This window comes from Camponotus floridanus, unplaced genomic scaffold (assembly GCF_003227725.1).
Source record: "Camponotus floridanus strain SB8 unplaced genomic scaffold, Cflo_v7.5 scaffold90, whole genome shotgun sequence".
Classification (NCBI taxonomy): Eukaryota; Metazoa; Arthropoda; class Insecta; order Hymenoptera; family Formicidae; genus Camponotus; species Camponotus floridanus.
In genome coordinates, this window is record NW_020229861.1 from 4,704 (window position 1) to 76,792 (window position 72,089).

Sequence of the window (72,089 nt, forward strand, 5' to 3'; positions counted from 1 at the left end):
TATTTTAAAGACGCTTTTCGGAAATAAAGTTTGAAAACGTGAGTTATTTAATTTTTATTTACTTTGTTATTATCGGTAATTTTAAGAATTTTCTGTTTGAAGATTATAAATCTTCTATTATCAATTTATTACAAATTTGTTGAATTTTTCGCTTATTTTCTTTCGCTTGTTCTGCGAGCTCATAAGCCTCTAGCGTTCTCGAGTGATCACAATTGTGTCCTACAGAACTTTTTCAATTGGACTTTTGTTTACGATTTTCAATGTCATACGATTTTTTATCATAGTTACAAAAAAATATTATTGTGAATTGACGTGTAATCCGATTTTAAGAATTTAAAGTTTCAATAAAATTGTAGTTTCGAAAAAAAAAATCACAAGATTTTCGGAAATTCGCGGAGATTGTGTGCTTTCTCGGCATTTTTCGTTCCCGGCCGGCTTGTTTTCAATTATTGCAAGTGTTTTTTGTGGATCAAAATAGATAACGGTAATGTGAAGAAAATGATATTGGACAGATAAGCATGATATTCAACATATAAGCATATAAAAAATGTAATGTCAAATTATAGAACTGTAAATTGTTTCGTTTTCTACAGAAGACTGATAAAAGATTTTACATTTAAATAAGAAGCTGTGGTAAATAAAAATACAAAAATCTTGAAAAAATACCAAAAATATTTGATGATGATAAATAAGTTAAATTTTGTGAAAAGAAATAGCTAAATCTTAGAAATTTCAAGTAATTATCTTCAATAAAATTTAATTAAATTTTTTTTAAATACACTGTAATGTGTAATAAGATAACAAACATATAATACATATTTCACATTTGAAATAAATTTTTTAATATTTTGAACATTATATTCTCTTTTTTTAATGAAAAAACATTTCATGTTTAAAATTGTATTTTTAATTTTTAATGATTTAAAAATAATAAAAATAAGACTCGCATCGGTACATAAATGTATAGAAAGGAAAAGACGGACTATCTGTAACCAAGTGCAGTAAAAAGAACGCAAATTTATAATTAAACATATTCGTTTATTTTTTAAAGTTTCAATCCTGGATTAGGACCATCTTCAGCAAACTAGTAAAAATAATTATTCTGTAAACATCTAAAAAACATTTTTTTAATGTAGACATTGCAGAGGTCGTTATATAAGAACGACACAAATGAAGAAGTAGGCAAACATTTCACTTCTCACTCGTCTCATGATCAATTAGGACTTGCACCAGGATGTCGGTAAGGGGCAAAGTGTGTCGATAACCAAAGCACAAAAATGGTGGTCTCGCCTTGACACAGTCTTTGGCTATCTGTCTATTAATCTATTAGTAATAACGTAAACGAAAAACATCGATTGGCCATATAATTCTACGTATATTGTCGCGAGCAACGGTCCATGTTATCGCATCTATGAATAACGACTGGTCATACGTATATCACTATGCCAAGCGAACCATATTATTACCGATATCTTTCTATGCCCGATTGGTCCCGAGGAATGCGTCGTACTCTCGTACCTGAGATTGGATCATATTCCCACTTTATCGCTTTCTCATTCATGCATGTCTTCTCGAAGCTTCTAGAAGTTCGGAAAGCTTTCGTGCATGTTCGAGTTTCAGCGACACAATTTATGTTCCGGAATGAACACTCTTGACCCCTATCGAAATTTATCTGAACTACTAACTCTTCCTCCTTGTTGATAAATTCTGCTATGTCATCATGCTTTTCTCTTATTTTAACACAGCAACGTATAAATGTATGAATAAATAAATAAATTTGTAACGATACGTTCGCGCACCGTTCCTATATATCTGACTAATAAAATGTTTATATTTCTCTACTTGCTTGTTCTATCGCACCCGCTAATTTCCTGTCGTACACCTGTTATCTCGCTCGCAACTATGCATGCACATACGCTCTCTCGCTTGCACGCTCGCTTTCTCGTTTGCTCTCACCGTTTTGCGCTTGCTGAATATTCGCGTATTTTCGCAGTCGTGCCCCACCTGAGTGATTCGCCAGGTAGGGAAATCTCCGGCCGAGTATAAGAGCCGGCACGACCAGTGCATCGAGGCAGTGATGATAGGCCGGGTGACTTTTTCGCGCATGCGCCGCGAACGTGGCGTTAACGAAGTATCTAGTAGAAGCAAAAGGTGTGTCACTGGTCGCCCTTATATAAATTTCTGAAAGAAAATTTTTAGAAAATTTTTACCAGTGATCAACAGCACACTTTCATTTCACTAATCACTTTTCTCGCTGTACTTTAAAATACTATCAAGAGACACGGTAGTGTCTTGTGTTAAGTCCCGCGTAAGTAACAAGACACTCCGTGTATAATTACGCGAGTCGGATAGTTGGAGATATTCGAGATTATCATATTGAAATAATCGCTGAACGGATCGAGTTCTTACTAGGCTTAATTGATAGCTTGAGCTTGATTTATATAAGAAAAGTGTCTTTATTTTTGCTCTACGTGCATCGTGAACAGCAATATTATGATCCAAAGTCGAAATATGAAAAATTTTCATTAAGAAACGTCTCCTTGGTCAACGCTCAAGTCCCCAATGCGCAAGCGTACAAAGTTGTACGTTTGACGCATTCGACGTAAGATTGCGCTAGCGGCGCTCCGTGATGTTAAGACTACTATATATACAGGGTGTCCTAGACCACTCGTACACCCCTTTTCTTTCAAAAACTAAGCATTTTAGAGAAAAACGTTTTCGACAAAAATTGTATGGTTTTGAGGGGAACATAAGATGTCATTAGTTTGACCTTGGATGGCATCGTTAAGGTCAGGTCAACGACACCTTTAATTTCTTAAATGGAACCACCTATTTTTTATTGCATATTCTTATAGCTTATGTCGAGAGCTTTCCAAAACGAGTGAAAGAGCATTTTAGTAATATAAAATTGCATGAAACGAATCATTCCGTCATAAGTAAACATAGATTGGAATCTGGGCATGAATTTGACTGGTCCAAACCTAATATATCACACAATAAAAAATATATACGAAAGAGAGAAATTGCTGAAATGTTTTATATTAAGAAATTCAATAATTTAATCAACCTACAGAAGGACACGGATAGTTTAAATAATGTCTACGACAAAATAATAAAGGTCGTGTAAATCGTTATTTTTGATTTAACATATTCAGTTCTTTGACGAAGTCTCACATTGACACATCGTTTTATCTCTCGTTTTCAAAGTAACGATCTTGCAACTATAACTTTTGAACCAAGTAAGCAAAAGCTGTCTGCCAGCAGCATGCGAGCAGATTCAAACAGAATATTGCGGCAGATTGGCGTCCGCATTAAGCTTGGGTTCTGCTAGCAGAATCTGTCAGCATAAACCGACAGCAGATTGACAGCAGAAATCGAGCAGAATCTGCGCACCATCTGCAATCCAATGGCAAATTGACAGCAGAAACTTCACAAGATTTGCGCTTACTTTTATTAATGTTATATAAATGCAACAAAATTGATTATTACAGGTGCTAAATAACAATATTGTTGGCAAGTTAATTAGAATTTTCTTAGAAAATGACATATATGTATGTAATATGTTATATCTCATATAGCGAAGGACTAATTTAATTTAATTAAATTAATAATAAAGTAAATGATAAAAGTAAATGTAACTTGTAAAACTTGAGATGTAATTTATTTAGAATTAAATTCTTGCTTTATGCCTCAAATAGGCAGTACATGAATAATTTTTCATTTATCATATTGATTCCAATCAGTTTAATATTCTGACTCTCATTTGCTTGTATCAGATATCAAAAATTAAAGTGATAGAAATTAAAATGATAATTACTATATTTTTAGTCTTTTATTCATATTCGCGACTTTATATATATTTCTGACAGAAATTCAATTACGAGAAAATACAGCTCATGTAGTGGTAAGTGAAGGAACTATCGAATCATGCAAATCCTTTTTTGCCATCTGCTATCAGAGATTATGTGCGCAGATCCTGCTAGATTTCTGCTGACAATCTGTTATCAAATTGCGTCACACAGATCCTGTTCAATTTCTGTCATCAATCTGCTATGATAATTTTAAACAAATCCTGTTCAGTTTCTGCTATCAAATTATGTCAGCAGGTTTTGTAACATTTCTGCTGACATTCTGTTATCATTATTTGATATAACAAATTTTTTATACAATCTGCAATCATACTGTGTCGACAAAAATTTGTAGCAGAAATTCACAAAATCTGTTTGAACAGACTTTGCTGACTGGGAAGTTTTATAAAACTATGACTTATTTGATCTATATATATTCGAATGGTTCACATTTAATGTGTGTGGTACTGTCTATTCAAACCGTTGAAAATCTAATTATCAATTTTATATTCCATTATATACTTGAAAAGGACCACAACCATATGGTCGAAATGTCATAATAAATAAATAAAATTTTGGCTAGTTTTGGTCAATTACATTATTTCCAAAATCTTTGATTATTTGACTAGCGATATTAAGATAATTTATGAATTTATCACATTTAATTTTAAATTGATTCAAAAAATATCTCTTTCACAAAAAATGAATCTTTGCACTCAATTTTGACAAATGCCTAATTTTGCTACATTTGCAGCTGGAGCCATTTAATTATGAGCGGCGGGAACTTAGTTATACTCCTAATATATTATATTCATATTACATATCTTTTTATTTGGTAATTATGCACTTTACGAACGACCTCACCGATTTTAATGATCTTGACATATATTGTCAAGCTCACTCTCCTGAGTAAGTATCAAAATGTTTTAAGTATCGCTCACTATTTATTAAAAAGTTATTAATGAAAAAAGTTTAATAAATATAATATGATTTTGTACACATCATGTATGTTTAAGAAAGTATATTTGAAGGAATATATGTTTAATACAAAAAGTCATCATTAAATGTAGAGTAAACTTTGTTTTTGTGTTGCAAAGTACATGCTTAGAGACGTGGGTTCCGCCCCCCCCCCCTTCGAAAGATATAACTTAACTCAAATCTATTGCTGATTTAAAACTAAAATTTGGTTTCAGATGAACCTTGCTTCGCATGGAAAGTTGCAAACCCATGTGAACTTTATTTTATCTTGCAAAATACATGCTTGGAGACAGTAAGTTCCCCCCTACGGGGAGACTCTACTTTCGAAAGATATAACCTAACCCAAATCTATTTCTGATTTAAAATTAAAATTTGATTTAAATCAGAATAGATTTAAGTTAAGTTATATCTTTCGAAAATGGAATTCCTCCGTAGGGGGGGGGGGGCGGAACACACTGTATCCACGCATGTACATTTTACCTTGATTCTTAAAATGTACATAATGTCTAAAAATTGCACATATAATTCGTAAAACTTTTTTCGTTAATAACTTTTTAATAAATAGTGAGCGACACTTAAAACCTTTTGATGTTTACTCAGGAAAGTGAGCTTGACAACATATGTCAAGATTATTGAAATCGGTGAAGTCGTCCGCATAATTACCTTTTATTTTAATATATTTATAATAAAATTTTTCTAATATTTAATTTATAGTATAATTTATTATTGGCTTTTCGGTAATCAGAATAATATTTTATAAACTACATTTAAAATTGACAGATGACTTAAAATTGATAAATGTAGATAAATGTTAGAATTGTAAAACAAATTCCTTTTCTATTCCAAGCTCTTTTATAATGTATCTTTTGCATCTTGCTTCTTGTTTTTTATTTTTTTACTTTTACATTTTTTGTTTTCTCGTTTTTTTGTTTCTTTTTGTGTCGTTCAAGATAAAAATTGACGAACTCCACAAGAAACAAGCAATACGTGACAAAAAATGTTCACACAATTGTTGATGTGTAAACAAATAATAGACAAAATTTAAGAAACAGGGGGTAAAAAGCATATTGTAAATAAACCTTAACAGTCATAATGCACGAATTGTTTGATATTAGTTATTACTGGCTCTACTAGTTTTATAAAATATTATTGACTACTATGTAAGAAACGCCTCAGGTAGCACACATTCTTTTTATATACATTTCTTAAATGTATGCAATATTTTTTAACCGTAAAGTATTAATAAGAAATATTTATGTAGAAACGTTTTTAAAATAGAAAATATATTCTGACCATTTTTAAACGTATTTTGACCGTTTTTAAGTGTTTTCTAAAAATATATCTCTTTTAGAAAGTTTTTCGAGTGAACATTTTAACCAATCAAAAACATTTCCAAGAAGTATGAAACAATTATGAAACGGTTCTAAAACGTTTCTCGAAGAAATATTTGCGAAACATATGCGAAACGAACATGTGCTACTTATGCCCGTTTCTACTAACGATTTAAGAAGATAACTTCTAGTTCTTGAATATTGGTTTCTACCATTTTTGTTTCTACCATTTGCTCAGGTTTAAACGTACATAAGCTAAGTTTATATTGAACAGTCAATTTTGGCTGTTTAGAAGTAGTCGAACTACGGTTAAGATATATAACTAGCATTCCTATAATTTCAAATATCTATATAATTTCACATTGTCATCTTCGGATGACGAAGATATAATCGAAAAATTAAATAGAAGAAAAAAAGCACTTAAACAACGTATTAATTATATTTTAATTTTATTATATATTTTCTCTCGTCTTACAATTGATATTTTATTATAACTGTAATTACACTTTATCTCAAATCACTTTCTAACTCTTTCTGTTTTTCTTCTTTTGTAAATGCTTTTGTCTTAACATGTCCGATCTCATTCAAAGCTCAAGAATGTCAACAAATTCAAAAATATTCAAAAATTTAAAGGTTATGTGACAAGATACAATATCGTTATAGCTAACATTGATCAATCAATATGCGAGTTGTAGTAAGAGATTCTAGAATTGTAACATATAATGTACTTATAAGTTTTAGCTAAATGTTTATATTATAATGTTGGTAGAAAATAATCAGCATTAAATTTTAAGTTTAATTTTAACAAAAGTTTCGCTAAACTGAAGATTAAGGCGAAGATGAAACGAAATAGAAACGAGCATAACAATATTCAGTAGTTCATTAGTTTATAAGTCAATATGATTAATTATGTTTAGTATATCTGGGTACACACCTTGTGAATGTACATACCACATATAAACATAAAATAATAAATGATATGATAAGTGATCTCGATCCGACTGACTATTTTTAGGTTCTATCAAAATGGTTGATCAAATATCCAGACATAATACAAACAGGAAGCGCTACAGTAGATGGTGTACTCACTGTATTACTTAGCACTACTATTCTAGTCGGTGGTGCATTAGGGTGCTTTTTGGATAATATCATCCCAGGTATGTTTTCAATCAATTTTAAATTAATAAATAATAATAACTGTATAATTTGGGAATTATTTATTTATACTAGGACTGTGAATTAATTTTGAGGGATTTACAATAGATGGCGTAACTTATGCTATATCGCATCGGACACTTCTGTAACTATATTCATGTCAAAGCTCTGTCATTAGGCTTTACTTTTTATTACGTGTCATTTTGCTGAAGTGTAAACAACATATTTTTTCTCAGCTCCGAAGATGTCGAATTACAAGCCAACAAAACACCATTTGCGGGAAGTTTTACTTTTCCTGTTTAATTCAAAGAAAAGTGCTGCTGAAAGTCATCGAGTACTGTTGGAAACTTACGGTGAACATACTCCATCGATAAAAACGTGTGAGTATTGGTTTCGACGTTTTAGAAGTAGTGATTTCGATACAGTTGACAAAGAACGTCCTGGTCAACCGAAAAAGTTCGAAGATGAGGAATTGGAAGCATTACTCGACCAAGATTCATGTCAAACGCAAGATGAACTTGCTGAATCGTTGAATGTTGATCGCACAACAATTTCCAAACGTTTAAATGCATTCGGTATGATTCAAAAGCAAGGAAATTGGATGCCATACGAATTGAAGCCGAGAGATGTTGAACGGCGATTTTTCACGTGCGAACAATTGCTTCAATGGCAAAAAAGAAAGGGTTTTTGCATCGTATCATCACTGGCGATGAAAAATGGATACGCTACGATAATCCTAAGCGTAGAAAATCGTGAGGTTTGCCTGGTGATGCATCAACATCGATGGCAAGGCTGAATATTTATGGTTCGAGCTCATGCTCTGTATTTGGTGGGACCAGCTTGGTATTGTGTACTATGAGCTGCTTCAACCGAATGAAACCATCACTGGTGAACGCTACCGAACACAATTGATGCCTTTGAGCCGTGCATTGAAGGAAAAACGGCTGCAATTCGAGCAAAGGCACGATAAAGTAATTTTTCAGCATGACAACGCTCGATCACATGTTGCTCGTGTAGTCAAAAAATACTTAGAAACGCTGAAATGGGATGTTTTACCCCACTCGCCATATTCACCAGATATTGCTCCATTGGATTACTACTTGTTCCGATTCATGGAACACGGCCTGGCTAAGCAGCGCTTCCAATCTTACGAAGATACGAAAAATTGGATTGATTGGTGGATAGCATCAAAAGATGAGTTGTTCTTTCGATGAGGAATCTGTATGCTGAGATATCCAGAAAGATGGGAAAAAATAGTGACTAGCAATGGACAGTACTTTGAAAAACAATAATGTACACAATTTTTCACAATAAAGCCTTGAATTTACAAAAAAATCCCTTAAAATTAATTCACAGTCCTAGTATCATTAACGGACTTGCCGATGACCTTGATTTTTACATATGTTGTAGGAGATTGTTGATTAATTATTTTGTTTGTTTTATTTGGCGATCTCTTATAGTTTTTGAGATATTTAACAACAAAGGTTTAATGTGTGTGTGTATGTATGATGAAAACGTAATTTTTTAATACTACATACATTTAATACACAAACTACATGAGTTCTTCGTGTATTAAAAGAAGCTTCGCTCTTGCATCTTTACCCCCAAAAAAATTTCTGTTTTGTGCACTACGAAAGTACGATGCAATACTAAAACACGTTGCAATTTGGATTATATGATATGACCGAAATCAAATTTTAGTTGAATAAAAAAAAATAGGTTTAGGTTAAGTTATATTTTTTGGAAGTAGAGCCCCTTCGGGGCTCTATCTGAGGGAAGGGAAAAGGCCGATACTCATGGTATACGCACACATATACTTTGCAAAACATAGTTTACTTTCAACGCGGATTACGGACAGATGTAGATTGAATTTTACCCAATTGCATCGTTTTACTTTAATATTACGCGCGCGCGCGCGCGCGCGCGCACGCGCGCACGCACACACACACACTCACACACTCACACACTCATACACACACTCACACACTCACACACACACTCACACTCACACACACACACACACACAGAACTTATTAATTACGTGAGTGACGTATATATTGCAATTAAATGATTTTACTAAATAATAGAAACACCCCGAATACATTGTAAACAAATACCTGATATATGTACTTTATATAATAAATATATATGGTCGTTGAAAAAAATGTAGTCGAAACTAGCCAGAAATTTGTTTATTAATACGACGTTTCGACCATATGGTTGTGGTCCTTATCAAGTATATACTGGAAAGATTTATAAATAAATTTAACAATTAATTTACGGTTTGAATAATATAACATTTGTGCTTGTTATATTATTCAAACCGTAAATTATTTTTTTTTTTTTTTTATATATACTGAAAGATTTATAAATAAATTTAACAATTAATTTACGGTTGAATAATATAACAAGACAATGTTATATTATTCAAACCGTAAATTAATTGTTAAATTTATTTATAAATCTTTCCAGTATATACTTGATAAGGACCACAACCATATGGTCGAAACGTCGTATTAATAAACAAATTTCTGGCTAGTTTGGTCGACTACATTTTTTTCAACGATCCTTGGATTATCTGACTAGCGACATAAAGTTATTTTATAAATTTTAAATATATATGGTGTTAAAAATAACGTTTTAATCATTTTTTTTCATTAAATATCTCGAAAACTATAAGAGATCACCAAATAAAACAACAAGAAAAATTAACCAGCAACTTCATCTTTACAATATAAATATATATATAAATATATAAATATATAAAGATCAAGATCATTGGCGAGACCTTGTCCGTCAATGTAAATAATTACCAATTTATTTATTTGTTTGACATCAAGGTAACGCAAAAGAACGTGGATTGGAGGATTGGGCAAAGGAAATGGAATTGATAGATCCCACGATTGATAAAAAAACTAACGAAATGTCTAATGTTGAATATGTCTGGAACACTTTTGATTTTCCGTTTGGAATGAATTTGTTGACAAGGTAATCGCATAATTTTCGTTTTATTTTCGTTTGTACGTAAAATGATAATAATAATTATTATATTATTTGTATGTAGATGATAATAATAACTATATCTTTCAGATGGAAATGGACATCTTATGTGCCATTTTTACCCACATATAAAAGATTATAAATTTTAGACAGTACATAAAAGCCAAAAGACATTTTAAAGATGTTTTAAGAACGATAAGATGTCTTTAAATTGTTTTTTTAAATGTCTTAAAAATGTTTTGGAATGTACTGCTTTAAGAATGCCTTTTTATCTGATTGTAATTGAAAATATGTAATACAAAGGAAAGATAAGTAACCATAGTAGATGTTTTCTAATTAGGACATGTTAAATTTCATTGTGGTACTCCATGTAAAATTTTTATTAGAATGATTAGCATAGATTTAATTTCTGTAAATTTCAATAGAAAACACACATTATGATTTTCTATTTTTATTGTTCCAAAAATTTGGAACTGCAATCTATTTTTATATTCGAGACAACATATTTCTAAAATATATCTAAAAAACTTAAGATTTAAAGATATCTTTTGATTTTTTGTGCTATTTGGAATCTTTTTAATAAAGAGGAAGAATGTAAGAGAAATAAAAAGAAAAGAATGTAAAGATAGAAAAATGTGAGTGATCATTATTGTAACAACGAAAAATATTATTGTAATTAATTTTTATAAAATTAATTTAATTTTTTTAATGAAGATATGTTTCTATTTTAAATCAAATTTGTTTTAATTCTATTTTTATGAGAATTACAGATGATAAAATTATATTTTGTTTGATTAAAACTACTGAGATAAGTAGAGATAATAATACCTACTTTATCAAGCAATAATATTAGCAGATTAAGAAATTTTTCGATAGAAAATTGTTAAATAAATAAAGAAAACACTTAAATAAAAAATAAATAAAGAATAAATAAAAAATAAATAAAGAGAACTTTTTCCTGTAATAAAAAATATATTATAATAAAATTAAATACCGCACAATTAATAATTACCACAATTTAAATATTACATATAACCTAATCAGTCAAGTCTGTTCTAACAGATTTTGTTAACTGCTTGCTACAAATTATTACCAATAGAAAGAAATTGCAGATTGTATGCAAAACCTGTTCTCACATAGAACGAAAACCTCTAATGGACATCCATTAGACGTCTATCCCAGAGAGAAATGACAAGTCGAATAGACGTCTAAGACGTTTAATAGATGAATATTCGACTTGTAATTTCTCTCTGGGATCATAGAAATGTAAAATCTCCAGTAGACGTCAATTAGACATGGACAACCACAAGAAATCCGTAGTTCTGCATTGTGTACATCCATTAGATCTCCATTAGAAGTCTTCAAAGATGTCCATTAGACGTTGCATGAATTATTAATAAAGGATTTGCGAAGCCTCGGTGGACGATTAATCGACGCTCCGTGAATTATTAATACAGGGCTTACGGAGCCTTGGTAGACGATTAATAGAAGTTCCGTAGATCATTAATAGTGATCCATATTCACAGAATATGGATGGCTGAAATATATAATTGCAAATAAAAATAATATTAAAAATTGTAAAAAAACTTTGTTTATTGAAAATAAAATTACAAATTAATTTAATGCTTTAGGCTTTTTGGTCCTCGCCGCGATCATGTTGGATTATGACGTCAGAAACGAGAAATTATACGCTGAAAATTTTTGCGTGCCATTTTTAGATAAATTTTTAGATAAATTTTTAGATATTGATGTCAATATTAGATAATTTTTAGCTATTAATATTAATATATAAAAATTATGTACAATTTTTTAAATTTATGTTTACAATAAATAATTATAAATAATTATGAATATGAAATATACAAATCAACATATATAATTCATACATATATAATTCTGCAATAATTACCATACACATATAATTATACAATAATTATATTACTACAAAGAGATCTAACGAATATACCTTGCGAGAATGATTGAAGTTCGAATTTGAGACCTATTGCTTTTGTTTGATTCGCTGTTTCTTTTCGCAGATTTCCGAGAACATGTAAGGGATGAACTTTCATTTGTACTTTCATCGTACAATTACTGACCTTTTAATACAAAATAAAACATGAATGTACAAAGTGTAAAATATAAATTTCGTATATGTATCATAAATAGATATAATAGATCTGTTTGTGTACTTACGTTTTGGAGGAGAGGAAGGAGAGGGTAAATTTACGTCTGTGCATGATTCGCTTTCAAACGAAGATACAACTTTTTTCGCTCTAATTTTTCTATAAGAACTCCGCTTCCTTGTCGGTATCCAAGTCTGATAGATTGCCTTTCTTGCTTTTTCATCGGTCTTTTGTAAGGATGCTGAAAATATTTTAAATAGCAGTAGCAAATATTATTACGAAAAAGAAGAAAAAAATTAAAATTTTTATTTATACTTACGATACTCGTAAAAAATCCATTCAAATTTAAAAAAAAACCAATCAGAAGTTGGCGTTTCTTCTTTTTCAATCGTCTTCTGAATTTTATAATTTGTCTTATAATGTGATCCAGTAAGCAAAATGTTAGCAGTCTGCCAGCAGCATACAAGCAGATTCAAACAGAATATTGCGGCAGATTGGCATCAACTGCGTCCGCATTAAGCTTGGGTTCTGCTAGCAGAATCTGTCAGCATAAACCGACAGCAGATTGACAGCAGAAATTGAGCAAGATCTGCGCGTGCAATTTGATGTTAGATTGTCAGCAGAAACCGAGCAGAATCTGCGCATGCAACCTGATGGCAAATTGACAGCAGAAACTTCACAAGACTTGCGCTTTTATTAATGTTATATAAATGCAACAAAATTGATTATTACAGGTGCTAAATAACAATATTATCGGCAAGTTAATTAGAATTTTCTTAGAAAATAACATATATGTAATATGTTATATCGTAGTTATATCTCATATAGCGAAGGACTAATTTCAATTCAATTTAATTAAATTAATAATAAAATAAATGATAAAAGTAAATGTAACTTGTAGAACTTGAGATGTAATTTATTTAGAATTAAATTCTTGCTTTATGCCTCAAATAGGCAGTACATGAATAATTTTCTATTTATCATATTGATTCCAATCAGTTTAATATTCTGACTCTCATTTGCTTGTATCAGATATCAGAAATTAAAGTGATAAAAATTAAAATGATAATTATTATATTTTTAGTCTTTTATTTATATTCGCGACTTTATATATACTTCTGATAGAAATTCAATTACGAGAAAGTACAGCTCACGTAGCGGTAAGTGAAGGAACTATCGAATCATGCAAACCCTGTTCCGTTTCTGTCATCAATCTCTTATCAGAGATTGTGTGCGCAGATCCTGTTCGATTTCTGCCACTAATCTGCTATGATAATTTTAAACAAATCCTGTTCAGTTTCTGATCATAAATTATGTCAGCAGGTTTTGTAACATTTCTGCTGACATTCTGTTATCATTATTTGATATAACAAATTTTTTATACAATCTGCAATCATACTGTCGACAAAAATTTGTAGCAGAAATTATCAAAATCTGTTTGAACAGATTTTGCTGACTGGGTAGCTGAAAGGATATTTGCATAAATCCTTACTCTGTAGCCACACACATTTTCGGTATTATTTGAATACCGTCAGAGAATTCCACGAAAATAAATTCTTGATTCAGCATTTTTCTGAAATTCCTAACAAATTTATTTTCTGTGTAACAATAAACACACACACACACACACAAGATATCTATTCAAATATTTGCACAAGAAATCTATTTTTATATCTTGTGTATAGATTATGTACAGGGTGTTTCCGCAACATACACATCATTAAGTCGGGATGCCCATCGTCAGGGGCATACTTTATTAGACTCACTGAATAAGATTAAAATGCGAGTTCAACGGGGAGTAAGGAAACGGAAATCTTATCATTTTATTATAATAAATAATTGCAAAATTTAATAATATAGATAAAATATATATTTAATAATATATATTATATATTTGTATATAATATAATTTTAATAACATATAGATAATCATAATATAAAGGGTGTCCGTCAATTTTTGACCTTCACAAAATAAGAAAGTAGATTGGCTCAAATTAAGAAGGAATGACCTCTATTGTTTTGTGATTATCGCAATAATTAACGAAAAATTAAATAAAGAAGATCGATCAATCTGCGTGAGTAAAAGCGCGTGGCGACAAAAGTCCCACTGTAATCTGATACTACGAGCGCGGCGAAGCGGTGGGCTCTCCGAGACATGATGGTGGTTTGCGTAGAGACCCTATAAAGAGAGACTCGCCAACTCATTCTGGACTCTGATTGGCTGGAGTTTTCATCGTCCAGGAAGTGCACATGGTGCCGTCCATGTTATACCATTTGTGCACCGTTTGCACTATAAAGTCATACCAAGACATATAGTATAACCAAGTATAATCTGTTTACGAGTGTTCATGTATGTATTGTACATTGATATGTATAATTATAATTTCATATTGATATTTATATTGTGAACATTCATATTGTGGTAAGTTAATTATCACATCTAAGTAAGATTATAAAAAAATTTTGAATTAATAAAATGTAAAGACGCTCTATAATTAAATAAATAATAGGTAAGTTAGAGAGATACTTTTTTCATCAATAATATTCTTATCATAGATTTGAATTTTACAATTTGCAATGCCGTATACTTGCTGCGCACCGAGATGCTTTAATAAACCTGATGAAGGATATGCGTTGGTGCGGTTTCCAAAAGAAGAGTAGCATCAAAAAACATGGTTAAATGTTGTTTTTGGCAAGAACGCGTTAAAACGTTCTTTGGAAAATTTTAGATTGTGTGAAGTAAGCATACATAATAAGAATGATATATAGGATTATTCAAATAAAAGTAGTTTTAAAAATGTTTATTTTCAGGTACACTTTGACCAATCTGATTTATTGGTAGTGGGTCGCCGGAAAGAAATAAAAAAAGGTGCAATACTATCACGGTTTTGTCAATGTTCCTCTGTGGATTTTTGTGACATCGCAAATTAGTAAGCGAAAGAAAAAAGGAATTCATGTGCAATGTTAAAAAAAATTAGATTCAGAGAATCAACAATGTATAGAGCATTCTTACAGCTTTATTTCTTCTATACTCACAAAAAATCGTGTTCCTTTAAAACAAATTTCGCCAAATATTGTAGAACATTCTTATAATAATCAAATTTTGAAGCAAAAATATATTTATAATAGTAGGGTATGTTACATATATAATATAGTATTTATATGATAATATAGTATGTGATATAGTAATAAAATAAATATAAATATATAAATATATTCTGATAAAGTTTATTTTTATTATCCTTTATTGATATAGTATCTTAACACACATTAAACGATTAATAATAGCTTACAAAAATTTCACATTTTATTATATAAAAATATTTTACAACTATTGGGTTGGCAACTAAGTGATTGCGGATTTTGTCATAGATGGTCTTAGCACATTTTTTTGCTTTGTCAACGTGTTCAAAGCACCTAACCTATATTGTTTTCTTGTTGTTTGGACTTCCGCCTTTAATTTAGTAAAAAAATTGTATCGATTAGTTATTTAGTTTTGTTTTTATCCCAATTTAAAAATGGAAGAACAAGACGCATTTCAGACATATTTTATTGTATTATTTCCGAAAAGGCAAGAACGCATCGCAAGCACACAAGAAGTTATGTGCCGTATATGGGAATGAAGCCTTGAAAGAAAGGCAGTGTCAAAATTGGTTTGCCAAATTTCGTTCTGGTAATTTTTCATTGAAAAATGCGCAACGATCTGGCCGTCTAGTTGATGAGACCCATATCAAGGCCATTATCGATTCAGATCGTCATAGCACAACACGTGAGATTGCAGAGAAGCTCAATGTATCGCATACATGCATTCAAAAAAATTTGCAAAAATTTTGAATTTTCCTTCTTATTTAAAATCCGCAATCACTTAGTTGCCAACCCAATATTATAAAAAATATGATTTAAATTCAATAAAATTTAAACTTATTCTGCAGAATTAGTTCCATAACATTTCTAACATTCCTTAACATTTCATTTTCTTTTTTAAGTTTTCGCACAGCTCTTTTAATAAAAGAAACATCTGAAGACAAATAGATGTTTTCAGAATTTGACATGTCATTTTTCTCTATAGAACATCTTTTTTTAATTTCATTAATTGATAACGGAAGTGTAGTAAATGGACAATTATAGTAATGATTTATCATACGCACTTACTTCTTGGATAACTGTGCAGTATTTTCTATTGTATGATTGATTATTGAACAAGCTACATTTCTTATAGAGGGATACTCGGACGTATTACCTGCTTGACAAATGTGATTATCAAGTCTTGTTTTAACATTATGCACAAGAATTTTTTCTCTCTTCTGTGTCTTAGATTGCAATTTGCTATAAGAATGTTCTATATATTGTTGATTTAAATTCTGTGAATCCAATTTTTTTTTAACATTGCGCACATGAGTTCCTTTTTTCTTTCGCTTACTAGTTTGCGATTTGTCACAAAAATCCACAGAGGGACATTGACAAAACCGTGATGGTATTGCACCTTTTTTATTTCTTTTCGGCGACCCACTATCAATAAATCAGATTGGTCAAAGTGTACCTGAAAATAAACATTTTTAAAACTACTTTTATTTGAATAATCCTGTATAACATTCTTATTATGTATGCTTACTTCACACAATCTAAAATTTTCCAAAGAACGTTTTAACGCGTTCTTGCCAAAAACAGCATTTAATCATGTTTTTTGATGCTGCTCTTCTTTTGGAAACCGCACCAACGCATATCCTTCATCAGGTTTATTAAAGCACCTCGGTACGCAGCAAGTATACGGCATTGCAAATTGTAAAATTCAAATCTATGATAAGAATATTATTGATGAAAAAAAGTATCTTTCTAACTTACCTATTATTTATTTAATTATAGAGCGTCTTTACATTTTAATAATTCAAAATTTTTTTATAATCTTACTTAGATGTGATAATTAACTTACCACAATATGAATATTCACAATATAAATATCAATATGAAATTATAATTATACATATCAATGTACATACATGAACACTCGTAAACAGATTATACTTGGTTATACTATATGTCTTGGTATGACTTTATATAGTGCAAACGGTGCACAAATGATGTAACATGGACGGCACCATGTGCACTTCCTGGACGATGAAAACTCCAGCCAATCAGAGTCCAAAATGAGTTGGCGAGTCTCTCTTTATAGGGTCTCTAGGTTTGCGATATATCGCAATATCGTGCTGAAAAATCACTCGTCTTTTTAGTGGCGAGAAAATGATGTGCTATCATTTCCACCTTGCGGTAAATAGCATGGTGCGCTTTTTTATAGTGGTTTCCCTCATAGGCCTATTCCACTCTAAATTTGAAAATTATTCAAAATGCCATTACTATACGCTGAATATATCTTAAACTAAATGTAAAAAATTGATGGTGACAATACCTTTACAAAAATTGATCCGTGGTTGAAAATCCCTCGATAAAATGTATTGCACACGTTGATAATGATACGTTGATAAAATGCTTCAAGAATTCTTTCTTCATCTCGTACACGAAGGCGCACTGCTGGTGAAAATGAAGTATACTCTACAGGAATATACGGATATGATTGTGGCATACGGACTAGCGGGAAAAAATACTTATTGTGCCGCCGCAATTTACATGGAATCATTTCCCGGGTGTGCACGAAAACCAAGTGGCCGTACAATTTTACGTGTTGTGCAATAATTATGTGAAACTGAGTGTCGTGCATAATATTTTATTAACGTATCATTATCAATGTGTGCAATACATTTTATCGAGGAATTTTCAACCACGGATCAATTTTTGTAAAGGTACTGTCACCATCAATTTTTTATATTTAAGATACATTCAGGGTATAGTAATGGCATTTTGAATAATTTTCAAATTGAGAGTGGAATAGGCCTATGGGAAACCACTATAAAGAAAGCGCATCATGCTATTTACCGCAAGGTGGTGTGGAAATGATAGCGCATCATTTTCTCGCCACTAAAAGGACGGGTCATTTTTCGGCGCGGTATTGCGATATACCGCAAATCACCATCATATCTCGAAGAGCGATCCGCCCATCGCTTCGCCGTACTCGTAGTATCAAATTATAGTGGGACGACTCTCATCGCCGCGCGCTTCTACTCACGCAGATTGGCCGATCTTCTTTATTTAATTTTTCGTTAATTATTGCGACAATCACAAAACAATAGAGGTCCTTCGTTTTTAATTCGAGCCAATCTACTTCCTTATTTCTTCAAGGTTGAAAATCGACGGATACCCTGTATAGGCGCGAAATAAACTCTCTGAAGACGCGATATTTACTTCACGAAAGCGGGATACAGAATGTCTTTTGGAAAACCAAGATTCAGCATACGTGATCCGGGAGAAAGTTTTATGACAGGAAAATTCTAAGGGACGAGTAACCGTAAGGAAAAACCATGTGCTTGCAATATGTTGATTGATAATCTAAGGCAGAGCTGTTCACGTTTTGCACTTTTCGGCCGATTTCCGATTTGAGTCAACGCCTATCGTCCCTCCCTTTACGTCTCGAGACACTTTACTACAGGAGCGGCGCATCTGTAACGCGATGCCGTTCCCTACGCCCCGTCTGCCAAAGGTCAATTTTAAAGAAATATCTAAAGAGAGATATCTAAGATATCTAAGATAAAGAGATATCTAAGATTCTAAAAAGATATTTAAATTGTAAAGAACTCGAATATTTAAAATATTCGATTAAATATTAGATTATCAATCAACAAATGACAAGCACATGGTTTTTCTTTACGGTTACTCGTCCCTTAGAATTTTCCTGTCATAAAACTTTCTCCCGGATCACGTATGCTAAATTTTGGTTTTCCAAAAGACATTCTGTATCCCGCTTTCGTGAAGTAAATATCGCGTCTTCAGAGAGTTTATCTCGCGCCTATATAGAGTACACATCGCGACTTGATTTAAATTACATTAAATTTATACAATAAACGGACCGTTTAAATTGTAGATAAAATAAATTCGGAGTTATTCATTTAACGCGAAGCGTCAATTATTTATCTCCCGAGATCACCCACATATACAGGATGTTTCCGCAACATATACATCATTAAATCGGGTTTCCAGTGCGAGATCGTCACTCTCATGACTGTTTCTTTGCGTTCGACACAAGGCATACGAAATCTTTCGTGCGATCACTAAGAGCATCGATTGACTCAAGCATAGCCCCAAGCATCGTGGGTGTTTCTCCTCGCCGAGAAAAACCAAGAAAAAAATCTTCGACCCCGGCGGGATTCGAACCCAATATCCCTACATCCATGGGGCCTGTGCAACCAGCATGTTAACCACTCAACCATCGAGGATTCTAGTAAAACTTCAAATATTGACAAAAATACGTTAATCCTAGGGAAAGTGGAAAAAGCACGGTTCTATGTAATCACATGCTTCTTCGCAAATTTTCATTCAAATAAAGTAGTGCTAGGCTGTCTGAGAATAGACAATGTGTGTAACATTAACAACACATTTATCCCTGAAAAAATAATACAGACGACCCTAGCGTTGCAGATAGTGCGCATGTAATTAATCGCCTGCTCTGTATATATATATATATATACAGGGTTGGACAAAAGTTCCGGAACGGTCAATTATCTCAGGAAATATTGATTTATTAAAAAAATGTTTCGAACAAAAGTTGTAGGATTCAAGAAAATCTATTTACTGATCTTATTGACCTTGAGTGGCGTTGCCAAGGTCAGGTCAAGGTCACGTCAATTTTTTTAAATTAAACATACCATTTTTAATTCCAGAATCTAATAGCTGTCAAGAGCTTTCCAAAACCTTATAATGAAGTATTTTTTCGTTAAGCACATGATGAATTATGAAGCTTGAAAGTTACAGTATCGCCGGCATTAGCATTACCCAAGATATACCACGCGGAGGTTGCACGGTCGGATTTATATCTTTTTTGTTTTGTGATATGTGCGTGTGTGTGCGTGTACGTGTGTGTGCGTGTGCGTGCGTGCGTGCGTGCGTGCGTACGCGCGCGCGCGTGCTCTCTCATGTGTTTCTAAATAAATGTTCATTAATTTTTTAAGTGTTCAAATTGATGTCCTCCTGCTTCTTGGCAGTATCCTAAGCGAAAGTAAAATGTATCTGTGACGTTTCTTAAAGTTTCCGGTGTTATTAAATTTGAAATGTTTAATATTCTTTCCCTTAAATCGTTCACGTTGGTAGGTTTCGTTTCATAAACTCTACTTTTCAAATATCCCCAGTAGAAAAAGTCTAACGGGTTTAGATCAGGAGATCTGGGTGGCCATTCTATCGTGCCTCTTCTACCAATCCATCGACCAATAAAAGTTTCGTTTAGAAAATTGCGTACACGCAATGCGAAATGAGCTGGAGCCCCATCATGTTGATACCAAACATTTTCAAAAGCATCTCCAGCAATATTTTGGATACCCGGTATTATTCGGTTTCTCAACAAATCTAAATAACTTTTCGCTGTTATATTACCATCAATAAAAAATGGTCTTATGATACGATTACACAATATTCCGGCCCAAACATTTACTTTCTCAGGATACTGCGTGCGGCAATCTCTCATCCAGTGAGGATTTTCATCAGCCCGTTTTAATAAAAATCTTGTGTTTGCGTAGTAAATTAACAGAGAAAATGAAGTGTGACTCTGCAGGATATACGGATATGATTGTGGCATACGGACTAGCGGGAGAAAATACTTATCGTGCGGCCGCAATTTACATGGAATCATTTCTCGGGCGTGCACGAAAACCAAGTGGCCGTACAATTTTACATGTTGTGCAATAATTATGTGAAACTGAGTGTCGTGCATAATATCGGTATAACCGGTCCAGCAGTGCGTCTTCGTGTATGAGATGAAGAAAGGATTCTTGAAGAATTTTATCATCGTATCACATTATCAACGTGTGCAATACATTTTATCGAGGGATTTTCAACCACGAATCAATTTTTGGTAAAGGTACTGTCCATTAATTTTTTACATTTAGGATATATTCAGCGTATAGTAAATGGCATTTTGAATAATTTTTAAATTGAGAGTGGAATAGGCCTATGGGGGAAACCACTATAAAAAAAAGCGCACCATGCTATCTACCGCAAGGTGGTGTGGAAATGATAGCGCATCATTTTCTCGCCACGAAAAGGGGGGACGGGTCATTTTTCGGCGCGGTATTGCGATATATCGCAAACCACCATCATGTCTCGGAGAGCGACCCGCCCACCGCTTCGCCGCGCTCGTAGTATCGGATTAGTGGGACGACTCTCGTCGCCGCGCGCTTTTACTCACGCAGATTGGCCGATCTTTTTTATTTAATATTTCGTTAATTATTGCGACAATCCCAAAACAATACAGGTCATTCCTTTTTAATTCGAGCCAATCTACTTATTTATTTCATTAAGGTCGAAAATCGACGGACACCCTGTATTTGAACTTTTTTTAACGTAGAATTTCCTGAGATATTTTAAATTTCAATACAATATTTATGATTCTTGTCAGTCGAATATCTCGAAAACCGAAAGCGAAAAATATTTCAGACAAAAGTTGTCTGGTTTTAAGGAGGCTATAAGATGATACCATTCAAGAGCTAAAAATAAGTGCCATTAAAAAATTTATTTTAATTTAAAAATTTAAATTTTTAAATGAAATTTTTAAATTTTAAAAAATTTTTTATTTTTAGCTCTTGAAAGTCAAACCAATAGTACCATCTAATGCGTCGTCTACAATAGGACTTTAAGACTTAAGATTTCAGAAATTGACCAATTACAATTGAATTTAAAGAAGAATAATAAATATGATTGGTCAATTTCTTAAATTTTAAGTCTCATTATAGCCGCTTTATAGCCTTCTTAAAACCAAACAATATCATCATAATATATAAAATTTAAAATATCTCAGGAAGTCCTGCATTAAAAGGCTTCAAATATAGGGTTATGGAGAGCTCTCGAGGTCAGCTACAAGAATATGTAATAAAAAATAGAGGATGCCATAAAAAAATTGAGGTGACCTTCACGTGACCTTCAAATGACTATCCAAGGTTGAACCAATGATACCATCTTATGGCCCCCTCGAAATCATAAAACTTTCGTCTGAAACATTTTTCTTTAAAATGCTTTGTTTCCAAAATAATTGCGTACGTTGATTAAAATGACTCACCCTGTATATGTATATGTGTATATATATATATATATATATATATATATATATATATATATATACAGGGTGTCCCTGAGCATGTGCTCACTCATTTGTAAAAAGGTAGAGCGCAGTAAATTAAATAAAGAAATCCTATTATATGTAACGATTTTTGTAATAACAAATATTAATTATTGAAATCGGACGAATGAGAGAAGCGCTCGAGCGCTCGAGCTATCACGGCCCACCGTGTCAGATATTGCCTGCCGACACGCGGCGGGAGGAGGGACAGCGCGCCAAACAATGCCAGAAATGAGACGCGAGATGCGAGTCTTGACGCGATGCAGTGAAACGTGAAAATGGCGATAGCGGTAACCACGGGTAGCGGCGCGTTGTCCCTCCTCCCGCCGCGTGTCGGCAGGCAATGTCTGACGGTGGGCCGTGCTATAGCTCGAGCGCTCGAGCGCTTCTCTCATTCGTCCGATTTCAATAATTAATATTTCGATTGTTATTACAAAAATCGTTACATATAATAGGATTTCTTTATTTAATTTACTGCGCTCTACCTTTTTACAAATGAGTGAGCACATGCTCAGGGACACCCTGTATATACAGGGTGAGTCATTTTAATCAATACACTCGAATATCTCGAAAACAGCTATCACTCTTCAGAAAGAAATGTTTCAAACAAAAATTATAAGGTGTAAAGGGGGACATAAGATGGTAGCATTGGTTTGACCTTGGAAAGTCATTTCAAGGTCACATAAAAGTCACCTTCAATTTCTTAAATTGAACCCACTATTTTTCATTACATATTCTTGTAGCTTATCTCGAGGGCTTTCCAAAACACTACAGACAAATGTTTTTTCATTAAGTACTTTTTGAGTTATAAGGCTTCAAAGTTTGCAGTACTTCGATATAAAATGTAAAATATCTCGTAAAATATTTAGTTTTCGGTAGTCTTACCCTAATACTTTTATGCACAGGATAATGAGACAAAACTATTGGTGCAAAGAAAACGTATGATTGTTTATAATAAAAAATGTGTAATTTGCAATGCACTTTTTGTTATAAACAATCATGCGTTTTCTTTGTACCAATAGTTTTGTCTCATTATCCTGTGCATAAAAGTATTAGGGTAAGACTACCGAAAACTAAATATTTTACGAGATATTTTGCATTTTATATCGAAGTACTGCAAACTTTGAAGCCTTATAACTCAAAAAGTACTTAATGAAAAAACATTTGTCTGTAGTGTTTTGGAAAGCTCTCGAGATAAGCTACAAGAATATGTAATGAAAAATAGTGGGTTCAATTTAAGAAATTGAAGGTGACTTTTACGTGACCTTCAAATGACTTTCCAAGGTCAAACCAATGCTACCATCTTATGTCCCCTTCACACCCTACAATTTTTGTTTGAAACATTTCTTTCTGAAGAGTGCTGTTTTCGAGATATTCGAGTGTATTGATTAAAATGACTCACCCTGTATATATATATATATATATATATATATATATATATATATATAAAGTATCTTTTATTTTACTGACTTCGAATTTGCTTCATTATTTTAGTCATATATTAATAAATAAATGTAACAACAATTTAATTAATTACAAAGGACTCATTTGTTGATGAATTTTATAAGTTAATATACTTAACATTGCTGTAAAAACATACATTAATCTGTCGATGTATCTAATAAAAAATATAAGTGTTAAAAATAACAATTTGTACAAATTTGTAAAAATAACATCTTGCGTCACGGTCTTTCAGTCTTCCTTTTTATTTCGTTTTGCTAAAATTTATGTTTTTACAGATGGAATGAACCTGAATTTACCGATGAAATAATACAAGGGTACACAGTGCAATGTTTTTTCATCGAGGACTTAAAAGAGATTCAAACCTGCGACGATAAAAATATCACAACTACAAAATTGGAGCACACGGTGCACAATCTAATATCTGACACGACATATTATTTTCGAGTACGTGCGCATACTAAAATTGTTGCTGGTCCTTACACGGATTTAATCAATGTGTCGACTACACATGAAAATCCAATACCTAAATTATTAGTCACAACGAATTTAGGTATGGAAATATTGGACATGGATTTAAACATTACTAATTTCGTAATGACAGGGTACGTATACTGATAAAAAAATAGTTATAATTATCATAAATTGTTTTTACACTAACTATAAAATTAAAGTTATTATTAATATGCACAAGTTTATTATTATCAACATTATAGTAGTAATAACTATAAAATTAAATATATCAGCTATAATTTTTTACTATACAATTATAGTTGACTCCTTTTTTCAGATTAAAAAGAAATGTCGCTTATTCGATACAAGACAATAGAATTGATTGGATTGATAGAAACGATCTAATGACATTGAAGATTAATGAAAATAATATCACAAAAATAGCTAGCTTTGATAATACTCTATATAATCTCTGCATTGACTGGGTAGCAAGGAATCTATATTTCATCTCTTACAGGTAACACTACTACTGTCATATTATAAAGTTCGACTTAACAATGTGGGAAAATGACATAATTAAATTTGATGAGATTTTCAAATCAAAAATTTTTATCAACTATTTAAATGTATTACCATCTATATGGGGTAGGTTTACTACCGTTTACCTGAAAAAATAATTTTGTATTGAAGATTGCAAATTTCCATTGCAAATTTGTAATTTTTCTATAATTTTACATGGTTTTATAATTAAGATCATAAGTAAAAAATATAATAAGTTATTATATAATTATAAGAATTTCGAATTTTCACTACATATAAATTTCTGTTTTTGTTAAAATAATATTTTATAATGAGTAAAATAATTACATATTTTTTAGCATTTTATATGACGTATCATACAATTGGACAATTACAGAATATCGTATGATGAAATATCATCTCGATAGAAAAATCGAGCAAATTGTTCAGATAAATGCATCCTTTTGCCTACTTCATTATATAGATTCTTTTCGTGATATGATAATTGATGACATGAATAATGAGGAGCCGTTAATTTACTGGTTAAGTGAGAATTACATAATTGTAACAGACATTAACATTTCTACGTGCAATATGATTTTACACAAGAAAAACATAGGTGATAACATCCGCTTCCAAATTATGACGATTGACAAAACAAACATTTACATTTTAGTATATCAAAATTTATATACTGTTTCACATACTATGTTTCATCATATCTACGTTTTGAAAAATATATATGCAAGCCTCAAGAGCATAAATGCAGAATATGTTGAAAAGATAATCGATAAAAATAATATTTTTGAAATTCACGCTTTTGATAAATCTTTACAATCATATCCTCCAATGAGATGCCTGATATCTGACGAAAAAATTTATAATTTTGAGAATGTGAATGCAACGGCAAATAGTATCATTGTGAATCTTCCAGAGTCGGTTGTAAAGAATGGATGCAAAAAATATAATTTACCAACTATTATATATACTATCTCCATAAGCTGTTTAGACAACAACCTCAACAAGTCTGAAAAATTCAATGTGCTGCGATTTATAACGTGGGAACGATATTACGAGATTCAAAACTTAACACCATTTACAGAGTACAAGTTGAAGTTTACTTTAAGCAATTTTTACTTTGATCAATTATCAATAAATCCATTCGATTCGAATGTGATACCAATAAAAACTAATTTGGGCAGGCCTAATGCATCAGAAAACATAAGTGTTCTAGCTTTGGCGCCTACTATAGCAGTAGTTGATTGGATGCCATTCGAGAAACTGTACTGCGCGACGGTGATTTACGAAGTGTATTTAGTTACATTAGTGAACGGAACGCAACAAAAGAGCAAACAATTTATCAACGCGCCGAAACATATAGCAGACGGCAGATTTTTCACAAAGATTAACTTGTCGCTACCAGTACAAGATTACTCGATATACGTGCGTGTATATCTAATTAATTTCAGCGATTTGTACAACGAGAGTTTAAGCAAGATCGTTCACATATACTCAGAACCAAACAATATTACTTTGAACGGGGTCAACATAAATAGCATGAACATTTCATGGATCTCCAATATTAATCTGACGATCTTTTGTACACTAGAGTACAAAGATATTGCAGCAGAAAAGTGGCAAAACATGAATTATATTAAAGTAAATTATAACAATGAAGTAATGTACCGTGTTGAAAATTTACAATCGGGATCTTTATACAAGTTTCGCTTGATATTGAGATACCTCGAATATGACGAAAATTTTATTTTATGGCCGGCTGATGAAAGATTTATTTTTTCAACACTTGGTAGCAAACGTGGTAAGCAAATGAAAATACCTATACAGCACAATAAGATTACGGATATATTGAAGAATAATTTCATTAAAACATTGGAATATTGCAAATCGAATGCGAAACTCTGCTGAGTTATTGTGTATTTGTTGGGTATTCTTCCGAAAACGATCATGTTCCGATTTGAGCCAAATTTTGTAAGTAGGTTCCTTTTAGGTATAAAAGAAGTATACGAGAAGGATTTTTGGCGACTCGAAAATTAAGGTACTTTTTAAGTCCTTTTTCCTAAAAATGAATATTACCTTTAGACAGTTTGTTCGGAATGATTTTTTTATTTTTTATTGAATATTCTGGCAGCTCACGTCAAGAGCTTCCCAAAACACTACAATTAAGTTAGTTTTCATTAAGTACTTTCCGAGTTATGGGGCTTGATACTAATAAAGATTTTAATTTTTTTTCTAAGAAAAAGAAATATCATTTACACGCGATTTTATTGTTTTATCACTTAAAAGAATGCTAGCAGTTTCTTCAAGAGTTAACGAATTTCCAAACAACTCTACTGCGATGAGACATTCCTTTACAAATTTCCCTTTAGAAAATGATTTTGAATTTTTGGCGATAAGGTTTGAAATCGCATACGATGCTGTAAGAGCTTTTACCCAAAATAAAGCATTATACGAAGATGCATTATCACGAGAATTCGGATTACCTTCTTGATAAATTAATTTTAAACCTTCGATTAAATTAATGTTTCTAAAATATATTATATTGCTAATGTCTAATTCATACTTTGTTAATTTATATTTATTTCTACAATATATATATATATATATATATATATATATATATATATGTTATATATATGTACAATATATATATGTACAATATGTATATGTACAATATATATATGTACAATATGTATATGTACAATATATACAGGGTGACCCATTTTAACATAGGCAGCCAAATAATTCGAAAAATAAGCACACTATGAAAAAATGGTTAGAATCAAAATTTCGTCATTTCGAGGGGGACGTACAATGACGTTAAAATCAGCCCCCCCACCCCTCCCCCTGGGCGGTGAGGGGGGGCAAGTTTGAAATCTTAAATGGGAACCCCTATTTTTCATTGCATATTCTTGTAGCTTATCTCGAGAGCTTTCCAAAACACTATAATTAAGTACCTTTTTATTAAGTACTTTTTGAGTTATAAGGCTTGAAATAATTTCTTAATTTTACATAAACCATAAAATATCTAGTAAACCATTCATTTTTCGATTATCTTACCTTGATACTTTTATGTACAAAATAATGAGAGGAATCAATTGGTGTAAAGAAAACACATAGTTGTTTCTAAGAAAAAATATGTAATTTGCAATTAACAATTCCATATTTTTTCTTAAAAACAACTGTATGTTTTCTTTACACCAATTGATTCCTCTCATTATTTTGTACATAAAAGTATGAAGGTAAGATAATCGAAAAATGAATGGTTTACTAGATATTTTATGGTTTATGTAAAATTAAGAAATTATTTCAAGCCTTATAACTCAAAAAGTACTTAATAAAAAGGTACTTAATTATAGTGTTTTGGAAAGCTCTCGAGATAAGCTACAAGAATATGCAATGAAAAATAGGGGTTCCCATTTAAGATTTCAAACTTGCCCCCCCTCGCGGCCCAGGGGGAGGAGTGGGGGGGCTGATTTTAACGTCATTGTACGTCCCCCTCGAAATGACGAAATTTTGATTCTAACCATTTTTTCGTAGTGTGCTTATTTTTCGAGTTATTTGGCTGCCTAAGTTAAAATGGGTCACCCTGTATATATATATATATATATATATATATATATATATATATATATATATTAATTTATATTTATTTCTACAATATTTATACTTTGTTAATTTATATATTTCTACAATATTTCTGTAATGTTGCAATGCAATTTGTAATATTGCATATTGTTGCAATGTAATTGTAACATTCTGTGCTGCATAGATATTATAACATTATGTGCTAATTCTTTTAGTTATGAATAGACTTAAAATTTTAAAAAATTAAATTTTGTAATAATGTTATAAGTAAAAATGAATTTCTAAAAACATACACACACGAAGATATTAAAATTAGTTAATTTAGTATATTTAAATTTTAATTTAGTATATTAAAATTAGTATATTTTTGCTTAATATAGATATTCCAAGCACTCCTGGAATAATAGCGAAAAAATATTACTTATTATTGATGTTAAGTTTTATCGTTATAGTTACTATAATCTGCGTCTGCTACTCTTATCGTTGTAAGTATATTTGACGTAAGTGACGACTTGAATTGTGAATTATACATATATATCTGACATAATATCTACAAATTTACTGAAGATAGTAATTTACTTATATAAAATTAAACGAATAAATTTACTAAAAAACAATAGATTTTATAATACATATTATTACATAATTAAGTCGAAGTTTATAACAGTGTATCGTCAAGGCAGAGATAATAATGAACAATTTTTGTCTTCAACAATGACCGATGTAGAATTGACTTAAGATTGTTGGCCGTTTGTTTAGATGAAGATTCTCCGTTACTAGTGTTGGAATTGATGGAAACTGGTAAAATCTGGTGGAATCTGTTAAAATATTTAAGAGAATGTCGAAATTTGCAAGCGTCAGATTCGGTTGCTCTGCGTTTGCAAGATTTGCTTGCCATGTGCGAAGATGTTGCGCGAGGTTGTTGTTACTTGGAAGAGATGCGTTTCGTACATAGAGATCTAGCGTGTCGCAATTGTTTAGTATCTTCGAGAAATCGAGAAAATCGTATCATCAAAATTGGAGATTTTGGACTAGCTAGAAATATTTACAAGGATGATTATTATCGCGTGGTAAATACAATTATGAAAAAAATTAAGGATTAAAAAATGAACTTATTTGAAAATACTTTCCATTTTTTTATCATAATAGTATTCTGCATTGTTTTTTTAAGTAATATAGAAGATAAATAGTTTTTATTTATATATAGCAAGAGACAAATGAACATTTTTCACGTATTCTAAAAACCAGAAAATTAATGGTTTGTTAAAATCATGTTTTAGAAAGGAAAAGGTTTGTTTCCTATTCGCTGGATGGCACCGAATCTTTAATGATCAGAAAATTTACTTCTCAAAGCGATGTTTGGTCATTTGGGGTTTTAATGTGGGAAATTACATCGTTGGGTGAGCAACCTTATAGTGCCAAGGCTAATGAAGAAGTGATAAATTATGTACGTGCTGGAGGAAGGTTGCCGATGACTCTTAACTGTCCGTCACCATTGTACCAGTTGATGCTACGTTGCTGGAATGCAGCGGATGCTAGACCAAATTTCAAATTTTGTCTGAAAAATATTGTAGCATTACGAAAGAACATAGAAGATGTCTTACTAAGTCCAGTCGATACCATTTAGCCGATATAATTAAATTAATGTTTATCTTATTTTCCAAACAATTTAATAAATCTTAATGTAGAAAAAATATTTCTAGGATATTTCTAAATTGATTCTGTTATTTGCAGGTTTGATCTTAATATTACATGTATCAATGAAAATTAAAGAAATTTTGTAATCTTACTTTCCATAAAATTTTGATTATTATTAAAAAATATCATATCCGTACATATTAATAAGTATCATATTTTCATGATTGTACAAAATTAAATAATAAATTGGTATATAATTCGGCTCTATGTATTTTAAACAACATAATAATTTAGTATCGAGCACTAAGAGCCGATAAACGCGGATGGCAATGCGTAAATTTTTACGAACATTAATTGTTCGCGAAAAAATTTTTTTTATAAGACATATGCACATATGCCAGGTTATAGATTCTCTTGGTTTGAGACTTCTATAACAACCCCTTTTACCCCCCTGGAGAGATGTAGACAGGAAAAATATCGGGGCGAAGTCGCTGAATCGGGAATCGAACCCGAGTCTTTCGCTTGCCGGGCGACTGCTCTTACCACTGAGCTATTCAGCCCCACACCGATACTTCTCCTGTACGTTTTTATTAATCGATGGAAATAAATGAGAACACGATAATTAGCTCAACGTGTAGTTCTAAATAAATTGGTATATAATTCGGCTCTATGTATTTTAAACAACATAATAATTTAGTATCGAGCACTAAGAGCCCATAAACGCGGATGGCAATGCGTAAATTTTTACGAACATTAATTGTTCGCGAAAAAATTTTTTTTTATAAGACATATGCACATATGCCAGGTTATAGATTCTCTTGGTTTGAGACTTCTATAACAACCCCTTTTACCCCCCTGGAGAGATGTAGACAGGAAAAATATCGGGGCGAAGTAAATAATATAATGATATATCTAATTTGTGTTTTTGAATAATCGAAGCGAAATCTAATGATTGCGATTATATATGTATATTGTTGCGCCCCCCGTTTCGTGCATGCGGATGTATCGCCACCCGTTATTTCGTCGACGGAAGAGGGCCGTCTCCGCGCGCGTCGTCAAGTTATTGTTTATCAACAACGATAGTCAGCTGAGAGGAGTCTGGGCCAGCTGTCAAGCTGAGCGGACGCGTTTACGAATCGTCTCTGTGTTCCTTATTATTATCTGTTGTTGTGTGTTCTGTGTTCTCTATGAAAGTGTCTTTGTTCCCTAAAAGTGTCTGGTTATTTTACGCGTCTCGCGAGTGCGGCCGATTACTTAGAGCGCGTCTTCGATATATATCGATAAGTCCTCGCCTCAGGCGCAACAATATGTATATGTACGAACAATATTTTTTTGAACATGGGAATATAATTAATTTTCGACATTATATATGACCGATAATTACAAACTGATTGTAAAATTTATGAGTGAAAGGGGAAACGCGAATAATATTCTCTACAATTAGTTGTAAATATATAAACATAATAATATAATTGTTTTTCAATTTATAACAGTTATTATGTATGAATTTTTTACATCATTCGAGATAAGTATATATATATATTATATCTTTTTATTTAATGACTCACTATATATTCAAATTATATTGATGATTTACAAAAGTATGCAGTTGTATAAATGAACTATATTTATTGCTTTATCTCCAATAACTGTTTAATAAAGCCAATAATGTATAAATATATATTTACACACAAGTACGGTCTATCATTTCGAAAAAATTCTTCCACGTATATATATCTTTGTTGGGGAGTAAAAAGTTTTTATAAATTTAAAATGTTTGAAAATACATCTATTATTATGCATGAATTTAAAAAGAGACCGTTATATTAATGTTTATATTATTAAAAATATTTTTATGCAGAATGTCTCTTTAACAATATAGAAACATTTTTGTTTCTATATTGTCTAAATATGTCACAAAAGGAGACCGAAACATCATAGAATTATTTTCAATTATATTTCACGTAATTAAAGTAAAGTGTTTATTACATTTTTTTGGAAATAAAGTAATTGATTTATAGCGGGAAAAAGGGAAAATTTGATTGGATGCACTAATGCACATGTGCATAATAAAGATTGTCGTATATAAAATTACAATAGTAGAATTAAAATAATAAAGTAATTAATATTATAAATTTTTTTATTATATTATATTATATATATTAAGTATATTATATTAAGTTAATATTAATTAAAGTTATATTATATATGTTATATATATTATAAGGTTATTCATAGCAAATAATGATAATAATAGCTCGTACAATTAATTATATTATTTATTTTAGTTATGTATGTGCTACTGTGAATTTTTACTTATTTGTACTAATACAAAAACAGTACGGCGTTACCGTATCGTTTGATTCAAACTGCATTATGTGAATATACAGAAAAACGTATAAATCATTTTCTTTTTAAATCCATTATTACTTTTCTTACAATCAGAATATCTTTTTACATTAAACGTGTTTCTTATGTCAAAGGAAAGATACTTAGAAATAAATTAATATAAAATGTTTATAATAAAATTTATTAAACAATTATATATATGTATAATTATTTTTATTTATATATAGAACTATTTTTGTTTTATATATAACTTTTTTGTTAAACAATTTTTAAAGATTTTAATTCTTTTTAAAATAACGCGAGTATCTCCGTGGAGAAAAATAAATTACAACAGAAGTAGCTAATAAAACGTCGTGGTACCACGTGATCAGATTGATCATTCTAAGTCAGTTACTATTGTGATTGCTAGCCAAAACGCACTATCGCGTTACTTATCGTTTGATTCAAACTGAGTTTCAAGGAATTTATCGAAAATATATATATATATATACCGGGTGTTTCAGACCACCCGTACACCCCATTTTAAAGCAAAGGAAGTGGTTATTTTGAAAAATGTTTCAGACAAAAGTTGTTGAAGATAAAGTAATGCATTACATGGGTAAATTTGATTGACCTTGGGTGGCGTCGTGAAGGTCATGTCAAGGTCGACTTGAATTTTTTAAATGGGAACCCCTATTTTTCATTGCATATTCTTGTAGCTTATCTCGAGAGCTTTCCAAAACACTATAATTAAGTACCTTTTTATTAAGTACTTTTTGAGTTATAAGGCTTGAAATAATTTCTTAATTTTATATAAACCATAAAATATCTAGTAAACCATTCATTTTTCGATTATCTTACCTTCATACTTTTATGTACAAAATAATGAGAGGAATCAATTGGTGTAAAGAAAACACATAGTTGTTTCTAAGAAAAAATATGGAATTGTTAATTGCAAATTACATATTTTTTCTTAGAAACAACTATGTGTTTTCTTTACACCAATTGATTCCTCTCATTATTTTGTACATAAAAGTATGAAGGTAAGATAATCGAAAAATGAATGGTTTACTAGATATTTTATGGTTTATATAAAATTAAGAAATTATTTCAAGCCTTATAACTCAAAAAGTACTTAATAAAAAGGTACTTAATTATAGTGTTTTGGAAAGCTCTCGAGATAAGCTACAAGAATATGCAATGAAAAATAGGGGTTCCCATTTAAAAAATTCAAGTCGACCTTGACATGACCTTCACGACGCCACCCAAGGTCAATCAAATTTACCCATGTAATGCATTACTTTATCTTCAACAACTTTTGTCTGAAACATTTTTCAAAATAACCACTTCCTTTGCTTTAAAATGGGGTGTACGGGTGGTCTGAAACACCCGGTATATATATATATATATATATATATATATATATATATATACCCAAACAGCACCGAGTCGACTATTAGTCGGCTGTCAGTCGACAAAAGGAGTCTAAAGTCGACTTCAAAGTCAGACTAAATGTCAACTTATTGTCGACTTTTAGTCGACAAATGACCCGAAAATAGTCGACTAAAAGTCAGTATATACAGTCGACTTTAAGTCGACTTCATGGTGACTAGAAGTTGACTTTATGGCGACTATAAGCCGACATTGTTTTTGAGGTTATGGCGACTAGGTCGACTTTTAGTCGGCAATAAGTCGACTTGTAATCAATTTGAAATCATCTATACATTTACTACCAAATTTTTATTCTCATAATGACATTTATCAAAAACTTAATTTTATATTTTAAATATACATTAAAAATATAATAATATACATTATATATTGAAAGTAATAAAATTAAATTTTTGACAAATGTCATTATGAAAATAAAAATTTGGTAGTAAATGTACAAATGTAAGTGGATATAATAAAATAGTGAAAGAGAGAACAAAAGTTATTTGTTTATAGTATTTAATGTTATTTAGAAAAAATATAAATTATTTTATGTTACATCTTAATATATATTACATAAAATACATAGTTTCGAAATAAAATTCAACGTAACATATACATATACGTACATACATCTAAATTATATACTAAATTATATATCTAAATTATATATTTTATATACTTTATGAAAAGTAATACATATATGTTTAAAACATGTTTTCTTATTTTAAACATGCTTTTTAACACAGTTTTAAACATTTTGAAAAATATTTTATAAGGCATGAACGCCAATTGTGCATAGACCTAGAAGATATGTTCTAAAGACAGAAGTTATTTAACAAAAAATTTTGTTTTACTATATATATATATATATATATATATATATATATATATATATGAAAAGATTATATATATAATCTTTTTATATATTTTTGCCTTCCATATTATTGGCAGTTTTGCATGACAGAAATTTTTATTAAACATAATAATTACATATGATAAAACATAATAATGCTTTGCAAGCAAATAATGCAGTAAGAATTTTTGAAATACATGAAGATTATATATTCAGTTTTAAATAACAATATTTAATCATTACTACATAAAGATAATTATAAATATAATAGCACTTGTATTTAAACGACTGTTTTTATTACACAAAGTACTTCTCTATTTAATGATTTTTAATAATAATATTTTACAGTATAACTAATATTTCTAATAACATATTACTATTTGCATTCAAAACAGTTTATCCATCGTATGGATTACTTTGTCTCTAGAACATATCTACGTAGCGTTTTCTCTAACAATAAATAATATTATTAGTCTCATTATCTCGCATAAATACTTCCACTTATAACAGAGCTTACTTGGATGTACGTCAAAGAGATCTAATTATATATAAATATATGTTTCTGAGCAATGTTGAAAGAGAAAAAATAGAATTTTAAAGACCGAAGAATAAAATATTAGAGAATATTCCTGCTTTGTAGGATATATATAAATAGAATATATATTGTTTTTAAATTATTTTTTTTAGAAAATAATAGTTATATATGCTTGTTAGAATTATAACAAGCATATATAATTATATTTAAATAAATTGCACATAACAGATTTTTTGGATGTGGAAAGTATACAAGAATTAGGTACTTATTACAATCACAAAATCGTCATACTGGTTATATCTCCTTTCGAGTTAATACAACTGCTAATGTTACACAGTTCTCTTTAAATTATATGTACTTGATATGTCATGTCTAGGATGAAAAAAGTATTGCAGTTATGGATAAGTAATTATCAAACATCAAAGTGAAAGCAAACTTATAATAGACTTGGAAAAATTAATTGCAATGTACAAAGTAGGTACCGAAGGAGTTTGATCTGAAAATCACGTTCTCTGGATGAATTGAGACGTTGGAAAACAACAGAATTGCGAGAATTTTTATTCTACCTTGGACTCTACCTTACTTTTATTGTTTCCAAGTCCAGTTTCGAAGATTAACTTTGGTCGTTGACCAATGCGGACTCTATCCTCTCTCAAGAACAGCCCCAGCACCCATTGATTGAAGCTCGATCAAGAGCGTCAATCAACGCGGACTCTGTTCTCGAAAGAAGACAGTCCCAGCACCCATTGATCGAAGATTAACCTTGGTCGTCGATCAATGCGGACTCTATCCTCTTTCGAGAACAGTCCCAGCACCCATTGATTGAAGCTCGATCAAGAGCGTCAATCAACGCGGACTCTGTTCTCGAAAGAAGACAGTCCCAGCACCCATTGATCGAAGATTAACCTTGGTCGTCGATCAATGCGGACTCTATCCTCTTTCGAGAACAGTCCCAGCACCCATTGATTGAAGCTTGATCAAGAGCGTCAATCAACGCGGACTCTGTTCTCGAAAGAAGACAGTCCCAGCACCCATGGGTCGAAGATTAAGTTTTATTCAATACAAAATATCAATGTTTTATGTTATATATTAATATTATATAAAATTAATAGTTTCCAAAGAAAATGACAAATTTAACATATCAGGTACATACAATATATTTACTTGTTTAAGCCTCGCTTTCTGTTGCCGGATCGTCTCAACCACTCTTGAATACATCTTTCCACTTCAGTAATTGTAGTAGTATCCTTTTTCTTCAAAATAATTGCTACAAACATAATAATTGGATCATGTTAAAATACATGTTAACATGACATGAAGTAGTTCTAGAAAAATTCTCATCTGAATTGTATTTAATGTTAAAAAAAAGTTTGTTTAAATACAGTTCAGTGCGACTACAAAGAATGAAGAAAAATGTTAAAATTATATACCAATTATTGTGTCAGCCAGTTTCGTTGTTTTGAATGATAATCTTTTTTTTTTTGGCCTGTCCACGTGTACGCTGCCGCAACTTCATATCCGATAGTTTCCAACATTATATTTTTTACAAGTTTGGCTACGGTATCCCCGTCAAACCGCGCCATTTTTTTCATCTGTAATAAATAAAAACAATATTTTTATATATTTTTATATATTATATAATACATTTATTATTTTATTGCACAATTTCTTCAATTTATTTTTTTTTTCTAAATATTAACATTAGCTTACTGTTATCATAGGCTTTAATTTGTATAATTACAATTAATTAATGTGACAAGATACTTACAAATTGTCGCCGAACATTAATATCTTCCAATCTGTTATTGAACATTTCTGTTTATTCAACTGTAGTGAGAGGAAAATTTGGTAACAACGACACATCGTCTTGTTCTATTTCATTCCGTTATTCGTTACATTATTTTCATTTTCTAGAAAATGAATGATCCGATTGAGTTTTCGTTCAATTGTCACAAATTTGACCAAGTAATTTTTGCGGCATTTTTCTATACAACAAAAGAAATATTTAAAAGTAAATAATTAAAAATTAACCTGCAAAAATGCAACTGAAATTTATGTTATTTAATATATTATATTGTGATTTTACATATATCGTTACATATATCAAACTGCGCGCCGAACAAATATTTGGTCTTGATACAGTTATAGGTTGAAAACAAGAAGAATAGTACCAAGAGATTAAATTGATGATTAGATAATAATGATAACAACTATCTAATAAAACCCCTCTTATTTAAAATATTGCAAGTGAAGAATTTTGTTTCAAAAAATAACACCTCCAGTAAAAATCGTGATAATATCGCGATATTGTTCTCATTCTAGTTATAGCTTTTCGAGGATCTCAAATTTATTCGATGTGCAGTTTGATCTTGAAGATGTATATAAAATTGCATAATAAGATATTAGCGCCGAGATCCAGCTATAACCAATTGCCTTTTCTATTTTACTAAGTGTGTAAAATTACTACATTCAATTATTGAATGACATTCATTATTCAATTACTGAATATACAGGGTGTATCAGAGCGACCGTAACAGCAGTTTTTTGAGGAACCTAAGCATTTGAGAGAAAAATGTTTCGTACAAAAGTTGTAGGGCTTAAAATAATCTATTTAACGATCGTATCAGTTTGACTTTGAATAGCACCGTCAAGGTCATATAAAAAATACTTTGAATTTTTTAAATGGAAACCCCCATTTTTTATTGCATATTCTTGTAGCTTACCTCGAGAGCTTTTCAAAACACTATAATAAAATATTTTTCTCTTAAGTACTTTTCGAGTTATGAGACTTGAAATCACTTCTTAATTTTACATAAACCGTAAAATATCTTGTAAAATATTAATTTTTCGATTATTTTACTTTAATATTTTTATGTACAAAATAATGAGAGGAATCAATTGGTGTAAAGAAAACACATAATTGTTTCGAAAAAAAATTTAATTAATTGCGAATTACATTTTTTTTTCGAATTAATTATGTTTTTTTACACCAATTGATTCCTCTCATTATTTTGTACATAAAAATATTAAAGTAAAATAATCGAAAAATTAATATTTTACAAGATATTTTACGGTTTATGTAAAATTAAGAAGTGATTTCAAGTCTCATAACTCGAAAAGTACTTAAGAGAAAAATATTTTATTATAGTGTTTTGAAAAGCTCTCGAGGTAAGCTACAAGAATATGCAATAAAAAAATGGGGATTTCCATTTAAAAAATTCAAAGTATTTTTTATGCGACCTTGACGGTGCTATTCAAAGTCAAACTGATACGATCGTCAAATAGATTATTTTAAGCCCTACAACTTTTGTACGAAACATTTTTCTCTCAAATGCTTAGGTTCCTCAAAAAACTGCTGTTACGGTCGCTCTGATACAGCCTGTATAATAATTACATATAATAGTACAAAATGAAATAAAACTTACCACAACAAAATGAATGCTCCAATGTCATTGAATTATTTTCAATATTTTCTTTATTTTGTATTATATTTAATACATTAGTGTCATCATTGCTCGTGGAAGGAAGAATAATCAGTTGTGATACAATTGTTGGTCGAGCTGTTACGTTCCCTGTAATTGAAAGAAATATATCGTTTACATTATTGGCATTGCAGTGATACAAATGGAACATTATAGATAAATTATCGGATAAATTTGTGTAGAGCTTTATTTTGGCAATAAAACAAAAGAAAAGAATGAAAAGAGAAATCATTACTACAATTACAATTATTACATTACAATTAATAAATACTTAACAAAAATAGCAGAATAGGAAATAGTTCTATTATGGACTAAAAGGAGGTTTGATAAGGAAAGAAGAAAAAAGATGGGGAATCAAGATAATCTAAGGAGAAATTTATAAAGAAGGCCAAATATTGATAAGCAAAACTAAAGATCAAGGATGGTCAATTTAAAATAATAGCTAACGAGAAAGGAAGATGTTGGACGTATGTGGAAGTACATGGAAGTACATTAATAAATATAGGAAAAAGAAATAATAGATGAAAATATTCCTATAAACTGCTGGAAGTAGTTTCATAGAATTATCAAGAAAAACAAGAAAGAGGTATATATTAAATCTGAAGAAAGGAAAAGAGGATTTTTCATTAAGATACAAGAGCAGCAAGAGATACGGAGGGAAGAATAGGATATTTAATAAGATTGATGACATAATAATTTGAAACCTACCTTTTACAACTTTTCGACTTTCTTGCTTCTCGTGTGTCATTTTTTGCATTTCTGAAAAGCAAGAGAAATATAAGATTTTTATTTAAATTGTTCGTATTTTTACTCAATAAACAAAAAAAATAAATGATAATAAGATATATAACAATTTATTTACGACAGTATTTATGTTTGCATATACAAAATTATTTTGATTTTTTTTTTTAAACAAAACAAATCTTTATTCATACAAAAATATATTCCGTATTCAATGTATAAATATCAATGTACCTGTGTCACTACATGATGACTCATCTTCGTATGAATCTAATGAGTTTACGTCTACAAAATTAGTTTCCAATATTTCATCACTGATCTCAGGTTCATTAATATCGTTGACACTTTTGGTTGGCACGTTGGTTAAAGCCTCGTCGTTTGCTTTAATAGATCCGCATGCTACACATAAATATACATACATGTACAAATGTATACATTTACAACTTTCTAACTGACAATAATAGTGCTTTCGAGTACAGTGGGTTTTAATCCAACCCGAGTCAGAATAATGACGTCACATGTTGGAATTATCCAATGAAAACATAAAATAGAGCATGTAACGTCATTAATCCGTCATGAACCAAGTTAGAACCCATTGCACTCGAAAGCGCTATAAGAGATTTGATCATTTATACAGTGTTCCTAAATTAAACATCAAGATGTCAAGGACATTTAGGGGAAAGATAAAAACAAAAAGTCCTGTAGAGATTTCCTCGCTTTTGCTTTGTTTTGGAAAATAGTAAAAAAGAAAAGGTGTTTAAATAATTTCTTTTTGTTTTAGTAATTTTCTCCAAAACAAAGCAAACACGAGCAAATCTCTACAGAACTTTTTGCATTAGTTTTTCGATCCGCCACACGCTCCCGAAGCCTTAACATTTAATTTGGGAATACTCTGTATGTTGTATTACATGCATACATAAATGACAAACCTAGGTTAGTAATTGTCGATGATTCATTAATCGGCTGGCTTGATAATTGAGAAACACTCTTTCCACTTTCTGGAATGTAATTCGACGGGAATTTTATAATTTTCTTCTTTTTTGGTTCATCTAAAAAATTAACAAAATTATTATATTAACTTGCATTCCGAAACAAAGCAAGAGAATCATTTAGCATTATTAAAAGAATTGACAACAATGAAATATCATACTACTTCATTAAAATTGGGTCCTATTTTCAGTGTATATTTTTTAAGAGGTTACAGAAAGTGTGCTCTATAAAGTTTGAGCATTTGTGGTGAACACTGGAACCCAATCTATAATGTCTAGTCTTTCTTAAGATTAAGTTCCAATATTCACTGCAAGTGCTTAAAGTCTATAGAGCATATTTTTTGTAATCTATTAAAAGATACACTGAAAGTGGAATCCAATCTTAATAAAGTCTCTATAAATATTTTCTATGAACTCTTAGAATAAATGTACTATAAGTATCACAATCAATCTAAACATAAAAAAATGCTAAGCGTGCACTATTGATGTCGGACGCTCACAGTGTATAATAGAACGCCTAAGATGCGCACAATGGAGAGAATATTACAAACAGGAATCAAATATTTTGCTCATACTTTTTATCAAGTATCGAGTTTGAACTGCGCTAAGTAATGTCGATTGCCTAAAGATCATCCATTAGGCTATTGATATTAGTCGACGCAACTCATATTCGGCTGATACTTGATAAGAAATACACATGAAATAATGTTTAATTTCTGTCCCAAATATTTCTTCCATTGTGCGCAGCCTAAGAGTAAAAATGTAGCATACATACCTTCATTCGATGTGTCGCCATAAAATTTTCGGGCTTTAATCAATCTTTTTTTCGCAATATTCTTTGTTTCTTCCTGTAAGACAATATTGTCATCTGATGTAGACATTTGGGCTACTGCTTGTTCAACTGACCGTGCACTTAAGTAGATATCTGTAACATTTTTGCATTAATATGAATTTTACATTTTAATAAAATATAAATGATAGATATAAATATGAGATAAAAAACGTACCATACGGACCAAAATGTTTATGAAATTTAAATTCGTTCCAATCATCATGTGGTGACAATTGCTTCCGACAAGATTGAGTAAGATTTTTTGTCGCAGGCATTTTAAAAGAAGACTGTTCAAAGTTAATCCAAATTATTGGTACTGTTACACAGTAATTGTTATAAAGCAAAACGTAGAACGTCATTCTGAAATATGACATTAAAAAAACAATACATATATATGAATGTGTATGTGTGTATTTATGTGAGTGCATAAGGTACATTATTAAACCCTTCACCGATATTTCTTTACAGTTTTTTTTAGGGGGGAGGATGAGTTTTCACATTTCGATGCAAGTTAGCATCATTAATTATTAAATTGATTTTCAAATAAATAAAGTGATATTACTATTAATTCAACTTGGAGCTGTTATGATTAAAAACATATTTGGCGTGCAGTTTAGTGAACTCTTAAAAAGGTATATACAATCACACAATAAATATCAATACTAAGATCTAGCAATGACCGTTACGGCACTTTGTTATTTATATTGTGTTTTCAAATTATTTAAATAAAAAATTAGAAATGTAAATTACCTTGATTATGTATCGTACGTGCTGCTTCGCTCAATAGTCAATAATCAAATTCGCCGGCGCTTCGTCTTTCGTACTGCTTCATGCAGATATTTTGTTTCGGCTAACAATAAGACTGCAGAATTAGCACCGCCTCTATTGCACAAGATAAGCTGAAAATAAAAATACTGTTACTAATTACAGATACACGGAAACTCAATAGAGAAGAAAGAAGACGATTCTAACCTCACTTGTACATAATTGTACATATCACGAATTATTACATATAAAATTTACATATGTATATACTATATATCTCTGATATCCTTTAATATTTTATGCTATAATATTAATTATGAAAGAAGAACATTACCTTGATAAATATTGCACAGTTGGAACAAAAAGCCGGCACGCGGGAGGCACAATGGGCACACACACACAGAGACGATCGACAGGATGAAATCGCGGCGATCGCATGTCACGCGCGCACTACTTTTGACTTTCGAAGTCGACATTTAGCCGACTATTTCTAGTATAATTTTTGTCGACTTTAAATTGTTGACTTAAAGTCGACAATTTAAAGTCGACAAAAATCATCCTGGAAATAGTCGGCTAAATGTCGACTTTAACAGCTGACTTTAAGTCGACTGAAAAAAGTCGACTATTAGTCGACAAACAGTCATTTGTGCTGTGTGGGTATATATACATATATATATATATATATATATATATATATATATATGAATTAATATCAATTAGATTAACACATCAGAATTAGTAGAGTGAGAAAAACAACTAATTCAGGATTCAATGGAAATTGATTGAGTGCAAACGTTTATGAAAAATGCAAATTATGTTTGGAACAATTTTATGTGTTTTATTGAAAGGTTTAGTACTGACAGAGGCAACTATTACGCCGAAGGATTATATTACTTCAAACATCCAGGAAGAAAGTGTTTCCATGTGTTCGGATTTAAATTTCACGCAGGTAAGAGATATTTTTCGCTTGATTAAGAAACAATTGAATGTTATTGCAGTTAGTAGTTTAACTAAAAATGAATGATAATGAATTATATATTCTATAATAAGATAAGATAAAATAAAACAATTCAGAAAGAAAAATGTATTTACGATGTTGCAAAAAAAGATGGATAAAGTTTCGAAATTTTTTTTACAAATAGATGTTATATAGTATATTAAATTTAACTAAAACGGTGTTTTAAAATTCGACTGTATTATTTTGTCTCTCTCTTTCTCTCTTTTTCTATATATATATATATATATATATATATATATATATATTTATTATTACTAAAAATAACAATTTTTAAAATTAATGAAGTTTTCTGTCTATTATCTGTTATTATATTTGTACTATCTACATTATTATATACATATGATAGCACTTTATCAGATTTTTCTGTTATTTGTCTTTAATTTTTAAAATTTCCTTATTTTCCTAGATATATATAATAATATTTATTGATATATAGTAAGCTTTATACTAATGTAAATTATTTTATTTTATGAAATTAATTTACTAGAAAGATAGCATCATTTCTTTGTGTTAAGAATAATTATATAATGGCACACAGCTACTAAATATCGAGATAGAAAATTTGTCTAATTCTACATAACATTCTTCAAGTTGTATCTATTAACGCTAATATTTCAATCGACAATATATTCAATAACAATGACTAGAATTTATTAATTTTCATTGTGCATATATCCATTTATATACAATTATGTCCACATATTTTTATAGAGGCATTATATATTATTTATACTATCGGTTTATTCTATCATTTCCAGGATTTGTTTATGTTAAAAATATTACGACAATAGAGAAAATACTTGACAAGGTTAAAAATAAAGAATTTATATAATTTCTAAGACTAATACTTAATAACTGTAAAGAAATAATATTTTTAACCTTTTTATTCTTGAAGTACAAACATTAATAAAACTTTAGTAATATCGGCAAACTTTTGAAAAGAAATTTGAGTTACGATAAAATTGAGAAGAGTTAACTAACCTATCGTGAGAAAGAATCAAATCGTTAAACAAAATTATTTTAATAATTGCAAACAGCTACATTTTCGCTTGTACTACTTGCTAAAAGCTGTTATAAATCCTATTAACTCTCATTAACCTATTGATTGATTTTATTTTTGACATGAGTTATGTTTGATATACAAGATGCCTTAAAAAAATAAATAAAAAATAAATTTTATGATATGAATGAAACAACATCACATTCAATTTATTTCATTTAGGAATGGTATATATCAAATCGGTATTATTAAGCAAACAAAAAATGAATGGCAATTTTTCCTTTAAATTTATAATTTACATAATTTAACATTAAAAACACCAGAAACAACCGCTTCAACGATATTCACCTAATTTTTGTCGTATGTTATATTTTATGAAGGATATTTCAATGTTCGAGAAAAGTGATCATTATATACTAAATTTCAAATCTAACCGGAGTCATTCTAATAGTACTGCAAGAAATAAGCGAGAAGTTTATGAAGTTACACTTGCGAATATTTCTATCATCCCAGAATTTATCGGTAAGTTGCAGAAAAATACATAAAACATTAATAACAAAATATCTGACGAAAAAGTGTAAATATAATTTAAATTCAAAAGAAAGTGGAAATCAGATTTAAAAATATCTTTTAGTAGTGAGAAGAATATAAATTCTATTCCATCTAAAAAAGAAATAGAAAAGCATGATATAAACAACATAACATTGTACATAAAAATTGTCATGATTTAAGGTAAAGTCAATTTTATTAATTTGCTTCGTTTCGAAGCAGTTGCAAATATTATACTTTTGATTTCTTAAGCTATAGGAATTTATCGAAAAATACTTGTCATCTTATTAAAAGTTATTTATTCATTTTTGCCATCGATTAACAATTACTTTTCTAAATCTTAAATGACGCAAAAAATTATTATATTATTTTTTTAAAGATCAATATTGTGCTAATTTCCATATATATTTTGTAGAGTACATTTATTTTTTCTCCTCCTTTATTTTCACATTAAATTGTTTTTTTTCTGATGTACTGAGATAATCCACTTAACCTTATATATAATTACTTACTTTATATATAATTAATACATACGATCTTAAAATCTCTAGAAAGCGGTTTGAACTAACATCTCTCAGAGCATTTGTACAATTCGACAGTCAATTCACTGAAAAAGTAGACGACGTTTTTGTGACATTGAGGTAAAGAATCTAAATTCTCAGTTTGTATTCTTTCATTTGTGTCTCCTTTTCTTAAATTTAACGACATAGACACATAAAAACGTTAAATTTACTATTATTTTACTAGATATAAAAAGACTGAAATGTTATTCTTTTACAGATGGAACCAACCTAACTTTACCGATGAAATAATACAAGGGTACACAATGCAATGTTTTTTCATCGAGGATTTAAAAGAGATTTAAACCTGCGACGATAAAAATATCACAACTATAAAATTGGAGCACACGGTGCACAATCTAACATCTAACACGACATATTATTTTCGAGTACGTGCGCATACTAAAATTGTTGCTGGTTCTTACACGGATTTAATCAATGTGTCGACTATACATGAAAATTCAATACCTATATTATTACTTACAAGGAAGATCGAAATATGGGACTTGGATTTAAACATTATTAATTTCGTAAATTTCGTAAATTTTAAAATGTACATATATTGATAAAAAAACAGTTCTAATTATCATAAATTGTTTTTAATTATAAAGTTAAAGTTATTATTATTATGCACAAGTTTATTATTATCAACATTATAGTAGTAATAACTATAAAATTAGAAATCTCAAGTAAAATTTTTTACTATGGAATTATAATTGGCTCCTTTTTTCAGATTAGTAGTAAATGTCGCTTATTGATACAAGAACATAGAATTTATTGGGGTGACAGAGGAAACCTAATGACATTGAAGATTAATGAAAATAATATCACAAAAATAGCTTTGATAATACTCTACATAATCTCTGCATTAACTGGGTAGCAAGGAATCTATATTTCACCTATGATGATTTAATCTACTCTTATATTGTAAAGTTTGACGTTTGTTTAACAAAGTTTGACGTTTGTTTAACAATGTGGGAAAATGGCATAATTAAATTTAATGAGATTCTCAGTCTTATCAACTATTTAAATGTATCACCGTCTATGGGGTACGTTTACTACCATTTACCTCAAAAAATAATTTTCCATTAAAGATTTATGCAAATTTGTAATTTTTTTATAATTTTAGTGGTTTTATAATTAAAATCAAGTAAAAAGTATAATAAGTTATTATAAATGTTAATATAAAGTTATTATATAATTATAAGATTATAAGATTATAAGATTATGAGATTATAAGATTATGAGATTATAAGATTAACTCGAAATTCTTATAATTATATAATAACTTATTATATAATTACAATAAGTTATTATATAATTATAAGAATTTCGAATTTTTACTTCATAAGTTTCTGTTTTTGTTAGAATAATGTTTTATGAGTAAAATAATTACATATTTTTTTAGAATTTTATATTATATATCACATATTTGGACGAGGAGAGAACATGATTTAAAAATGATGAAAACTCATCTCCATGGAAAAATCGAGCAAATTGTTTGGATAAATGCATCTTTTTGCCTTTCAAAATTTCATGATCATTTGTTTAGTGATATGATAATTGATAACATGAATAATGAGGAGCCGTTAATTGACTGGTTAAGTGCTGATTACATATTTGTGACAGACATTAACATTTCTATGTGCAATACAATTTTACACAAGGAAAACATAAGTGATAATATTATGCTATTTTAATCTATGACGATTGACAAAACAAACATTTACATTTTATCATTTGAATTGAATATTTACGACGTACTTCAATATATATACGTTTTGAAAAAGAAATATGCAAGTCTCAAAAGCGTAAATGCAGCCGAATATGTTGAAAAGATAATAATAAGAAGGTCGTATGAAATATCTTCTAAAATTTATGCTTTCGATAAATCTGTACAACCATATTCTCCATCCATATCAACGCGATGTCTGACACCTTATGAAAAAGTTTACAATTTTGAGAACGTGAATGCAATGGCAAACAGCATTGTTATTGTAAATTTTCCGGAGCCGGTTGTAAAGAGTGAATGCAAAAAATATAATTTACCAACTATTATACAGGGTGATTCAAAATAACCCCTGTGTTTGTGAAATGACACATTGTTGAGTCAATTCTAAGACGATTTTTCCTTTTGCAAAATTTCATCCGAAGCTTAGTTTTCGAATTATTAAAGAAAGTAGTTAACGTATGATGGGTCGGATACAAAAGGCAGACAAGGGTGACGCGATTCAACGTCAGACGCAGGCGCTTACGCGGGGCGCCTGCTGTGATCAGCTGGTCGCTATTCATATACAGACACACATGCGAACACATACATTCTCTCTCTGTCTGCTGTCTGTCTCTCTCTCTCTCTCTCTCTCTTTTATTCGCTCACTCACCTGTATTTTTTTTTTTTTTTTACGAGAGAGGGGAAAATGCATTTTATGCATACCCAACGGTCGATCCAGTGAGTTATGTGGGACTCGAGTACCAAGTCAAATTACCAATTCGGTACTCCCTACCCACTAAAAACCCCTCTCTTTTCACGAATTTTCTTTGACACACTGTCCCTCTGTCCTTCCCGAGATCCGTTTTCACATAACGTCAAAAAATAGTTATTATTACCTTGTTCGATGACTTCTGATGTATTGCTGTAATTGCTTGAAGAAGAAATGAATTTTCCGATAGATCGTGCGTTCTCAAATTTAACGTAGATATCACGTTGCACAAGACAGAAATCCACACTAAATTATTAACTGAAAGTTTTTCTTCTTTCATGAACTGCATTCTTTTATAAACTTTAACATAATCACATTTATTCACTCGACGAGACGAGAAATTTACTAATGTCTCTATCACTAATCACTATTAATCACTGTCGAATAATAACTGTGGCGATTAAAAATCACTCGATAAAAGAAACACGCACAGACACGTTACTACACGACGCGACAATGCGACGATAATTACTCGGCGACTGCAAGCAGTTTTTTGTTATAGTAGATTGCGGTAGTAATAATATTAATATGTTAAATGTTTATTATGTTTACCGCATTTTTCAATCGAACACATGATTGCGTTCGATAGCGCCAGTAGTACCTTAACCTACCGCAACCTACTACGACAAAAAACTGCTTGCAATCGTCGAGTAATTATCGTCGCATTGTCGCGTCGGCACAAACTTGAAACACGTGTACAACGATCACGTGAATACCGACATGTCTTACGACGATTTCTGTGCATTGTGTCAGAAATGTTGACAACGCAAATATGGTAGTCGCTTCGTAGTCATTGATAAAGATAGTACATTGATCAATGGACGATATAGAAGAGGATTTAATGATTTCGCGATGCAGTAAAGCGATCAGTCGTCATCGACACATCGATCGAGCATCATGAACGGCGATCGTGAAAAGATTGCGACAGAGATTGCAAAAACGAGCGAATCGATTCGCAAAAAATATCGCGCTTTGAAAACTGATAAAATGGAGGAAGATATCATATTGGAAAGGCAATTTAAGCCGATCACCGAGCCTTTAAAACAGCTTGTTGAAAATACTGTGGAATCTGATGCGTCAAAAATCGAACCGTTGAGTTTGACGTTTGGAGAGAAGCATGAGGAAAAATAAAAGAGTCAAAGCAAGGAATAAAGCGAGCACGGATAAATATGCCGATAAACGATTCACCGATATATTCAACATCGAATCGATCAAAGCGAAGGAAGCAATTTTCTAATATGGCTACTGTTTCTACTCCGATAAAAGTAACAACCACGTCAAACAATACTATCCACGTCCGTCGAAGAAATTTACGAGACCACGCCCGATTCGTTTGTAACATCGGTCCAACACGAATTAGAAACGTCCGAAGGTCAGAAAACGTTCCGAGAGCATTTAGGTCCACTGGCGCAAAAATATATAGGAGATATTATGAGTGTTGATAAAAATAAGAGTATGGATTACGTTTATGGTGTTAAATTTACCAACGAAGGAATGATGCTCGGTGATAAATGTTTCGATGTGGACAAGGAAGATAATATAATTATCGATGGAATAAAATATAAGGGAACCGAAGGTATCTACGATTTGATTTTTAAAAAATTTCCCAATCATAAAAAATATACTCGAGACGATTTATATAAACATCAAAGTATATTAAATATAACAAATGCGCATAAGCGCGACAACAAAGTTAATAATCCTATTAAAGCTAATAAAGGGTACAAGTACAAATATATAATTGCGCCATTATTCCCTGAGAAAGGTGGGAAGAGGTATAGACGCGCCGCGCACCATGACGCTAAGCGACAACATGATCGATTACATGCATTGGAACGATCCCAACGAATTGGTGGATCGTTTGCGATTGCTGGACGCCTTGCGTCGAACCGGCAACAATGCTCACGACAATGAAATCTTGTCAATTATCGAAGAACTTCGCGAGGCTGGCATTATTATAAATTAAACTATGCATCGGCGATACGTGTCATTCGATCAATGTTCTCGATACCGAAATGTCGATTAATAAATTTGGATAATAAATTATCGTTGGGAACGTCGAACAATTTGTACTATGAATGGAATGGATTATTGAGAAATTACGTTCGTGATAACGCTCTCTGTCAGACTACTACCGGCTTTGACGCAAGGTCGCGCAAGATTCAACGCGTAGCACAACCGGAAGCTGATACTGACGCCGTCAACAAACGATACGTGAAGGGAGAAATTGAGCAAAAAATTATCGCGCTCGAAACAAACGTACAGACGCTGCGATTAATGATGGATGAGATAAAGAATGTGCTGAGATATGCAACATCTGATTCGGCATAGTAAGCGAGATATACGGATATACTAATATCGCATATTAATTATACCTCGATCAAACGTGCGAGAGAACAAAAACATCTCCCAAAAACGGCAATTAGTCGAGGATTTACATGCTCCGGCGAGAAGAAATTTTCCACGAAGACGCGTCATTGTACGCGGATACGACGATCTGTGACAGGCGGACGTGGTGGACATGCGTTCGTACTCTCGACTCAACAAGGGTCAAAAATATATACTCACGGTTATCGATGTGTTGAGCAAATATGCGTGGGCCGTACCGCTCAAGAGTAAGAGTGGGAATGAAATGTCCAAAACGATCGCAAAGATTATTGGAGACGATAAAAGGTGTCCGAAAAATTTTCAAACCGACAGAGGAAAAAAATTTTACAACTCGAGTGTGCAGAAACTCATGAAGAAACACAGCATTAATCATTACTCGATATATTCCGTTATGAAAGCCTCGGTCGTGGAACGATTCAATCGTACTTTAAAAAACAATATGTGGAAAATGTTTACGCTGAATGGAAATTACAAATGGATCGACGAACTATCTCGACTCATTGCAGAGTACAATACGCGAAAACATCGCACCATCGGTATGAGACCTGTCGACGTCACTCCGGCGATCGCAGAAAAACTTTTAAATACGGTGTATAGCAACGTAAAAATTACGGCTCCAGCAAAATTTAAAGTAGGCGATTCGGTATGCGTGAGCAAATACAAGACCATCTTTGAAAAAGGTTTTACACCAAATTGGACGACTGAAATTTTTAAGATTATCGAGGTGCAGAAAACTAATCCCGCGACATTCATACTCGAAGATTCGCGGGGAAATCCCGTCGCTGAAGGATTCTACGAATACGAGTTACAACGCGTCGCCAATTCCGACGTATATCTCGTGGAAAAAATTTTACAAAAAAAGGATGACGAGGTTTACGTGAAATGGTTGGGAATGGATAAATCATACAACTCTTGGATTCATAAAAATAATGTATTGTAAACATTTATTGAATCATAAAATATGCGTATAAAATATATAAAATATATAAAATTTATTAAAATATAAATATAAAATGTATAAAATGTATAAAATATATAAAAAATATATACATGATTATGTACAAAATATATATACAAATATATACAATATAAATATATACAATTAATAAACGAAATATATATTTATTTACAACGGTATCCGATAATGTCCTCACGGTAGCGTATCGGTGGTATCGGGTACGATATACCTTGTTGTCGTACGGACTCAAAGCAATTTTCGTCTCGCGAATCGTGTATACTTGGTGTAATTTAGATTGTATACACGACTGCTGACGCGTCATTTCAATCTCTTCTTTCAAGCACCGCGTGTAATCGTCGAACGTTATCGTTTTCACGACGAGGATTCGAGCGCCATCTGTCCTACAGTACGCATCGATTTTCTTTCGCTTGTGATCGATCAGCACTTTTCAGTGCAATATTTCTTTTACAACTTTGTGTAATTGCTTTTGTCTGCTTCTTTCTCTGCTCGGATCTTCTTCGAGTCACTAAAAGTGAGACCCAGACGCAACGCCGCACGCAACAGCATTTTTGCGTGTTGCACGCAACATGCGGCGGCGGCCGCCATCTTTTTTGCTGCAGTACATTCCTCTCCGCAATGTCGGAACTCGACCCTGGCGGATCTTTTCATTTTTCTCAGTCTTCCCCTCACTCCCCTTCCAACTCTACACTATATAATAAGGAAACAGAGCTTGCTGTTAAAATTTTTAACGATATTTCCAGTTCGTTTCCACCCATCCCCTCCTCGGATGACGATGGGCTCATAACGGACGAGGAAACAATGGATCTGGATAACTCGTCGATCCTTGTAACAAAGGCATCCACTCCGCGTGCGGTTCCCAAAGAATTGATTCCGGTTGTCAATCTATCAAAGGATTTGGAATCATATAAAAACTCGAGTGTGGTAAGTCCCAGTGGAAATGCGACAGTTCGAGGCGGCTCTCTCTCCTCTAACACCCTCTCTACCTCCCCTCCTAACCCCCCTTCCTCATCCATTAAAGCATCTCTTAACCGTAAACGTTCCTCCATCTCGGATAACTCTACGAACTTCCCCTCTTCAAGTATTGAATGAAACAATGAAAGCGGTGCTAAAAAACTACAAAAGACTGACTTATCTTTAACTATTTCCGAGGCTTCCATGGTCAACAAATATAAAAGTAACGCTCAAGGCTCTTTTGATGTTATTATACAGTCCAAAGACAATTCCTCGCTGCATCCCCTCACCATCGGTAAGATTGTCACGGGAATTTTCAAACTTGATCTCATTGAGATCAGAAAGATGGGATATTCCAAGATCCTCGTCCAATTAAAATCCAGCAAAGCAGCTAACTTTCTAGTCAAACATCCAATCCTTAAGGATAAATCTCTAATTGCATACATTCCTACTTTCAGAACACATAGACAAGGAATCATTCGTGGTGTTCCTCTTGATCTCTCCAAAGCGGAGATTATTAAAGAAATTATCTCGCCTTTTGAGATATCTTCTGTGCGCAGACTCAATCGCAAGATCTCTAATTCAAGTAACTCTTCCGAGATAAACTACGTGCCTTCCAAAACAATTGCTATAACATTTAAAGGACAGGTCCTCCCCAAGTACCTCCATCTGTTTTGGGTCAGATATGAAGTCCACCCCTTTGTGGCCAAAGTCCCCTTCTGCTCGTCTTGTCTACGGCTTGGCCACTCTTACACTCAATGCAAAAGTAGCGCTCGTTGTTCCCACTGCGAAGAAGATAAGCACGCGGATAATACACAATGCCCTAATGGAGGATTCACACTGCCTCCGATGTCCGACGCACGACATCCGATATCCAATAAGAGAATGAGATTTCTAGAAATTCTATTTAGTGATATTTTGTCGTACGATACTGTTCGTCGTACGATAAACTTTGTCAAGATTTAACTTTTTCGTACGACAGGCACAAAGAAGCACGTCATACAATTGTCTAGTCACAAAAGAGATGGATAATATATAGCTTAAAAGAAGAGACATTCACTCGACGTAAAACGTTTATTAATACTTATTTTGAAAGAAAGTAATAATATTTATCGCCGTTCGTCATTATCTTGCAGAAAGCGTAATTTTGATTACATAATGGAGGACGATATGGTAATTAATAAAGTTTAATATAAAATAATATATTTAAATCTAGGTTATGTTTATTTTGTCATTTTGCATCTATATTATTTAATGGATTAGTTTACGTAACATTTAATTTGTTTCTTTGTTTTAGTTCAAACTTTGCGTAGATTGTGGTGAATATCCAATTGATGACGATCATGAGTGTGAATTGCCGGATACAAACAATGATGATTCAAATTTGGTATCGTCACCAATTGAAACAACTTTGACCGAAGTCCAAAATGTGGAAGAATTAATTAATGAAGTCTTTAAGCGAACACCATTGTGGGACAGTACTTTACCTTATGAAAAACGAGGTCCATCCAGGACAAAATTGTTATGGTCAGCGATTGATAAAAAACTAAGTAAGTTGTTCAATTTTTAAAGAAGAAAAAGAATATATTTTTATATTTTAAAATTGTTATAAATGTCTTTTTAAGATTTACGTCCAGGTACTGCGAATGTTAAATGGCGTAATTTACGAGATACTTACGTCAGAAAATTAAGTGAACAGAAAAAGTACATTCCAAGTGGAAGCGCTGCTGAAGCTAAGCCTAAAGTATCATGGCCATATTTTGAACTGTTAGGATTTTTAAGACCAACAGTAATGCGTAGAAAGTACGTAAATAATATCATAGTCATTATATGATATCATAATCTTTAAGTAAATATGTTTATATTAATTAATTTCTAGGACATTTAGTAACATAAGCCCACCTGCATCTTTCAGTACTAATAGTGATAAACGTTACATAGAGCAACAATTAGAAAAGCTAAATAGTAATACGAGTTTAACAGCTTCCAGAAGCAACAGTAATAAAAGTTGTACATTCTCAGGAAACCGATATATAACATCAAGTCCAAATTTAAGTGATACAGGAGCTTCAGACAGTTCTTTGCAAGGAAACGTTGATTATTGTAACCAACGTAAATTTAGAGCAGATTATTTACCAACACAACAAAATGTAAATTCGATGATAAAGATAGAAGAGACTGAAATATCAAAAAATATACCAAATAGCAGCTGTAAGAATACAGCTATAAAAAATCTTAAAATGTCAGGTATGAGTGTAATCCCTCCTATTTTGTATATATCCCAATGACATATTTATGTGTGCATGTGTTAAAACATCTATAAGCAGGAAAGAAGCGACGTATGAATACTAACAAAGAGAATGATGAGTTATCATTATTTCAACAATCTATAATGTCAGAAATAAAAGCGACAGATAAATCTATAAATGATACATCTGATCCAGTGATGGCTTTTTGTAACTACTAGAACAATACAGGCGCGCGCTACGCGCGCGCTATTTATTTCTTCCATTCATACTGCATATATATATATATATATATATAAGAGAGAACCTGAAAGAAATACATATGAGGTCCGACATGATCTCAAATGTCATTTAAACTTAAACAAGATATGGGTACCTCTGAGAATGAAAGCTATTCAAAAAATTTTGTATCGATAAAAATTATTTATTTTAACAAAGCGCATTGGGTAGTGACCTTAATCTTGACTACGACCATATATATATATATATATATATATATATATATATATATATATATATGGTCGTAGTCAAGATTAAGGTCACTACCCAATGCGCTTTGTTAAAATAAATAATTTTTATCGATACAAAATTTTTTGAATAGCTTTCATTTTCAGAGGTACCCATATCTTGTTTAAGTTTAAATGACATTTGAGGTCATGTCGGACCTTATATGTATTTCTTTCAGGTTCTCTCTTGAATATTATATATTTAAAAAAAAAATTTTTTTCTTAATCGCGAAATCTTAATCGCTCACAATTTCAATCGTCTACTTACACTTAGGGCCGGTTGTTCCAACTTCTTGGTAAATTTTACCCGATAAGTAGCCTATTTTCGTCTTTTTTTTAGAACTTATCTGAAAAAAGACGAAAATATGCTACTTGTCGAGTAAAACTTACCAAGAAGTTGGAAAAATTGGCCCTTAATCGTGTACTTACACTTATAATCACAGTTAAATTCGGAATGGCAAGTTCTCATCGATACAAAATTTATATCGTTATCTCCTACCATAGATGTAGCTAGACTTACGTTTTGGGGTAAGTTAAAAATATTATATCTTTGATCTTGGAAAACGAAAGAACCTCTATACAATATAAATCATTGTAATTCCATTGTAAGGCAATTGCAAAAAAATTGCAAATGAAAAAAAAAAAATAAAAATGAATTCACAAATGATATAGCAATTACAACGTTATACATATTTAAATGAAACAGAAATATAAAATCCAACAATTCAAGTTAACAAAATTTAAAATAAATTTTTATCAAAATTGTAATTATATTTTTTTAGAATAAAATATATAAAAAATAAAACTATAGTAATAAATTAAATTATTTAAATTTATTATTAGCCTTAAATAAGAATTATTTTAATTTTTTAAATAAATATTATTATATTTATAAATTAATAAATTATTTATCATATTTATCATAAAATTATTTATCATAAAATAAGTTCAATATTAAAACATAAAATTTTTATGTTTAATATTGAACTTATTTTCGTTTGTCTTCTACAACTTTTTCATTATAATAAATTTAAACAATATCATGTACAATCTATTCATATATTATAATTTTATACGACAATTATTTATAGTTTTTTTATTTGTGTCTATTGTTTACTTAATATACTAATAGATTTTTTATTATTATTATTTTCATTATATTACTTTTCATTATATATTTTCATTATTATTATATACACAATTATATATAACGTATATAATAAATATTTTATGTTGATCATACCAAATCTAAAATATATAATATTTTATACAATATATAAAATTATAATTAAATGATGTAATAAACACATATATTGTAATTATATATAATGAAAAAGTTTAGAAATATCACAAAATAATATTAATACATAAAATAATATATAAACTATATTGTTTTAATTTAATATGAAAAAATTGAATAATCAAATTATGAGCATATTCTAATTAATATTATATTATTTCTTATAAGTAAAAATTTATAACTTTTTATATAAAAGTTTTATATTTTAAGATTTGAAGATTAATAATTTCATTTTTTTTAAATAAACTCTTTAAGTGAATCTTACTTTTTTATATAAATTGATTTTGTAATATTTAAACAATTTTTAAGATAGATTATAAGATAAATAATAAAATTGAATAGTTTATTTATATCTATAGTTTCATATTTTTATTTTTTTAAAATATATAATTAATTTAATTTAAATTTTAAATATTTATTTATTATTTTAACTTTTAGAATTTTTATTTTTTTTAAATTAATTTATATTTTATTTATATTTATCATTTTATCAAAATATATAAATAATTAATATTAAACTAAATTATTTTATGTTTATATTGAACTTATTTTCGTTTGTCTTCTACAACTTTTTCATTTAATAAATTCTAACACAATATATGTTTTAAATCATGTCATATATTATAATTTTATACGACAATGTATTTATAGTTTTTTATTTTTTTATTACTTAATCATACTAATAGATTTTTTATTATTATTATTTTTCATTATCATTACTTTTCATTATTATTATTTTTCATTATTATTATATTACACAATTATATATACAGCGTATATAATCAATATTTTTGTTGCATCATACCAAATCTAAAAGTATTATAATACTTTTTTCACAATTTTATTTATTAAAAATATATAGATTGAAATGTCTAGATTTCCATCTTCTATTTATTGTAATGTACTATATAGCATGAGGTATCTATTGATTTATATATTTTCTCAATGTTTATTATATACTTGAGTTATTAATTTGTAAAAAATTATATAATATGTTATATGAAAAAATTACATATAAAAAAATTGAATGATTTTGAGCAGATGCTAATTATGTATTATAGTTATTTCTTATAAGTAAAAATTTATAACTTTATAGGTAAAAGTTTTATATTTTAGAGATTTGAAGATTAAAAATTTCATTTTTTTTTAAATAAAGCTCTTTAAGTGAATCTTACTTTTTTATATAAATTGATTTTGTAATATTTAAACAATTTTTAAGATAGGATTATAAGGATAAAATAAGTAAAAATTGAATAGTTTAGTTTATTATCTATAGTTTGCATATTTCCTATATGTTTTATTTTAAAAATATATAATTGTAAAATTTTAATTTAAAAATTTTTCCGAAATATTTATCTTGCCGTTATCTTGCAACTGTGTTAGCAATTTGTGCATTTGTTCTTTGCAATGTAATTGTAATAATTTGTATTGTATGCAGGTTCTCTCGTTTTATCAAAGATATAGAAATATTTTTAACTCATTCTAAAACGTAAATCTAGCTACATCTATGGCAGGGAGTCGAACGTTTGATCCGTGGGCCGGACCTTCGACACCCCTGATCTATGGTATGTCTGTTATGCCTATATATGCATACTACACGATATGGTAGGAGATAACAATAAATTACGTTCTACCGATGAGAGCGTGCCATTTCCAGTTTGTGAAACGATTAAGTTTGTGATACGGTTAAATGTTAATACGTAATAAGTGTTATCAAGTATTCAAAATTACACACAATTATACAATTAAGTGTACGTTAAGTACACGATTGAGGATTACACACGATTATACGATTAAGTGTACGTTAAGTACACGATTAAGGACTTTGTTGAGGTAAGTTTAGATTAATATTATAATATATATAATCAATTGCAAGATTATAATGTAATAAATTTTTATATTAAATTAATAAGCATACATACATATACTTATTTACATTACTCTTATGCAGATTATTATGAATGCTCCGATTTTATAACTTTTATTAACAACGATATCATTATTATTAATATTATTGTATATATATTTTAATGTTAAAATATGTGTATAATACATGATAACGATAGCAATATTGTCGTTAAAAATTATAAAATTGTAGTATAAGTAATACCGTGTAATATAGTATATATATATAATATATATATATATATAATATATATATATATAATATATATATATATATATATATATATATATATATAATATATATATATATATATATATATAATATATATATATAATATATATATATAACGATAGCGATATTGTCGTTAAAAATTATAAAATTGTAGTATAAGTAATACCGTGTAATATAGTATATATATATATATATATATATATATATATAATATATATATATATATATATATATATATATATATTATATTACACGATATTACTTATACTACAATTTTATAATTTTTAACAACAATATCGCTATCGTTATCGTGTATTGTACACATATTTTAACATTACACAATAAATAGATATTTTCCGATTCATACATGGTATATAGAAAATGTATAATATGTATAATATGTGAACTATATACATTTCTCATCACTTCATGCGCATCATGTGTGAATCGGAAAGTACCCAATGTCACGTTTCAAAACATAAAAAACATAAGGTATCATCCCAAACATGCGTGATAGCTCGATATTTATATCTTGAAATGTAAGTAATATTGATTCTATATACGTATTGAAGAGAATTTGACTTATTTAATTTAGCTTCTTCAGTTATTTTTATATTAAATTACAAATTAAATAGTTATAAAAGTAATATTAATAAATAAAGATTTATTAAAATTGATATTCAAAATAATATGTATAAATTGAATAAAATGTATTAATTAAATAGTTATAAAAATAATAAATTATATATATATATATATATATATATATATAAAAGTATATATGTATATATATATATAAAGTATATAAAAATCAATTGGTGTAAAGAAAACTCATTGTTGTTTCGAAAAAAAAAATGTAATTTGCAATTAACAATTACATATTTTTTCTTAAAAATAACTATGTTTTTTCTTTACACCAATTGATTCCTCTCATTATTTTGTACATAAAAGTATTAAGGTAAAATAATCGAAAAATGAATATTTTACAAGATATTTTACGGTTTATGTAAAATTAAAAAATGATTTCAAGCCTCATAACTTGGAAAGTACTTAATGAAAACTAACTTAATTATAGTGTTTTGGAAAGCTCTTGAGATGAGCTACAAGAATATGCAAAAGCATATAGGGTGTCCCATTTAAAAAGTTGGAGCTGACCTTCGCGTGTCCTTCAGGTGGCTCTTCAAGATCAAACTAATAACACCATCTTATGTCCCCCTTGAAACCATACAACTTTTGTCTAAAACTTTTTTCAAAATAATCGACTCCAATCGAGATATTATCTTGTCTCAAGATAAATGCCCCACCCTGTATATATATGTATATATATATATAATATATAATTATTATCTCTTATTGTTAAAGGTTTCTCTTATTTTCTTTCTTTTATTTTTTTTCTTTATTCATTTATTACACAACAAAATTTAAAAAACAATATAACAATAAAAAAAAACAATATAACAATAAAAAAACAATATAAGAATAAAAAAAACAATATAATAAATTTAAAAAAAACTTGCCACCGATTGGGATCGAACCAGCGATCCAGAGACTTACAGCGAAATGTCTTATCTGCTGTGCTACGCTCACTTTTATAAGTGCCTCTATCACAATGCTACTTAACGAAGAGATCCCCATATAATTGGTTATAACTTGACTTCCAGGGCCCATTCAGAAAAAGGGCTTTACAGGTATTAACTACATAATATCTCCTACAACTCCTGTAAGTTTCATTAAAATCGGCGGAGAGCAGAGCGTAGCCTCCCCTTGTAAGTCCCCTCCTATTCAACATATACGTTTCTAAAATTCGTAATTATATATCTAAAGAATGTCAAATTGTAGAGTTTGCCGACGACATCGCGATATTTATTTCTTGTCCCGTCTCTCAAATCAAGTCCTTCAGTAAAAAACTCGAATCATCCCTGGTTAAACTCTCTAATTTCCTCAGCTCCAAGGGTCTTAATATTTCGCCTGAAAAATCTGCGCTCATGACTTTCTCTAGAACTAAATCCGCCCCCCCCCCCCGCGCCTCTTATCGAACTTAACGGATGTACGATAAGATCTGTCTCTTCATTTAGATTCTTAGGTGTCTTCCTTGATCCTAAGCTCCTTGGACATCCTCATATTAACTTTCTAACTCAAAAAGCTAACAAACTTACCAGTGTTATCAGATCGCTGTGCGGTACTTGGTGGGGCTCTGATCCGAACCTTCTCCTTGGTATCTACAAATCACTTATCAGAGGAAGCATCGAATATGGCTGCCAGTTTCTTCCCGTTTATCACTCTTCTAAAATTAATAAGCTCGAAAAGATCCAAAGGAAAGCCATAAAAATTTGCCTCGGTCTGAGATCGTCAACCCCATCTAATGTTGTTCTCGCAGAATCGGGCATTCCACCTCTTAAACTCCGTTGCAATCTCCTCTCAGAGAGATACATTCTTAGGTCTCTTGCCTCTACCAACAATCCTATCATAGACTCACTCTATGACCTGCAACTGTCTCTCCTCAACAGAAATAACCAACAATTCTCTATTAACTTTCCCTTATATCAGTGCTGGGATTTACTTGCAACTTTCGGCCAGATTTCTTAGCTTACGCCTACTGTTCCCCTCTTACTGCTCGCTTCTTAGCGACCGCGCCGCCGAACGCTCGTAACTAAGGAGCGCTCAGGAACGTGCGCGTCACAAATGTTATGTGGCAATCTATCTAAGTTCTCTTTATTGTTTATTAATAATAAAAATAAGTATTCTATTATTAATTACGCATATGTTCTGTAAAATATTTAAAATATTTGTGTTTTGAAACGTAATTACAATAAGAGAATTTAGATAGATAGATTTCCACATTACATTTGTGACGCACACGTTCCTGAGTGCTTCATAGTTACGAGCGGCGCGAGCGGTAAGAGGGAAACAGTAGGCGTAAGCTAAGAAATTCGGCCGAAAGTTGCAAGTAAATCCCAGCACTGCCTTATATCATGCTTTCCTTAAAATCAAAAAATATAAAACTTATATCTCCTCCTTCGAGGGCCCTCCTGTTTACAATTTCCCTTATCAATCCTCTATTTACCTCCCGAAAACTGCATTCACTCCCAAGAACCTTGTTGATCTCCTTAAGAAATTCTTGCTTCCTCAAATCATTTTCATGTCCTCCCTTAATGAATCATCTCTGATCGAGCCTTTACACTGATGCCTCCAAATCTCTTTCAGCCATATACGTGGGCTTTTCGATTTATTCTCCTTCTCTCAAAATCGAAAAACTGTACAAGATCACCTCATACGCTTCTATCTTTACAGGAGAAGCCCTAGCCGTTCTTTTCTCTATTGAGATTATCATCTCGCAACAGATTCGCTCCTCCTCTATCTTTACCGACTCGTGTCGTCGAGGCTCTAACGTCTCTGAAACCTGGCAGGGAACTCAGCCATCTTATCTTTGCCATCAAAGATAAACTGAGGATGGCCGAATCCTTCCATTTTGACATCACTATTGTCTGGGTCCCTGCTCACGTAGGGATTCTAGGAAACGAAACGGCCGATTTCTTGGCTAAAAGGGCAATTACCACAGGTATAACTCTTCCCAACATCATCCCCTATTCCGACCTCTTCTATCTTTCTAATGAGAGTCTCAAAACTTCCTTTTTAAACTGCCTTTCCAATGTACCAACAGGAAAAAATTATTTCAGACACTATTCTTTTCCCCCTTTCTACCCGCCCTGATTCTTTAATTCCGGGCTAGAGAGAAAGAGAATCACCACCTTCTGTCGTATGCGTGCTGGGCATTACAATCTCAATGCCAACCTCTATAAATACAAAATAGCCACATCCCCCTTCTGTAGCTGCGCATGTCCACAGCAGGATATCGAGCATATCCTAGGGACTGCCCTTCCCTCATTTCGAACCGCCCCCGTCTCCTCACCTCTTTGCAATCCACACTCAAAAAACCTCCTCACTATCACCTATCCTCTCTCTTAAAAGATCCGTCTCGTTCTATTGTCAATTCTGTTTACTCCTTTTTACACTCTTACAATCTCAAAATTTAACATGATTTCTGACTTCCTCTCCTTGCCCATCAGATTCCCCCTCCCACTCCTCATCGCCTCCCCTCCCCCTTCCCCCTTTCGATTCCCTCTCTTTACCCTTCACACACCCACAGTCAACTTCTATATGTAATACATATTCCTCCTTCCTAGACTTCACCCTGAACTCCATAATCTGAAACTGCAAAGCTATAACTGAAACTGAAGCTGCAATCAAATCAAGCAAATTGTAAACCAAACCTAACGCATCAACCTTGAAGTAATTCTCTCTGACCGTAAGGGTCTGGATTGACCCGGTGCCATAAAAACTTAGAAGAAGAAGAAGTTCTCGCGACAACATTGCTCTTGACGCCTTTGACTTTCTTCGTATCCTTTTTCCCATTCACTCGTAACGCGTACATCTTTGCTCTGAGTCCGACGAATTCGGTCATTATGGCACCGTTGTTTTCGTCCTTCATCAGACCCGATACCTTTTTATTTACAAGCAGTATACCGTACGCATTGTCCACCGCATAATCGCTCGTGTCGAATCTAGCGATGTCGCGCTTCATATTCTCATACACATCCGCGCACTCGATGTGATATATGAGACTGTCCGTATCGGTATACATTACCCGGCATTTTTCGCGATACATTGGCGCCATATACTCGTGATGAAAATCAAACATGTCTTGGATATGTCGAGTATACACATACCCACGTCGGTTTGTAAAATTTCACCTCGAATTTACGCAATTCCATAGCGATTAAGTTTTCCGAAAAAACGCTTCTACTGTGGAAATTTGGTTTTACGATCATCGCTTCTGCGCCGTATCAACCGTCCCACTTTGTTAATAATTTTACATCGACACGATTGCGCACATTTTCCATCGTTTTGCCAAATACCGCATTGTTCATTAATTTGTATAAATTTTTTTCGAAATCATTTTTAGCCAATGTTCTGAAATGTGTATTTAATTCTATGTAATTTTGAATCCAGGGAGATTGTGAAAACTGTAAAATTCGGTGTATTTTTGTTACACGAAGGCTGTGGCGCGTACACTGCTGCAGCTTGCGGTAGTGTATCACGTAACGCTTCTTATCGTATAACGTTGCAAGCAGTTTGAATTCCCGCTTGCCAGGTGGTTTGTCTCGTGTCGGGCAAAACGGTAGGTCAGTGTGCGCATCGTGAAGATGTTACTCGAGGTCCACTTCGAGGATATAGCTCGTAGGCGAATCTAGCGTGATGGATGATACGTCAAAATTGGACACATCGTCGACCCATTGAAAATCGGCATAGGGCAACGGTTGACACATTACCCATCCGTACAAATTATTTACATTAAAGTACATCAAGTACGATGATGGTTTCGATGGATCGTACGACTCCATGTGCTTGTTATTAGCGCGAGCGTATCTACCCGAATATTGACTCAGACCGCCGCGTATACCACGTTCGATGAACATAACCATGTCGATGTCTGTAAGCAACTCAAACGTGATCTTTGTATGCTTTAACATGGCGTCCCACGTGTATCCGGGGAGAGTATAGTAATACGCAGGGTCGAGTCCGTAACTTTCGATACATTTATCTCGAAAATTTTCGAAAATGTCGGCTAATAACAAGACATCGATTTTGGGGTACAAGTCGCTATATTCGCCTAGCGTCCGAATGGAGAATCCAGACGTTCTCGGCGTGCGCGTAATCGCTCTCGGATACAGTTTCGCCGATCAAGGAACTGTAAAATGATTCGCGCGGTGGTAAACACGTATCTTGCAACCTGTCAACGGAATCGATGTATTCGTACGGAAATACACCTTTTTAGCGTTAACAAATTGAAATTTTCTGTAAATAAATTTTGAAATTCCGATTTTAAAATTTTGAGTTTGTCTTTGTCTAAAAATGATGCCAATTTATCGAGACTCGATGCGAGAAATTTAAAGGATTCGATGAAACGTAATTTTATATGATTTTTTTATTCTTCTTCTTCTTTAAGATCAACATTTTTAGTAAACGAAATATATTTTTCCTTGGTTATCGGTAATAACTCGATTTTCCCTTCGAACGCTGCGGCTATTTCCTCGATAATAAAATGAGAATCGTAACCGGATAAATTGTGAAAAACTATCGGAACAAAAAGATTCTTTATAATTTAGATTACAATTTGAATGCTCGGGGCCTCTGTACCGCCCAGTCAAATGACAATGATCGCGAACGCGTGTATCGTCTTCCGCGAACGGTTTTTCGCATATGTGACATTGAGTGACGTTGTGAAATTTTTCACACTCTTCCGATGTTAAATTTACCATAGGGACATTGGTCGTTAAAATATTCTTAACGCGAATCGCTAAATTTTTAAGATCTTCGACAAACCATGTTACACAATCGGCGCTACGACGCGAATGATACGCCGATAAAGATTCGTCGTACGAACAATGTACATAGTAAGCTATGCTAAATACTTGATGATGTTGGTACAATTTTTGTTCTTCCTCCGTTTTGGCCAGAACGCATTCCAGGTCGGCGTACACGACGAATGGAAGCCGCTCTTTCCTGTTGTAATTGTTGAACTCGTGCCACTTATCCTTATCACTCGGCAATCGGATACCGCAGTCGTTCATCTCCCCGCAGTTGACGGCATGTAACTGCAACTTGACGTCTGAATTAAAATAATGCAGGCATCTGTAAAAGAAAAATTTTTTATCATAAGATTTTTTTTTATATAAATTATTTGATATAATTATTTTATATTAATATATATATATATATATATATATATATATATATATATATCGATCGCAGATATATTTGTGATTCTTGTGTTTGCTCAGTTGCGAGCTCACGAACCGGGATACATTTTTTATCCACGCGAAATGTCCGACGCTGTTGTCGTCTTCCACGTATAGTAGATTCACATGCTTATCTCGCTTCTGTTCCGAAAGATGTATCGAGACAATACTGTTCTTATCTTCGATGCACGTTGATCGAGATATTGTTCGCGAGTTCAAATTTTTTAATTTGATTCACAGTCACTGGAAACTCAATGTCCCGGAGATTCAGCACTGTCGCATAAGGTGGGTACGATGATTCCCGTTCCGCGTGATTTTCTGCGAGATATAGAGCAGCGACCACTGCCCACGTGAAACACGCAGTGTCTTTAGACTGTACGTTAACCACCGCTCTCTTCATAGTAATCTCCCGCGGCAATTTAATATAACATCCCGCACGCATTGGATTATATTTATTAATATTCACAGTCAAATTCTGTATTCGCGACAATGCACAGCCACTATCACATTCCTGAAATTTCTCCAACGATGCTAAAGTGGGCTCGATAACGCGGCGCTCGAACCACTCGCGTAAATCCGATGTGCGAAAGAGTTCACAATTTTTCGTATTTATACTTTTATTTGCACGCTTATCACCCGACACAAATTCACCGTTTAATATAGTATTTATTTTTACACTGTTGTGTTTTTAGAACGTCTTGCACTTGCATGAGCACGATGTCCTCGAGAAATTGACGAGGTTCGATATAGTTTGCGTTAATCACGGCACCGGTCAGAATACGGCTATCGAACGCGGTATCGATCTCTTGCCAAACAAGTTTTTCAGCGTTATTGTTGTGTCTTGCGTATACGATCTCGTACCGAGATTTCGCTGCCTTGTCATAAAGAGTTTAGCAGCGCGAGTCGAGAAGTCAAAAGTGAAGAATCAGTCATCAAAAAGTGAAGAAGAAGAAGAAGAAGTAAATATTTTTTTTCATTGTTCTTGTGTGCTTTAAATAATGGCTGAAGAAAATATTATAATTGATGATGATGATGATGATGTTATTATCATCGATGATGATATTGAAAATGTGATGATCATTGAAAATGATAATGTAATGGACGTTGACGAATCAGACGAGGATGACTCTTATATCGAAGTAGAACCCTTGGCGGTCAGTGATTACTATAGTGACAATAGTGACGATAGTGATGAATTATTCCAAAAGAAACAGCGAAATTTACCGGAAATATTAACATTAAACGAAACAATAAAGATATGTTGTATGTCATACTATGTGAAAAATGGAGAGAAATATTGTGTGGAATGCTTTCTGAGACTATCGTTTCTATTTCTAGAAGCTAGTTCTGTTCGCGAACATCGATGCATATATTATACACATTTGACCAACATGTCTTGCAAAGAGTGTAGGAAATCTTTGCATCAAATACTGCCGTGCGACATGTGCTCCATTTGCACAAATTAAAACAAATGGACAACATTGTAAGTACTATTTTTTATATTAAATAAATTATTATAAAATAATTATTAAAATCTAATGAAATGTGTATCGTTTTTCTATTGCAGGCGCGGTCTCTCTCAGCTCGGCGCATTCCCCCTCCCCAAATATATTATACTTTATTATATTTTGTATTACTTTTTTTATATTTTTATATTTTTATATTTTATTATAATTTTTTAAACACAAACATACACACACACCCAAATGTATAACACACATATTTTATTAAATCTTATATTTTCTTATATTTTAATTTTTTTAAAATGTATTTATTTACGCGCCTTTCCTTGCGCTCCCATTCCTTTCGCTATCTCCCTCGCACGCGTTATCCTCGCGCCATCGTTCTCTCTCTCTCGCACGCGTTGTCTTTCGAAGGAATGCTGCTGTTTATATTTTGCAGATGTTTGTAAACTCGATTCTTATGTCCTACAATGCGTTTTGGAGATGGCTGCATATGGTGTCTCTGCTACGATTTCGGACCGAGACCTCGTCATACAGTTCAGAACTGTGAACGCGACTTCATCGTTCCAAGTTATAAACTGTAAACGTTAAAAAATTTTGATAAAAATGTATAGAATTGTTACGTGGTTCGAATTATGGAAGAACAGATTTATTGACATACTGTTTACTGTAATTTTAAGAGTTGCGTTTGATTGAGAGGTAAGTAGCGTTTGCATGTACGTGTGATTTTTTTATAAACTGTAAACGTTAAAAAATTTTGATAAAAATGTATAGAATTGTTACGTGGTTCGAATTATGGAAGAACAGATTTATTGACATACTGTTTACTGTAATTTTAAGAGTTGCGTTTGATTGAGAGGTAAGTAGCGTTTGCATGTACGTGTGATTTTTTTATAAACTGTAAACGTTAAAAAATTTTGATAAAAATGTATAGAATTGTTACGTGGTTCGAATTATGGAAGAACAGATTTATTGACATACTGTTTACTGTAATTTTAAGAGTTGCGTTTGATTGAGAGGTAAGTAGCGTTTGCATGTACGTGTGATTTTTTTATAAACTGTAAACGTTAAAAAATTTTGATAAAAATGTATAGAATTGTTACGTGGTTCGAATTATGGAAGAACAGATTTATTGACATACTGTTTACTGTAATTTTAAGAGTTGCGTTTGATTGAGAGGTAAGTAGCGTTTGCATGTACGTGTGATTTTTTTTTTAATTAGATTATTTAAATAATTATTTATTATTTAGTTTCGGAGAGAAGTGGAACTTTTCGAATTTGTAAACATAGAGCAGAGACAGTGGATGCGAATGGTGCGTCGAGCTATTCGGGAAGAAGTTTTAGATATATGGGGCGACACCCCGGACAGTCGCCATCGTCAGGTCGAAGATGTCTTCAACCTGCGGCGGCTCTTCGGGGAAAAACCCTATTTGGAAATTATTCACGAGGAAGCGTGGATCCAAGAAGAGGTGTGGATCTCATAAGATGACTTGGTAGCTCTAGCAGGTTAATGTAACTACTATTTTTATATTAAATAAATTATTAAATATTTTATTAAAAACTAATAAAATGTATATCTTTTTTTCTGTTGCAGGAGCTGCCTCTCTCAGCCCGATGCATTATCCCTATATTAAATTTTTAATTATTTCTTATTTTTTATATTTTTTATATTTTTTATATTTTTTTATCATTACTTTTTATATTTTTTATTCTTAAATTTAAGTATACACACACACACACAAATATGTACAACACATTTTTTAACAAATTTTATACACTTTAATTTAAAAATGTATTTATTTACGCTATCTCCTTCGCACGCGTTCCCTCTCTCACACGCGTTCTCCTCGCGCCATCGTTCCCTCTCTCTCGCACGCGTTCTTCTCGACCTTTCGTGTCTCTATTCCGCCTACTGTCTTATCCTAAATCACTCTACTCTCTAGACTTCGTTTTTTGCGTTACTTTTGTTGGTTCTTTGTCCGGTTGATGGGAAAAAAAGGATTTGTGTTACTTTTTTTGTAAGATTGACCGTTTTTATGTCTCCTCCCTCTTCGTGTACGTCAAAAAATGTTTCCGTTTGGAGAAACGTTTCGTAGGGTCGGTCAGAATTACTATCGTTTGACTCTTATAATCTCAATTCAAAGAAATGCTGCTGTTTATATTATTTATTTAAACCGAACATGTTCGTACGCAATACTGTTTATCAATCGGGCATGTAATATAATATTGCGATAAAACATCTAACACGTGTCCCCTCCGTTCCGCGTGATGTCATTCCCCCGCGCGCCTCACCTCCCCTGAGAGGACCTGGATTAGAACCCGCCTATATATCCTACTTATTTCTGTCTCATTGCATTCAGTTTTTTACTGAATGTACTGAAGGAAATATCTCAAAGAAAGTTTTATTCGATTTTATACATAAAAATGTGAATTCTATATATTAAATTTTAGTTAAGTATTAATTACATGAAGTATAAGTTATTATAGTAATTATTATATTTCATAATTTATTATATTTTATATATCGCGCGCGTGGTTTATTATAATCTGCAACCATGGATAATAGCAGAAAGATTTCTAGTATGTATCTCATTTCTTCATTCATCGTATTAAAGTCTAATAATTAAACAGTTTTGTCTGCAAATAGTTAGCAATTGTTATTTCTTTTAGACGAGTATCACTTCAAAAATAAAGACTTATTCAACGTGTGGTGTAATGAACATAATGTAAAAAGGAAAACAATTGCTATTTCCACATTTATTTTTAATATAATGACAGAAACAGATATTTCTGAAGACTACATAAAATCAGTCGAAAAAAGAGTGCGTATCTTCTGCTGTAATTTATCCATAAAATGGAATAATTTCCATCGTATACAGAAACAATTTAAATCAAAATATAATAAATGGCTATGAGAAAATTTCCTTGTGCAAAAATATAAAGCAAATATAGAATCTTCGACATCTAAACGACAGACGGCCTTGTTTGCTATATCAAGAAAAATCGACACGCTCGCAGAGACGACAAGCATCCGAAGAAAATAATGGAAGAAGATTTAGATTTAGTAATGCACGCGACAACCATAGCAGCACGTAAGAGAGGAAGCAGAGATTTGGCTATTGTTATAAATGAAACAATGAAAACTCCTAATCGGCCAAGCAAAATAAGGAAACTAATCTTCTAGCTCTGATAAGAAAGAACCTATACCATTTTCTGAAGATGAAGCTCTAGCTTTGTTATTTGACAATAATTTTAGTAAAAGACAGTATGTAAATATTCGGCTAGAAAATAAAAACAGAAATTGCGATATATATCCCAAGTATGATGCCCTTATTATAGCCAAAAAAAATTGTAGACCGTGTGGTATTACCGTAACAGAGACAACTGCACGAGTACCGCTACAAAATTTATTAGAACATACCGCTAAAAAAATCATATTGTTACAAATGAAAGTCATCGATAATGTTATTTTAAAGAGTGACAATGATATTATTGAAACAGAAATGATATTTAGCTATAGTTTTGATGGCAGTAGTAGCCATTGGATATACAAACAAAGATTTGAAAATTCCGCAAATTTAGCAGAATCCGATTCTTCATTATTTGCAACTACATTAATTCTACTGAGATTTTAACGTGCAAAAGTACAATTTTATGGAATAATAACACACCATATTCAATTAAATTTTGCAGACCTTTAAAATTGCAATATATTAAAGAAACTGAAGAACTAATTCTAAAGGAAAAGGAAGATATTGACAATGAAATAAAAAATTTATCATGTTTAAATTTCCCATATAAAGACAAAATTTTGAAAATTAAATTTAACTTAATTATGACGATAGTTGATGGGAAAATTTTACATACATTGACAAAAATCGTCTCTCGTTTCAACGTTGCCCTATTTGTGGAGCAACATCATCACAAATTTTAAAAATAAACAATTTTAGAGCACCAGAATTTGAACCGAAAGAACAAGAAAATTTAAGATATAGAATTAGTCCCCTTCACGCCTGGATACGTTTTTTTGAATGCATTCTATATACAGGATGATTCAAAATAACCCCTATGTCCGTGAAATGACACATTGTTGAGTCAATTCTAAGACGATTTTTCCTTTTGCAAAATTTCGTCCGAAGCTTAGTTTTCGAATTATTAAAGAAAGTAATTAAACTTCTTGCATGACGGGTTGGATACAAGAGGTAGGCAAGGGTGACGCGAGGCCCGTCAGACGCGAGCGCTTACGCGGGGTGCCTGCTGCGATCAGCTGGTCGCTATACACATACAGACACACATTTTTTTTTTTGATACGCAGGGGAAATCCTCATGGATACCCTCCCTCCCCGGGGAGAGAGAGAGGTTATGCCGGACTCCTACCGGCTAAAACCCCTGCGGATGTCCTCCACCGCGTTGTCACGGGGGAGCCACGGGTACGTCACAGGCATTCTTCCGTGACTCCCCCATCGCAATCCCTCGTTGCAGCCGGGAGGGAGGACACCCATCCGCCTCCCGGCTCCGTCTAATGGGGTTCTGTCCCGGTGGGAGATCTCCCCGCTCCACACCGGGGCCCCTCGCCGCGGCTCCTAAACGGGGCCTCTTCCTCTGCCGAGTGGAGGGAGGGAGGGGGGCCACCAGGTAGGCCATCAGACCCTGCCAGTGCCAGAACCTCCCTTTAGCCCCCCACCTATCCACCTAGCCTGCAGTGAAGGGGGGGTGGGCCCCCAGCAGGGCCCACCCCACCCAATCAATCCCGCGCTGGGACCTGGGGTCCAGGCACGGGTCGCCTTCTCCTCCCTCGCCGCATCCCTGCGGGCTGCGACATTCCTGCGCTTCCGGGGACGGCATCCGTCGACGGTCCCTCTCCGCTTCCTCCTTGGTCTTCATGACCTCCTCGCAAAAGGAGGCCACCGCTCTCCACTGCTCCTCCCCCTGTACCATGGCCCGCACCACGGCGCAGAGGGAGAGATCTTTCCCCACCACATGACAGGCCTCGAGAGTGTGCTGAGCCGTGTCCCGGTCTCCTCCGCAGTGGTGGCACCCGGGGGTCGCCTCCTCCCAATGCGGCACAGGTAGTAACCGAAGCAATCATGCCCGGTCACCACCTCGCCACCCGGAAGGTGATGCGCCCCCAGGTCTTCCCCAGCCACTCCCTGAAACAGGGAAAACGGCCTCCACTACTCTTTGCCCTCGTGGGCCGGCCCGGCTAAATTGCCGCTGCCAGTCCACGAGGACCAATTCCGCCGCTTGACGCCAATGACCCTCTTGGCCCCCGGCCCCACGATACTCCCCCCCCACGGAGCTCCCTTACCCTCTAGTATGCGGCCGGACTGACCACGCCCAAGAGCTCCAGGGGGGGGGAACCCGCCAGGATTGTCGCCGCCCGCATACGCGATAGTGCGGTATGCGCGCGCGGGCCCTCAATACAATGGGG

General features: G+C 32.0%; 3 protein-coding genes and 2 long non-coding RNA genes across 8 annotated transcripts in view; 3 read left to right on the forward strand and 2 right to left on the reverse strand.

Moving 5' to 3' along the window:
* LOC105254993 (solute carrier family 23 member 1) overlaps nucleotides 1-10,753 on the forward strand; it is a gene marked incomplete at its 5' end in the record, with an annotated part of 15,324 nt that extends 4,571 nt beyond the window's left edge. The window contains 3 exons of the mRNA XM_020028682.2: nucleotides 7,173-7,314; nucleotides 10,153-10,300; nucleotides 10,403-10,753. Coding sequence (XP_019884241.1) covers nucleotides 7,173-7,314; nucleotides 10,153-10,300; nucleotides 10,403-10,454 — 342 coding nt within the window. The remainder of the gene's footprint in view (nucleotides 1-7,172; nucleotides 7,315-10,152; nucleotides 10,301-10,402) is intronic.
* Nucleotides 10,754-16,845: 6,092 nt separating this feature from the next.
* On the reverse strand, nucleotides 16,846-17,197 carry LOC112639800. The gene is made up of 2 exons (XR_003123688.1): nucleotides 17,048-17,197; nucleotides 16,846-16,975 (listed from the first exon to the last, which is right to left on the reverse strand). It is a non-coding gene; the product is annotated as an uncharacterized LOC112639800 (long non-coding RNA).
* Nucleotides 17,198-37,240: 20,043 nt separating this feature from the next.
* On the reverse strand, nucleotides 37,241-42,934 carry LOC112639799. Of its 3 annotated transcripts, none has more exons than XM_025414914.1 (9): nucleotides 42,616-42,934; nucleotides 42,267-42,415; nucleotides 41,701-41,876; nucleotides 41,460-41,609; nucleotides 40,625-40,744; nucleotides 39,930-40,094; nucleotides 39,663-39,713; nucleotides 38,898-39,044; nucleotides 37,241-37,457 (listed from the first exon to the last, which is right to left on the reverse strand). In XM_025414914.1, the coding sequence occupies exons 3-9, from the start codon at nucleotides 41,873-41,875 to the stop codon at nucleotides 37,345-37,347; spliced, it is 921 nt and encodes a 306-aa protein (XP_025270699.1). In that variant the 5' UTR covers nucleotide 41,876; nucleotides 42,267-42,415; nucleotides 42,616-42,934; the 3' UTR covers nucleotides 37,241-37,344. The 3 variants fall into 3 exon arrangements, with proteins under 3 accessions (XP_025270699.1, XP_025270697.1, XP_025270698.1); XM_025414912.1 differs by having other exon boundaries at nucleotides 41,692-41,876; XM_025414913.1 differs by lacking the exon at nucleotides 42,616-42,934 and adding an exon at nucleotides 42,489-42,541 and having other exon boundaries at nucleotides 41,692-41,876.
* Nucleotides 42,935-44,711: 1,777 nt separating this feature from the next.
* LOC112639802 lies at nucleotides 44,712-45,821 on the forward strand. Its single transcript, XR_003123692.1, has 3 exons — nucleotides 44,712-44,821; nucleotides 45,400-45,489; nucleotides 45,629-45,821. It is a non-coding gene; the product is annotated as an uncharacterized LOC112639802 (long non-coding RNA).
* Nucleotides 45,822-53,227: 7,406 nt separating this feature from the next.
* Nucleotides 53,228-54,549, forward strand: LOC105252749. Of its 2 annotated transcripts, none has more exons than XM_011260300.3 (4): nucleotides 53,228-53,379; nucleotides 53,504-53,756; nucleotides 53,832-54,009; nucleotides 54,086-54,549. In XM_011260300.3, exons 1-4 carry the CDS (start codon nucleotides 53,365-53,367, stop codon nucleotides 54,492-54,494), a joined length of 855 nt encoding a protein of 284 aa, XP_011258602.2. In that variant the 5' UTR covers nucleotides 53,228-53,364; the 3' UTR covers nucleotides 54,495-54,549. The 2 variants fall into 2 exon arrangements, with proteins under 2 accessions (XP_011258602.2, XP_025270688.1); XM_025414903.1 differs by having other exon boundaries at nucleotides 54,229-54,549.
* Nucleotides 54,550-72,089: the final 17,540 nt, after the last annotated feature.

Coding starts and splice junctions, on each gene's coding strand:
- LOC112639799 (XM_025414912.1), bottom strand. CDS start 41,875: ATGACGTTCTACGTTTTGCTTTATAACAATTACTGTGTAACAGTACCA. Junction 41,610..41,691: donor TAAACATTTTGGTCCGTATG/GTACGTTTTTTA, acceptor AAAATGTTACAG/ATATCTACTTAAGTGCACGG. Junction 39,714..39,929: donor GTCATCATGTAGTGACACAG/GTACATTGATAT, acceptor CTTGCTTTTCAG/AAATGCAAAAAATGACACAC.
- LOC105252749 (XM_011260300.3), top strand. Junction 53,757..53,831: donor AGCGATTGATAAAAAACTAA/GTAAGTTGTTCA, acceptor TGTCTTTTTAAG/ATTTACGTCCAGGTACTGCG. Junction 54,010..54,085: donor CCAACAGTAATGCGTAGAAA/GTACGTAAATAA, acceptor ATTAATTTCTAG/GACATTTAGTAACATAAGCC.